A 71272-nucleotide genomic window follows, 5' to 3' on the forward strand; every position below is an offset into this window, starting at 1 on the left:
ATTTATAGTGAGGTGGATGGACCTAGAGTCTGTCATACAGAGTGAAGTAAGTCAGAAAGAGAAAAACAAATACCGTATGCTAACACATATATATGGAATCTAAGAAAAAAAAAAGGTCATGAAGAACATAGGGGTAAGACGGGAATAAAGACACAGACCTACTAGAGAATGGAGTTGAGGATATGGGGAGGGGGAAGGGTAAGCTGTGACAAAGTGAGAGAGTGGCATGGACATATATACACTACCAAATGTAAAATAGATAGCTAGTGGGAAGCAGCTACATAGCACAGGGAGGTCAGCTAGGTGGTTTGTGACCACCTAGAGTGGTGGGATAGGGAGGGTGGGAGGGAGGGAGACACAAGAGGGAAGAGATATCAGAACATATGTATATGTATAACTGATTCACTTTGTTATGAAGCAGAAACTAACACACCATTGTAAAGCAATTATACTCCAATAAAGATGTTTAAAAAATAATTATCGATATGTATGATCCTATGACCATTTTCTTAATTGTTTTGGATTTGTTTTTGTTGGTCCTTTTCTTCTCTCATGTTTCTCACTTAGAGAAGTTCCTTTAGCATTTGTTGTACACCTGGTTTGGTGGTGCTGAATTCTGTTAACTTTTGCTTATCTGTAAAGCTTATGATTTCTCCATAGAATCTGAATGAGATCCTTGACGGGTAGAGTAATCTTGGTTGTAGGTTCTTCCCTTTCATCACTTTAGGTATATCATGCCTGTCCCTTCTGGCTTGTAGAGTTTCTGCTGAGAAATCAGCTGTTAACATTATGGGAATTCCCTTGTATGTTATTTGTCATTTTTCCCTTGCTGCTTTCAAATAATTTATCTTTAATTTTGCCAATTTGATTACTATGTGTCTCGGTCTGTTTCTCTTTGGTTTATTCTGTGTGGGACTTGCTGCCCTGCCTGAACTCGGGTGGCTATTTCCTTTCCCATGTTAGGGAAGTTTTTGACTATAATCTCTTGAAATATTTTCTCTGGTCCTTTCTCTTTCTCTTCTCCTTCTGGGAGCCCTATAATGCGAATGTTGTTGCATTTAATCTTGTCCCAGAAGTCTCTTAGGCTGTCTTCATTTCTTTCACTCTTTTTTCTTTATTGTGCTCCACAGCAGTGAATTCCACATTCTGTCTTCCAGATCACTTATCTTTTCTTCTGCCTCAGTTATTCTGCTCTTGATTCCTTCTAGTGTTGTTTCCATTTCAGTTATTTTATTGTTCGCCTCTGTTTGTTTTTTCTTTAATTCCTCTAGGTGTTTGTTAAACATTTCTTGCATCTTCTCGATCTTTGCCTCCATTCTTTTTCCGAGGTCCTGGATCATCTTCACTATCATTATTCTGAATTCTTTTTCTGGAAGGTTGCCTATCTCCACTTCATTTAGTTGTTTTTCTGAGGTTTTATCTTATTCCTTCATCTGGTACATAGCCCTCTGCCTTTTCATCTTGTCTGTCTTTCTGTGAATCAACACTACTTTTGCCTTATTAATTTTCAGTTCCAGATGCTATGTTCACTGATGTAACTAGGGTGTTAAAGTTGCCTACTATCATTGTATTATTGTCAATTTCTTCCTTTATGTCTGTTAGTGTTTGCTTTGTATATTTAGGTGCTCCTGTTTTCAGTGTGTTTATGTTAATGAGTGCAATATCCTCTTCTTGTACTGATCCCTTTATCATTATATAATGCCCTCTTTTTTCTTTTTTTTTAGACTTTGTTATAAATTCTATTTTGTCTGATATGAGTATTGTTACCTTCCCTTTCTTGTCTTTTCTTTTTACATAAAATGTCTTTTTCTATCTGTTAACTTTCAGTCTGTGTGAGAGTCTGCCTCCTGTGGGCAGCACACAGATAGGTCTTGATTTTTATTCAATCAGCACCTTAGGTCTTTTGATCGGATCATTTATTCCACTGATATATAATGTGATTATTGAAAGAAACACACTGCCATTTTATTACTTGTTTTTCAGTTGTTTTTGTAGTTATTCTCTGTTCATTTCTTCCTTTTTGGTTTGATGATTTTCTTTAGCAGTATTTGTGTTCCTTTCTTTTTAGTGTCTGTGTACCTATTGTAGGTTTTTGACTTGTGGTTACCAGGGTGTTCACGTATGTTAACCTATAACTATACGTACTTTTCTAAAACTGGCAGTCATTTAAGTTCAAACACATTCTGAAATATGTACACTTTTTATCCCCCACCCCCACATTTTTTGTTTCTGATGTCACATTTTACATCTTCATGTTTATCCCTTAACTGTTTATTGTAGTTATAACTGCTTTACAATTTTTTAAATCTTTTAATCTTCATAGTAGCTTATTTAAATGGTGAAACTCAGTCCCTACTATATACTTGCCTTTACTATTGGGATTTTTCCTTTCCTATAAATTCCTACTTCTTGTTATAGTCTTTTCTTTTCCACTTAGAGAAGACCCTTGAACATTTATTTAGGGTGGGTTTAATATTGATGAACTTTTTAGGTTTTGCTTGTCTGAGAACTTCTTTACCTATTGTTCAATTCTAAATGAAAATATTGCTGGGTAGAGTATCCTAGGTTGCAGATTTTTCCTTTTCAACCCTTTGAATATATTATGCCACTCCCTTCTGACCTACAAAATATCTGCCAAAAAATCAACTGATAGTCTTGTGGGTGTTCCCTTGTATATAATGCTTTGTTTTTCTCTTGCTGCCTTTATAATTCTCTCTTTATATTTAACTTTTACCATATTAATTATGATATGTCTTGGTGTGGGTCTCTTTGAGTTCCTCTTGATTGAGACCCTCTGTGTTCCCTGTACTTGGATATCTGTTTCCTTCTTCAGGTTAGGAAGTTTTCACCCATGATTTCATTAAATAAAATTTCAACTCCCTTCTCTCTCTTCTCCTTCTGGAACCCGTATAAGGTGAATATTGGTATGCTTGATGTTATCCCAAATATCGCTTAAATTGTTATCATTAAAACTTTTTTTCTTTTTGCTGTTCTGATTGGTTGATTTCCAGTATTCTATCTCTCAGATAACTTATGCATTTTGCTGTATCACCTACTCTGCTGTTTATTCCTTGTAGTGTGTTTTTCCTTTCAGTTATTGTATTCTTCAGTTCTGACTGATTCTTTTCTATATTTTTGAGTTCCTTTTAAAAATTCTCACGTGTTCATCTATTCTTTCCCCTAATTCAGTTAGCATTCTTATTATCTGGTAGATTAATTAACCAAGGAAGTAAAAGACCTATACTCTGAAAACTATAAAACATTGATAAAGGAAATTGAAGATGATACAAAGAAATGGAAAAATATCCCATGTTCTTGGATTGGAAGAATTAACATTGTTAAAATGGCCATACTGCCCAAAGCAATCTACAGATTTAATGCAATCCCTATCAAATTACCCACGACATTTTTCACAGAACTAGAGCAAATAATCCTAAAATTTATATGGAACCATGAAAGACCCAGAATTGCCAAAGCAACCCTGAGGAAAAAGAACAAAGCTAGAGGTATCACACTCCCTGACTTCATACTATAGTACAAAGCTGCAGTAGTCAAAACAACATGGTACAGACACATAGGTCAGTGGAATAGAACAGAGAATGTAGAAATAAACCCACACACTTATGGCCCATTAATATACAACAAAGGAGGAGAAAAGATATATAATGGAGAAAAGACAGTCTGTTCAATAAGTAGTACTGGGAAAACTGGACAGCTACATGTAAAAGAATGAGATTAGAATATTTTATCACACCATATATGAAAAATAAACTCAAAATGGATTAAATACCTAAACATAAGACCTGAAACCATAAAACTCTTAGAAGAAAATATAGGCAGAACACCCTTTGACATAAATTGTAACTATATTTTTTTGGATCTGTCTCCTACAACAAATGAAATTTTAAAAAACTAAAGAAATAAGACCTAATTAAACTTAAAAGTTTTTGCACAACAAAGGAACCCATTGATGAAATGAAAAGACAGCCTACTGAATGGGAGAAAATATTTGCAAATGATATGACCAATAAGGGGTTAATATCCAAAATATATAAACAGCTCATACAACTCAACATCAAAAAATCAAACAACCTAATTAAAAACTGGGCAGAAGACCTGAATAGACATTTTTCCAAAGAAGACATATGCATGGCCAATAGGCACATAAAATGATGCTCGATATCACTAATTATTAGAGAAATGCAAATCAAAACAACAACAAGATATCACCTCACATCTGTCAGAATGACTATCTTCAAAAAGTCAACAAATAACAAATGTTGGCAAGGATGTAGAGAAAAAGGAACGCTTGTACACTGTTGGTGGGAATATAAATTGGTGCAGCCACTATGGAAGACAGTATGGAGGTTCCTCAAAAAACTAAAAATAGGACTACCATATGATCCAGCAATTCCACTCCTGGGTATATATCTAGAAAAAACAAAAATATTAATTCAAAAGATACATGTACCCGATGTTCATAACAGCATATTTTATAATTGCCAAAATATGGAAGCAACCTGTGTCCATCAACAGATGAATGGATAAAGAAGATATATATATATATATATACATATGCATACACACATATACATAACTCAGCCATAAAAAAGAATGTAATTCTGTCATTTGCAATATTGTGGATGGATGGACCTAGAGAATATTAGGCTAAGTGAAATAACTCTGGCAGAGAATGACAAATACTATATGATATCACTTATATGTGGAATGAAAAAAATAATACAAATGAATGTATATAGTGAAACAGAAACAGACTCATAGATATAGAAAACAAACTAGTGGTTACCAGTGTGGAGAGGGAATTGGGGAGGAGAAATGTGAGGGTTTGCTTCCAGGGCCAGTAGAACCAGTGCAGCTTGGGGCAAGGGATGGTGTTTGAAGCCAGACTTGAGGAGCTTGGTCTGATAGGATGGGAGGAGAGGAGAGGGGAGAAGAGAATGCCTTACTGAGGTGTTAGTGGGTGGGAATGCACAAACACAAAACTCTATCCTTGGTGCACATTCACACTCCTTTTTTAAGAAAAAGGAGTGTGAATGTGCACCAAGGATAGAGTTTTGTGTTTGTGCATTCCCACCCACTAACACCTCAGTAAGGCATTCTCTTCTCCCCTCTCCTCTCCTCCCATCCTATCAGACCAAGCTCCTCAAGTCTGGCTTCAAACACCATCCCTTGCCCCAAGCTGCACTGGTTCTACTGGCCCTGGAAGAAAACTCACATTTCTCATCCACACTCCCTCTTTCCACTTCACTCATTTTACCCTGCCATCCACTCTCCTCACTAGAGCACTCTCATGCTTACCCCTGTCACAAGGCTCAGTATGAGACCACTCCCTCTCCTAGTCTCTCCTTTTCTCCTCTTTGTCAATGGTAAAGCAATGGTAAAAGTCCTACAAGGCCTGGCATCAAGAACACCTTCAGATCCTTTGTGTCCCATTCCTATGTCTCCCACTGTTTGTGTATCCCAGTGTCTTTGTGTCTCAACCTTTGAGTGTCACAGTGTTTGTGTATATTCCAGCGACATTGTGTCCAAATGTTTTAGTTTCTGTGTGTCCTAATGTCTTTATGCCCTGGTGTCTCTGTGTTCCAGTGTTTGTATGTCCTAATGACTGTGTGTCATAGCTTTTCTCTATGCCCAAGTGTCTATGTGTCTTGGGGTCAGTGTTTGAATATCCCAGCACCGTGTCCCCACTGTTGGTATTTACCCTTATGTGTAAATGCCAGTGTCTCTGTGCCCCAGTGTCTGTACATGTCCCAATGACTATATTGAACAGTGATGTTATCTTAGCATCTGTGTATATCTCAGAATCTTTGTGTTTCCAGTTTCAATATGTCCCAGTGGCTGTATATCTCAATGTCTGTGTTTCCTAGGGTCTGTGAGTTGCAGGGTCCAGGTATGTTCCAATGAGTGTTTGTCCTAGTCTCTGGGTCCCAGTGTGTGTGTCCCAGGGTCTCTGTGTTACAATGTCTTTGTGTGTCCCATTGACCAAGTGTGCCTGTGTTTCTGTGTCCCAGTCAGTGGTTCTTATTGTCAGTATGTACTAACTCCTGTTTTCCAGTGTCTATGCATCCTATTTACTGTATGTTCCAATGTTGTATATTTCCTGATGACAGTATATCCCAGTGTTTATGAGCCTTACTTTCTGTGTGTTCCCATATCTGTATGCCTCAGTGTTTGTGTATCCCAATGCTTGTGTTTCCTGGTGTCTGTGCTTCATAGAATCTGTGAATGTCCCAGTGTTGGTGTGTCCCAATGTCTGTGTACCTTGTGTGTGTGCACCAATATCTATGTGTTCCAGTGCCTGTATATCCCAGAGTCTGAGTATCCTAGTGACTATGCACCAGTATCTACATTCCCAGTGTCTGAGTGCCTCAATGAATATATATCCCCATGTCACTGTATATCAAAGTTTCTATGTGTCTCAAGTTCTATGTGTCTCTGTCTATGTACCACAATGTCTATGTATACCAATTTCTCTATCTCTGTAAATAAGTGCATTAGTGTCCATGTGCCCCCAGTGTCTGTGTGTCATAGTGTCAGCATGTTGGTTGTATAGCTCAGTTTCAGTGTTTCTGTGTGCCTCAGTTTCTATCCCAGTCTGTGTGCCCTAGTGTTTTCATACTAGTGTCTGTGTGTTTTAATATCTGTGGAAAGAGTGTCTGTACGTCCCAGTGTCAGTGTATCCCCATGTCTGTAAGTTCCAGTGTCTATGTGTCCTAGTGTCTATGCAAGTCCCAATGGACTGTATGTTCTATTGTCTGTCAATGTCTGTATGTCCCAGTGTTTGTGTGTTCCAAAGTGACTGTGTGTTCCAGAGTAAGCATGTTGCAGTGTGTCTATGTATTTCAGTGTTTTGTGTGCCTTAGTGTCTGTACCCCAGTTTCTGTGTGTTTGAGTCTGCATATCCCAGGGTCTACATGTTTCAGTGACTGTGTCCCTATGTCAGCATGTCGTATTCTGTCTGAGTTTCAGTGTTTGTGTGCCTTAGGGACTATATCACACTGTCTGTATGTCCTAGTGTTTCCATGTCCTTGAATCTGTAGGTTTAAGTGTTTGCTACTGTATATGCCAGTATCTGTATGTTTTCTGGTGTCTGTATGTCCTAGTTTCTGAGGACCCCAATGTTTGTATGTTCCAGTGTGTACCACAACATCTCTATGTGTCAGTGTTTGTGTGTCTCAGGGTCTGTAAGTCCCAGTGGTTGTTTGTCTCAGTATCTGTGTACCTTGTTTCCCAGTGCCTAGGTGCCCTAGTGACTGTATCCCCGTGTTTCTGTACATCCAAGTGTCTATGTGTCTCAGGGGCTGTGTCCCAGTGTCTGTACACCCAAGTATCTGTGTGTCTCAATGTTTATGTATCCCAGTGTCTATGTACCTCAATGTCTATAAGTCCCTGTTTCTGTCTACTGACTATGCAACAGTCTGTGTGTCAAAATGACTGTGTGTCACAATGTATATATAACTCCCAGTATCTGTCGATCACAGCTTCTCTGTACTCTAATGCTTGGGTGTCCCAATATCCGTTTATGTCCTAACAATTGTATGTTCTAGTGTGTCTGTGTGTCTTGATGTCTGTGAGTGTTCTGGTATCTGTGTTCCTCAATTTTTATATGTCCCATGGTTTGTGTACCCCAGTGACTGTTTCCATGTTGCATATGTCTCTTAGTTTCAGTGTTTTTGTGTACTTCAGTACCTGTAGCCCAGTGTTTATGTGTCACAACATCTGTTTGATCCAGTTCTGTGGCGGTTCTATGGTGGTTCTGTGTCTCTATGTGCCTCAATAACTGTATGTCCCAGTTCCTGTGTGTTCCAATGACAGTGTGCCTCAGTGTATGTATATTCCAGTGTTTGCTTGTTCCACTGTTTGTGAGGTAAAGTGTCTGTGTGTCTCAGTGTTTTTATATGTCCTTATGTCTGTATGCCTCAATATCTATATTCTATTGTCTGTGTGTTCCAGTCTCAGCATGCTCCTGTGTGTCTCTGAGTTTCAGTTTTTGTGTGCTTCAGTCTCTATACCCCAGTTTCCTTGTGTCCCAGTGTGTGTGTGTGTCCCAGGTTTTATGTGTCCCTGTTTGTGTATCCCTTTTTGTGTTCCTGAGTCTTTACATGTTCCTGAATCTTTTCAATTTTCTGAGTCTTTATTGTGTCCTCGAGTCATTGTTCATCCTTGAGTCTGCATGTTCCTGAGTCTTTGCATGTGATCTAGGATCTAGTGTCTGTTCATCTCCATGTCAGGGCACCCATGAGCCTCTGTGTTCCAGTATCTGTGTGTTCCTATCTTTGTGCATCCCCAAGTTTTGCATATCCCTGAACTTTTGTGATCCAGTGTAAGTGTGTCCTGGAGTCTCTATATTCCTGTCTGGGTGTCTCTCTCTGAGCCTCTGTGTTCTAGTGTCTATATTAATGAATCTGCACATGCCTCCTTCTATGTGCCCTTGTTTGGTGAGTCTCTGAGTCTCTGCATCTCTGGGGCTTTGCTCTCCATGTCTGTGATTTTGTATTTATCCTACTTCTCCATTTATTTTCGCCAGCTTTTGCCAATGTTTCTTTATTATTTTCTTGATGTTGCTGTGTCTTAAGTTGCTCTGTGCCTCAGTGCCTCTCTTTCTTAGTCCATTGATCTTTTTCTCTAGATTCCCATGACTGTGTTCTTGTTTCTATGGGTCTGTTTGTCAGGGTGTCTCTCTGTATCTGTTCCTCTTTTTGTCTTGCTCTGTCCTTGGTATGCTTTTGATCTGACTCACCACGTCTGTGTCCCTGTCTCTGTTTGTGTCTGGTGTCTGGATCCATGTCTTTTTATTTTTGACCCACTATTTATGTGTCCTTGGGTCTGATTCACTGTCCCCATCCTTTCATCTGTGGCCTTGGTTGCCTTTTTGTGTGTCTCTATTTCTGGGTAACCCAGGTGTATCTTGATTCTGTGTCTTTGCCCATTTGCTTATGTTCTGTGTATCTGTTTCTCTGTGTCTAGGTTTCTTTATTCCTATCTTGATCCTTCCAGAAGTGTGCCTGTGTTTTTGTCCCTATGTCTAGCCTGTATCCATACGATTGTGTTTGTGAGTTCACATCCCCATGTCTACTTGTTCTAAGATTTCTGTCTCTGAATTCCTGTGTCCCTGTCATTGTGTCACAATGTCCCCATTATTCCTGGGCCTCTATTTTGTCTGTCCTTATACCTCTGTTACCTGGTCTGAAACTTATCTCTTTGGTGGTGTTTGTCACTGTTGAGGTGTCTGCATCCCCATGTCTTTGTCGCTGGATCTCTAAATATATAAGTCTATGCTCCTGTCTTACTCTTAGTGTGTTTCTGCATGTGCGTGTGTCCTTGGGTCTTTGTCACCAAGTCTGGATCTGTGTAACATCTCTGTTTCTATGTCCTTATAGGTCTCTGGTCTTGTATCTTTGTGTTCTCTTCTCATCCCCTACCCCATATCTGCATGTCATCATGTCTATGTGTTTCTACCTCTCTGTCCTTGATATCTTGGACTGTGGTTTTGACCAATGTCCCCCTGGTTACTTCTGTGTCCCTGTGTGTCTTGACTCCTCTGCTCCCGTGTCTGGATCTCTGTGAATCTTTATCTTTTCATTTGTATGCTGTTATGTCTCAGTGTCTTCACATTAGTCATTGTGTGCCTGTCCCTAGGTGACCTCATTTTTGTCTCCCTGCCTCTTTGTTTGTGACAGGGACAGCACCTCAAAATGGGGATACAGAAGCCCAGCAAATGGGCATCTGTTTCTCTGGGTTTATGTCCCTGATACTGTCACTCTGGCTTCCTGCCCCCCTCTTTGTATGTCTACATGCTCTTATGTCTATTCTCTTTATTTTGAGATCCTTGTGTTTCCACATGTCTCTATCTCTATTTACCCATCCATGTCTGTGTCCTCGTTGCTGTCTTTCTGTGTGTGATTCTGTGCCTTTGGTTGTGAGTATTATATGTGTGTGTCTACTGCTGTGTCATGGGATCCTTTTTGGTTCATTCATTCAACAAATATTTACTAAGCACCTACTATGTGCTAGGCCCTGGGGATACATAGATGATTCAGAAAAGGTCCTTGCCCTCAAAGAGCTCACAGTCTAAGTAAGGGATCCAGACAAGTAAATAGATGATTACTACACAGTATGATAGGTGAGCTTGAATGGAATGTGGGGGTGGGCTATGGTAACAGGAGGGGACCACACTCAATCTATGGGAGGGGTCAGGGAAGGCCTCCTAGAGGAAGTGACAACTAAGACTTGAAGAATATGTAAAATTTACCTGCATGAAGCCAAGGAAGGGAGTCCCACATAGAAGGAAAAGCACACGCAAAGGCCCATTGGTGGGAGAGAGCATTGTTTGCTAGGGGAACTGTAAGAACTTTAAATATGTCATGGGAGCTAGAGGTCATGAGAAGGACTGGTGCCTCAGATTTTTGTTTTAAGGAAGTCACTTCTAAGGCTGCTGTGAAGTATGGATTGAAAAGAGTAGAGACTGGAGACAGTAAGGACTGTGAGGAGGCAGAAGCCCCTAAGCCTCTAGGTCCATAGATCTGCATGTCTTTGTGTGTGTGTTCTGGTATATGTGTCACTTAGTGCATGTGTTAGTGTGCATGTCCCTGTGTGTTTCCACGTCCTCAGGGCTTTGTTCCTGGCTCACCCTATGCCCTGGACTCTGGGTCTCCAAAACTCAGGTCTTCTGCTCTGGGGTTCAGGGGCCATCACAGGACATAGGCAATGTAGGGGTGGCCCAGCAGCCGCTGTACATGAGAGTGCTTCACCAGCCAGCAGGAAGCCCAGGGGGGCGGCAGCCTTGGTGAGTCCTTCAGCAGTCTCTTGCCTAGGATCACAGGCACATCTGGGCCCTGGTGCCTCCTCAAGCTTGGCACCATAGGCCCTGCCACCAGCTGGATGTCTGCATGCTGGAAATGTCCTGAGGGAGAGAGATGCAACACCAGTTAAGGCAGTGATCTCAGTCCTACTGACAGCTCTGAGAGGATCCTAAAGCAGGAAACCTAGAAGGAAAAGTGGGAGGGAGGAAGGGCAGCAAAGGCCTGGAGGAGGGAAGAGGCTGAGCATTGTGTGAAACGTGGAGGAGCCAGATGGGGCAGCAGTATGAAAGTAGAGAGCCAAAGTGGATGAGATGACAGCAGAGGGGTTCAGTCCGGCTTGAAGGAGATGACAAGGCAGATTGGAGAAGTGAGGAAGTTCAGAGGAAGTAAAAATATCTGTCCAACCCACCATCACTGCCCAAACTCTTTGGCGTGTGCTTCTGCCTCAGGTTCTGCTAGTGTCTCCTGAGCTACAGTCTGGCTTCCTGCAATCTCCCTTTACAGCAGCCTCCAGAGGGATCTTTGTAATACTCAGATCTGACTGTATCTTTCACCTGCTTATGCCTTTTCATGACTCCCATTGCCTTCAGGAAAAAGCCAAATTCCTCATGCTGGCATTCTTGTCTGATCACTCCAGCTCCATCTCCTCCAATCTCTATTCCTTTCCTCTACATGTTTGCTCAGCTTTACAGACTCAGTGTGGGTCTGTCTACTATAGGAGATCTTTCTTGAACTCCAAAGCTGGGCAAGATGCCTCACCCTGGGTTCCTCCAGCTCCCTGGACTGCTTTCTGTCTAGCACTGATAACTCCCTGGGATCACTATCCATGCCTGGGTCTGTCTTTTATATATATATATATATATATATATATATATATATATATATATATATATATATTTATATTTATTGCTGCATAGGGTCTTCGTTGCTGTGTGTGGGCTTTCTCTAGTTGTGCAAGCGGGGGCTACTCTTCGTTGTGGTGCATGGGCTTCTCATTGTGGCAGCTTCTCTTTGCTGTGGAGCATGGGCTCTAGGCGCACGGGCTTCAGTAGTTGTGACACATGGGCTCAGTAGTTGTGGCTCGCAGGCTCTAGAGCAAAGGCTCCATAGTTGTGGCACACGGGCTTAGTTGCTCTGTGGCATGTGCGATCTTCCCAGACCAGGGCTCGAACCCATGTCCCCTGCATTGGCAGGCGGATTCTTAACCACTGTGCCCCCAGGGAAGTCCTGGGTCTGTCTTATTCCTAGACCAGGAGCTCTCCAAGGGCACAGCTTGGCTCTGATTCCTCTTTGTGGTTTGAGGGTCAAGGTGCTGGGGGCTCATTGGCTTTTCACCCTGGCAGAGTCTCTCTTGGGACTGGTGCCCTCTGACCACTATCAGCCTCAGTAACACTTTTCCAGCAGGCCACGAGCCAAGGGGCTGAGACCTGAGCCACTGATCACATAGAGCCCCAGGTGGGGTAGTTGCGGGGTGCTGGCGTTCTGGTAGTAGTGCTGGAGGACTAGGAATTCAAGGTGGGGCCCAAGGCAGAGGATGAGGTGGGCTGTAGCAGCCGCATGGAGCTCCAGCTGGGACCTCTTCAGTAGGGCTGACTGGTCCCAGGACAGAAGCAAGGTACCCTCACCTTGCATGGATATGGAACTGCAGGTGATGGTGATAGTGTAGGCCTGGGATTTGTCTTCAGTAACTGTGATGGTCTGGAAGTAGGTACTTGTGCCCTGGCCTTGATGGTGTCCCAAGCAGCTGTCCACGTACATGCAGCCCTGGAGGGAGAAGAATGCTTGCTGGGAGCACAGGCTTTCACATGGTCATTCACATAGTCACCCACAGCACAGGAGGGGTGAAGTCTCAGGGCCTGAAGTTCAGATGAAGTGGTGCAGATCTGTGGTTAGAAAGCTAGCTCCTGAGGAAAGTGCTTCTACCACAGCCCATCTGTCTGCTCCTTCCTGTGCAGTGTATAAGCATGTATGTATATGTGTGCATGCTTACCCCAGTGGGGCTATTTGCATGTATGTGCTTGCCTCTGAGTGTGTAAATGTGTGTGTTTAGTTCTGTTAATATGAGTATCTCTGGACATATCAGTGCATCTGCGTATTTGGGGAAGGTGTTATGGTAGAGCGTGAATTTTTTTTGGTTGTATGTGTATATGTGTCTCTGGATATGTTGGTGTTATAAGTCTTGGTGAATAGTTTATGTTGTGTGTGTCTGGTTGTGTGTTGGTACATATTGTATAACTGGGGGTGTCACTGTGCATGCATCTGGCTGTGTGTCATGGTATTTGTGTGCTTTGGTATGTTTTATATGTCTAGAGTAGCAGAGTATGTGTACCTATGTGTGTTGAATTCTTGTGTATTGGGATGAGTGAGGTTACCAGTGCATGTATGTGTGTCTGAGTGTGTTGATATATGTGTCATTGTGTAGATCTGGGCATGTGTTTTTCATCTCCGTGTATCTGGATGCTTATTTGTATGTTATTATGTGTAGGTGTGGAAAGTGTCAAAATATATGTGCCTAGATGTGTATTTTTGTGAGTTTACTGTATTCCCTAGTGTGTGTGTATGTGTCTCTGTGAGTGTCTTGGTGTTAGAGTATATTTGTGTGTGTTTCCATGTGTCTGGGTATGTACTTGTGTGTTAGTGCGGTGCCCTGATATGTGTTTGTATTAACCCACAAATGTCTGGGGGTGTTGACATGTGTATATCTGGCTGTGGAGTTATATGAGGTAGAGTCTTTGGGGCTATCATCTGCCTTTGGGTCATCTATGAGCTGTAGTAGGTCCCCTGGGCACCCATCTAGTGTGAAGTGGATCCTCTCTTTTGAGCATGGGATGTGGATCACAAAGTAGGTGTCCCCATCCACTGCAAGGCAGGAGGCACAACTCTGAAGTTATGGTCCTAGAAGTGAGGCAGGAGGTAGATGGGTGCCCCAGGGTAAGCAACTGGAGATTCGTTCCCTATGGACAGAAACTCCAAGATGAGCATAGCAGGACAATTGAGAGAGGAGGCTGGGCCCTGCTCAGATAGAAGAAAAGAGACCCTATATTTCTCATTCTCAAAGTCAAGGAGACCTTCCCAACTAGAAAGGCTCCTTGGAGGTCAAAAAGGGAGGGGGCGCCACCCCATAGTAAGTGATGTCAACTACCCATAGGCCTCTTGGGTGGCATCCATCTTGGCGCACACATTGAGAGGATCCTGAGATATACCAAATACAGACTCTGAACCAGGCAAATCAAAATGATTGGCTAAAGGAAACCTGGAGGAAATGCCCCATATAAGTGATTTAAACTACCACGAGGGCGTGACTCTCTTTTTGAGTCAATCCCTGTGTCTATACACACGTACTGTACTCTTTTTCCTCCTAATAAATACTTTACTTGTTTCACTACTTTCCGTCTTTGTGGGAATTCTTTTCTGCAAAGCTGAAGGGCCAGAGCCTTGTCACTGACCACTGGTCTAGTGGCTAGGATTTGCTGCTCTTACCACCACGACCTGACCTCAATCTCTGGCCAGGAACAGAAACCCTGCTTCAAACCGCTGCAGGCTGAGGCACCCGAAATCATATTTGGTTCCGACACCTGGGAATTCAGGCATTCAATGTAAACAGTGGGTTTCACCCAGCTGCGGCTTGAGGTCCCTGACTTTCGCTCTTATTTTCTTTCTCACTCTCCACTTCACTTTCTTTTCAAGATCTGCAGGGCATAACCTCTGTCTGTTCACAGCGTTGTGGCTACCCCCAACAACATTGAGGGTGGCAGGCAGATTCCCCAGGCTGTGCAGATTCAAATAACACTTGGGTGACAGCTGATGCTATCCTTTGGGACATGGTGGAAATATGATTTCCAACTGAGAAGGAACCCAAGGGGTGTCTTTTTCTCTCTCTCGCTCTCTCTCTCTCATTGTCCTGTATGGAACCCTCCACTATGCTTTTCTTTCAGAAATTACTTGCACAACAAGGTCTCTTTCTCACTTCGTATCTCTGTGCCCTTTTAGGGAAGGATTTCCTGGACATCATTCCTAAACTGCATCCCCGCCACTGAAAAACCCAGTACTACCTGTGTGAGAAAAAATTGTCAGACCCTTCCCAGTTCTGTCTTAGCTGCCAGACAGGGCAAAGGATTTTGGGTTCTTTTGCTGTCTAGTCTCTCACCTCACTCAACGCCCAGAAATTTACTATGAGAATTTCTCCACCTCCCGGCCCTGGAACCTTGAACCCTGTGGCATCTTCCATAGCGCCCAACTCCAATTTCTCCAAGGGTTCCTCTTTGCATCTATGGGACCCCCTTCACTCCAGATCTTGGCAGCCTACACACTGCTATGGACAGCCTGTCTGGCTGGCCGCTACCCAGAAGCCTGAATTATAAACTTCGTAGATGCTCAGTCACGATGAATACACCCCAGCATAGGAAGATTTATCACAGGACATAAGCTCTATAGACAAGGGATCCCTCCTAAGGAAAGTCCTGGCAACTGGTCTGCACTGGTTCAAAGGTCCTCCCCTGGCCATGTTGGGGGAGAAGGCTTGCACAAGTTACCGTGGAAGACCAGAGACATCTGGTCAGAAATCGATGGGAGAGTAGAGGACACTTGAAACCTCATCAGGTTTGAAGACAATTTGGGCTATGCCCTGAACCCCTTCAGGTTAAAGCCTCCTGATAAATGTTTCCAGAATGCCAGATTCCATTCTAGAAGCTCTCTCTTGTTCTCGCTTGCAAGTTACTCAACATAGGTGGATCCCCCTCCAAGCAAGAAGAGACACCTCTGGAGTGTATCCTTAAGAATTGGAAATTTTTTTTAAATTGAAGGGCTAAGAAAGGAAAAACTTAAGTTCTACTGTAACAGTGCCTGGCCTTTGTATAAGTTAGGGAATGGAGAAAAATGGCCTGAAAATGGGTCTCTAAATTACAATACCATTCTGCAATTGGATCTCTATTGCTGCAGGGTGGGAAAGTGGACTGAGGTTCCCTATATTCAGGCTTTCATGGTCCTTTACCAAAATCCCGCCTCTTATAATTCAAAACCTGGGGAACCAGAAAACTCTCCTGACATTTTAGATGATCCTCCTTCTAAGCTCTCCCATCTCTCAGGGGCAAACCTAGCTCCTCCTCCTGACAGTATCCCTACTTCTCCGGAGCCACCTACTTCTCTTGCTCCCTCTGACTGACCCCAAACTGCACCTCCTTATGTCCCACCAGACCCTCCATTACCCCAAGAGAGGCTAGTCCTTTTTGGGTAACTCGCAGTGGAGCTTCCTATCACCTAGGATCAGGGAAACTATGCCCTCTTAGGGAAGTAGCAAATGGAGAAGGGACAATCAGAGTACATGTGCCCTTCTCTTTAACTGACTTAGCCCAATGCAAACAGAAACGGGGCCAATTTTCTGAAGACCCTAGTAAGTTTGTTGAACGGTTTCATGACTTAACTTGGAAGGATGTCCAAGTAATTCTATCTATTTGCTGTACTCCTGAGGAAAAACAGAGAATCTGGACAGCAGCCCAGGGACATGCCAACCAGCTTGCCAGACACCAACCTGAACATTATGCTATGGGTGGAGATGCAGTCCCAAATCAGGAACGCCCTTGCAGTTATAATTTGCAGGCAGGAACAGAAGCCAGGAAGCATATGCTCCAATGTGTATTAGAAGGGATGAGAAAGTGTATCAAAAAGTCAGTTAACTATGAAAAGGTTAAAGGAGTGACCCAAGAAGAAGAAGAAAATCCAGCCCTCTTTCATAGGCAGCTTGTGGAGACTTTTAAGAAGTATACCAACATAGATCCCTCCACTTCTGAAAGTCAGCCCCTGCTGGGACAACACAACATTTTATTAGTCAGTCCACCCCTGATATTAAATGGAAACTCCAAAGATTACAATTAGCCCTACAAACATCCATGCCCCAACTCCTAGATGTGGCATTTGGGGTATTTAATAATCGAGATCAAGCTGAGAAGGAAGAGAGAACCTATCATGAGAAAAGAGGCCAGGGCTCATGCAAAACTGATAGGTGTTGCTGTCAGCCATGCCTTGCAACCTCAGGACAACCCAAGGGGGCCAAGAAAGTCCAACTCTCCATCTGGAGGTAAGACCAACAAGAGGGAATGCTACAAATGTAAGTCAACTGGCCACTGGGCCCAAGATTGCCAGAAAGAGCCCCCCAGGCCATGCCCAACCTGCAAACAAATAGGTCATTGGAAGAGGGACTGCCCTCAGTCCCAAAGAAGAAAGGGGGCTCCCGCTCCCAAGATGGCCATGCTCGACCACTGAGGTGGGCTGGGGATTCTGGTGGCTCCCCCCAATGAGATGTCTATCTCCATTGAGGAGCCCTGGGTAGTCCTTGACGTGGCAGGTAAGAAGATTGATTATTTTAATTGATATGGGAGCCACTCACTCTGTCTTAATTTTTCACTCTAGACCTCTTTCCTCCAAAAGCTGTACTGTGACTGGTGTTGATGAAAAGCTTAGCACCCATTGCTTTACTGGGCCTCTCACTTGCCAATTTGAGCAGTGGTTGATTTCGCATGCCTTTTTAGTTGTACCTGAGTGTCCCACTCCACTACTGAGGAGAGACCTTCTGAGCTCCCTCAGGGCCATACTCGATTTAGGAGGCCCCGAGTAGCCCCTTATCTTGACTCTGACTAAGACAGACCAACTGGAAGAGCAAGGTCCTATTCCCAGCCATATTCTACAAGCAGTGGACACTTCAGTATGGGACAAAGGAATCCCTGGAAGGGCCATAAATGCCCAACTGTAAGAATTAGTCATAGACCAGAAGCTGCCTACCCTAACAAGAGACAATACCCTATAAAGTTGGAAGTGAAGAAGAGTTTACAACCCCTTGTAGATAAATTCTTAACGCATGGCCTCTTGGTGCCCTGCCAGTCTCTGTGCAATACTCCTATTAGGCTAGTTGTTAAGCCAAATGGGGAATATAGGATGGTACAAGACCTTAGAGCAGTAAACAATGCAGTGGTCCCTATACATCCCCTCATGGCCAATCTTTATAACATATTAGCCCAAATCCCTGAGGACACTAAATGGTTTATTGTACTTGACCTCAAAGATGCCTTTTTTTTTGCATCCCAGTTCATCCCTCATCACAATATCTATTTGCCTTCTAGTGGACTAACCCCGACTCAGGCCAAATGCAACAATATACCTGGACAGCATTGCCTCAGGGGTTTTGGGACAGTCCACACTTTTTCACCCAAGCCCTAGGAAAGGAACTAAGGGAAATACACATGAAAGAAGGGGCTATTATACAGTATGTAGATGATATATTAATATGTAGTCCCTCCATGGAGGCCTCAGATCAAAATACCATTGAAGTGCTTAATAACCTTGGGACCTGGGGTTACAGAGTCTCTCAGATAAAGGCACAAATCTCAAAACAACAAGTTAAATATCTGGGATATATTATAAACCCTGGAAGTAGACAGTTATCTCCAGATAGAAAACAAGCTATATTAGGCCTAAGCGCACCAAAGACAAAGAAACATCTCTGTACCTTTTTGGGCATGACAGGATTTTGTAGAATTTGGATTCCAGGATTCAGGCTAATGGCTAAGCCCCTATATGAAGACACTAAAGGCCCAGATACAGAACTATTACTTTGGAACGGGGAATAAGAAAAGGCTTTTTAATGATATCAAGCAGGTCCTCACCAGAGCCCCTGCTCTGGGTCTCCCCAACTTGAAAAGCCATTCATCTTGTACGTGGCTGAAAAGCAGGGGACAGCTTTTGGTGTCCTTATACAGAATCTAGGGGAAGTTCCTCAGCCCATAGGCTACTTTTCCAAGCAACTAGACTCCATGGCCCGAGGTTGGCCTGGCTGCCTCCGGGCAGTAGCTGCCATTGCTTTATTAGTGGAAGAAGCCAACAAGCTCACCTTTGGACAGCCACTGGAAGTCCAGACCCCTCATCAAGTGCAAGGGATTCTAGATATAAAAGGTCACAATTGGCTAACTGGAGGCCGTCTTATTAAGTACCAGCCTTTGCTCCTTGACTCCCCAGAGCTAACCCTCAAAACTTGCCACACTTTTAACGCCACTACATTAATGTCCGCCGAAAGCCCAGAGCTAACACATTCTTGCCTCAAAACCCTTGACCGGGTCTATGCCTATAGGTCTGACCTAACAGACCAGGCCATAGAAAACCCTGAGGAAGAATGGTTTACTGATGGCAGTAGTTTCATTAAAGATGGAGTTAGGAGGGCAGCGTATATGCTGTTGTGAGCATGCATAGTGTCAGAAGCAAAACCTTTGCCACCTAACACCTCAGCCCAAAAGGCTGAACTGATAGCTCTAACCCAAGCCTTAATCCTAGGGGAAGGAAAGATTGTAAATATATACACTGACTCAAAATATGCCTTCCTTGTTTTACATGACCACACAGCTATCTGCAAAGAGAGAGGACTCCTAAATGCAAGAAATTTCCCTATAAAATATAGGGCTGAGATTTTACATCTCATAGAAGTGGTTCAAAAACCAAAACAGATAGTAGTCATTCACTGCCACGGGCACCAACAGGGAACTTCTCAAATTTCCCAAGGAAACAACAGGGCAGATCGGGAAACAAAGAAAGCAGTCTTGATGCCCATAACCGAAATGGCATTAATCCCATCTCTTACCCCTTCTAACGTTATACCCAGGTACTCAACTTCCAAAGAGAACTGGGCATGAGACAGAGGAGGAACTAAGGGAATGGATGGCCCGTGGCACATAGATCAGAAATTGCTCATACCTCTCTCTGACCAATGGAAAATTATTATAGGGCTACAAGATTCTCTCCATCTGGGGAGAGATGCAATGTTTATAATTGTTTTCTGTCTTTTTACAGGGAAAAGGCTCCCAGAGACAATTAAGAGTTACTTGAGCCTGTGCCCTTTGTGCCACCCATAATCCAGGAGGCAACTTCAAGCCTCCCCCTCTTGATAACCCAGTCCAGCGATTTAGGACTTACCCAGGAGAGGACTGGCAAATAGATTTGACTCAGATGCTCTCTTTCCAGGGTTTCAAATACTTACTAGTCTTTATAGATACTTTTACTGGATGGATAGAGGCCTTCCCTACTAGAACAGAGAAGGCAACTGAAGTGGCTAAGGCTCTCCTAAAGGAAAGTATTCCTAGATTCAGGTTGCCCTGTCACCTTCAGGGTGACAATGGACCTTTGTTTGTAGCAAAGATCACTCAACAGCTTTTTCAGGCTTTAGGGATTAAATACAACCTCCGTTCATCCTGGAGACCACAGTCTTCAGGAAAAGTGGAACAGGCTAATCATACTCTAAAGAAAACCTTGGACAAACTCCATCAGGAAAGGTCAGAGTCATGGTATTGCATGCTGCCAATAGCTCTCGTAAGGGTCAGAGCAGCCCCTAAAACAACCACTAAGTTAAGCCCTTTTGAAATGACATACAGAAGGACATTCCTTACTCTGGACATGCTAACTGACCCAGAAACCCAGGTTCATCTTAAATACATTATAAACCTAGGCCCGGTGCAGAGGCTATACAAGAGCCTGGCAACAGAGTACAGCCCTCTCCAGATGACAGTCCCAGTCACTCTGTTGTAAAACCTGGAGATTGGGAACTTTTAAAGACCTGGAAAAATGAGTCCCCTGGTCATCAGCTACTCACAAAATGGAGGGGTCCTTACCAAGTCCTGCTGAGCACTCCTATAGCAGTTAAACTCCAGGGGGTCACCAGCTGGGTTCATCTGTCCAGAATTAAACCTGTTTCCACTGATATGTTACAAGAACCTGAAGACCTACATTCCAGCCATTCCTGTGAATCCACCCCTTCCTCTGAGTCTCCACAGGATCCGGAGGACCCAGGAAAGCCTGAAAATTCCAGGTGGATGAATGAACCTCTCCAAGACCTGAAGCTTTTATTTGAAAAGGACAAAAAGACTTCTTAGACCCTAGGCTAAGTACCCATAGCCACTATCTTCCTTCTTGCCTTCTGGTACTCCAATCCACTTACAGAATAATTGATAGGTTCTGGTAGATTTAGATAACTATTGTCTTCTTTGCTCTCACCTTTGCTTTTGGAATTTACTAAACTTCTCTGCCCATGCTAGGTGATTTAAATATGACTCTGACTGGTGTTACTATGAAGCCTTAGCTTTTCTATGCCTATTTCCCTTATCCACAGGATGGACAGCAGCTCTGGTTCTCATTGCACAAACTCTTGCTTCCTCCACTCTATTGACGGAATGCTGGATTTGTTTACCCTGAGCTAAGTCCATTGTGGACCAGAGCAACCCTCTTGTCCATCTTGTAAGGAATTATAGCCAAGTTCCTGATGGAAAATGGTCTTCTACCAGAGACCCAAGGCTCAGAACGGTAATGTACGGAGTCAGAATTTTTCATTTTCCTACTGAAGAAAATTCTAATGTCTCTTGCATAACCCTCCCCTTAGCAACAGAAGGAGAATATGAAGTCAAACTGGGAGGACAAAGAACTGGCATTAAAGCACCCCAGCATTTTATAATGCCCCCCTCAAGCCAGAATTCCAGTTACTTATTTGTGCTCAAACTCTAACTTGCTACCCAAAGGAAGAACGATCCACACAGGAGAAGCAGATAGTAGGACAGATGTGGATGGAACGGGTTGGTTTTGTAGCTGGAGAAAATTTCCATAACAATAGAATTGGATGGCTAGGTCTTTTTTTTAAAAACATCTTTATTGGAGTATAATTGCTTTACAATTTTGTGTTAATTTCTGCTGTATAACAAAGTGAATCAGCTATATGTACACATATATCCCCATATCCCCTCCCTCTTGAGCCTCCCTCCCACCCTCCCTATCCCAACCCTCTAGGTGGTCACAAAGCACCAAGCTGATCTCCCTGTGCTATGCAGCTGCTTCCCACTAGCTACCTATTTTACATTTGGTAGTTTACATATGTCAATGCTACTCTCACTTCGTCCCAGTTTACCCTTCCCCCACCAGATGGCTAGGTTTTAAAACTTTGGGTGAGTTAGTCTACCATGCCCTGCCAGGATACATTTTCATATGCCAGGTAGATAAAAAACCATGCACCACTAATTGCCTACAAAATATCTCCATGCCCACACAGTGTATGCTGGGAACCTTGATTACTCCTTTCTTAATCCACTCCTTAAACGAATCCAAGCACTGGGCCACTTCATTAAAACTGTTCACACAATTAACTCGAGATTTACCTGGTGGCATCCCAGATGGAGACGCCTATTTCTTTGGGTATACATTGTTACCATGGTGGGGAGTAGCCACCCACCAACATGTCCTTCGAAACTTGTCTCATACTCTTACTACCATAGGTAACAGTACTGCTAACTCTCTCACTAATTTACAGAAGTCTCTAGATTCGCTGGCCAAAGTGGTACTTGACAACTGACTGGCCCTGGATTATCTGTTGGCAGAACAAGGAGGGGTACGTGCAGTTGCCAACACTTCTTGTTGCACATACATTAACACCTCTTCCCACGTAGAGACCAACATTGAGAAAATTCGACAACAAGCCACCTGGCTTCAGCAGACAATTAACCACCAATCCTCGCTATTATGGGCGGGAAAATTGAAAACTGGTTCTCCAACTTGTTTTCCTGGATCCCACAAGATATTAAAACCTTTCTAATGCACTGTGATAATCTAAGTGGGAGGGAAGTCCAAAACGGGAGGGGATATCTGTATGCATATGGCTGATTCATTTTGTTGTGTAGTGAAGGCTAACACAGCATTGTAAAGCAACCATACTCCAATAAAAATTAATAAAAAAGGAAAGGGATTTAAAAAATGTAACAGGAAGTGGCTTTAAAAGTAAAAGTATAATAATATTCTTAAAAAGAAATTAAAAATAGAATTAATATTAGATTCTAATTAAGTTCACTCAAAAGATAAATTAAATTTAATTAATTAATTTTTTGGTATACACAGTTGTTTCCTTTATTGGTTCTAGTAATTATAATTACATGTAGTTATTAGAGTTCTTTAATCTTAAAAACTTTAATTTCTAGTGATATCTAAGAATTAAGCAATTGTGAACTGTCATGCCTTCTTATACCAGCACTCTTTTTTTTAAATTAATTTTTATTGGAGTATGGTTGCTTTACAATGTTGTGTAAAAATAAAATCATGAACCAAAGAAAAAGAACCTCTCTGATGGGAGGTTTCCATTTTCTTATAACCTTCCTTGTTTCAGCCATACTGATTTATGTTATATTTTGCCTAGTGCTCTGTTGTCTTCCATACTGTTGCAAATTTGCAACCAAGACCTTTCAGTCCAAGAAGGAGACCTGGAACCAACAGGTTCAGAGCTTCCATTTTAGAAATAGAGAAATATACTAAAATTTTAAGCCTGAGATTAACAAAGATATGCTGACCTTGTATAACCAACTTCCTACCCTTGCTTGAGTCTCTGATTATAGTAGTCTTTTACTAGTCTTTAGCCCCTGCTTCTCTAATCTAATTATTTAGTTTGTTTTCTCTAGGGCATCACAGGACAATGGTGGTGCAGGGACTCCAACCACTCCCCACAGCCAATCCTGCTGAAATAACAGAAATCACCCTGGGGCCCCTTAATGAGACAGGGCAAGAGTTCTGTGACCCCAGTTAGGTAGGGTCTACAAGACCCTTGCCAGCCTGAAGAAGCTATGGAAGATAGACCTTTGTCCTTCATCTTCCCCATAAATATTTCTTGGGGGCTACTTCTCTCACGGGGTATTTGAGGCAGGAGGTAGATGCCCTCCCTAGGGTAAGCTATTGGAGATTCAGTACCGGTGGACCGATACTCTAAGATGAGAATAGCAGGACAATTGAGAGAGGAGGCTGGGCCCTGCCCAGATAGAAGATAAGAGACCACATAGTTCTCATTCTCAAAGTCAAGGAGATCTTCCCAACTAGAAAGGTCCTTGGAAGTCAAAAGGGGAGTGATACCCAACTACCCATAGCCCTCTTGGGTGGAATCCATCTTGGTGCACACATTGGGAGGATCCTGAGGTATACCAAATACAGACTCTGAACCAGGCAAATCAAAATGATTGGCCAAAGGAAACCCAGAAGAAATGCCCCATATAAGTGGTTTAAACTACCATGAGGGCTTTATTCTTTTTCTGAGTCCGCCTGTGTCTATCCACATGTACTGTCTCTTTTTCCTTCTAATAAATACTTTACTTGTTTCACTACTTTCCATCTTTGTGGGAATTCTTTTCTGCAAAGCTGAAAGGCCAGGGCCACTGGTCTAGTGACTAGGATTTGGTGCTCTCACTGCCACGACCTGACCTCAATCTCTGACTGGGAACCAAAACCCTGCTTCAAGTCACTGCATGCTGAGGTCACTTGAGATCAGAAGGAATGGGAGAGGAGGGGAGGGAAGAAGTGAGGAGAAGGTAGGAGGCCATGTCTATTTCCCCAGAGAGACAGCCCAGGCCCAGTCCTAGTGCACAAGTTGTCCTGTACTCAAACAGGACAGCGAGGGTGGTTGGCTTACCCGAGGATGAGAAGGTGAAGATGCTTGGCAACGTGCCTACAAAAGAGAGGAGGAGGGCTTCCCTGGTGGCGCAGTGGTTGAGAGTCCGCCTGCCGATGCAGGGGACACGGGTTCGTGTCCCGGTCCAGGAAGATCCCACATGCCGTGGAGCGGCTAGGCCTGTGAGCCATGGCCTCTGAGCCTGCGCGTCCGGAGCCTGTGCTCGGCAATGGGAGAGGCCACAACAGTGAGAGGCCCACGTACCGCCAAAAAAAAAAAAAAAAAAAAAGAGGAGGACTGTGTTGGTAAGAGACTGATCCATTACATTCCTAGGTACTCTGGGGCCCCTGGCCTCTCAGTCACCTCCTCCAAAATAAACCCCAAAATCCTGAGCTCAGCATTTAAGTCTTTTCTGATATCTAGTCCCTGCCTAGCTCTCCAGGCTTCTCTGCATGCTCCAGCCCAACTGAACTGACTATTCTTATGAGTGCCCTGCCTTATCTTGCTAGTGACCCTTTGCTTCTGTTTTTTCCTGTCACCTGGAATGTTCTCCTTCCTTTAGCTACTAAGGATCAATTTCTAGTTATTCTTCCAGGCCAACTCAAATGTTATTTTCTCTTGCTCTCTGTCTGTAGTAGGTAGAATTCTAAGATGCCCCCCAAGATTCCCCAGTATACACACCCTGTAAAATCCTCAGGGTATGATATGGTGAGTTATCACTCCCATAAATAGGTCATGGTATGTGGTACAGTTGATGAAATAAGGAGATTATCCAAGTGGGCATGACCTAATCACACGAGCCCTTTAAATCTGGGTCTGGAGATCAGAGGCAGAGATGTCAGAGGGATTTGAAGTATGAGAAGGATTTAACAGGAGGGAGATTCTCCATGGCTGTCTTTGGAAGATGGACGGGGCCACGTGGCAAGGAATGCAGGAAGCCTCTAGGACCTGAAAGTGGCCCCAGGGGCCTCTAGAAGCTGAGAGTGACTGCTAGCCAACAATCAGAAAAAAACAAAAAAACCAAAGAAAACAAAAAAAAACCCCAAAATCCCACAGCGATCTCAGTCTTAATACAAAGAACTGAACTCTGCCAACAACCTGAACGAACATGGAAGACAATGAGAACTCAGTTTGATAGACACCCTGATTTTAGTCTTATGAAATCCTGAGCAGAGAACCTAGCTAACTCTTGCCTAGACCTCTGGCCCATAGAACTGTGAGATAATTAATGGGAGTGTTTTAAGCTACTAAGTTTGTGGTAATTTATTATGCAGCAATGGAAAATTAATACATTGCCCCTCCTCTGGGATCATACAATGCCTGTGAAAATTCTAACTGAATGGAAATGAAAGCTCAGGGATCTTTGTCAGGGGAGCTCTTTGTTCAATTTTTGCTAGCCCTGCAGAACTTCCCTGAGATTCCATGCTGTCTCCAGCTCCTCCCAGAATCTCCTCAGAATTGCTGTCCCAATGTGGATTTTCTGCCAAGTGTAAAAGAAATAAGAGAAATCCTTCACACTCTGAGGGCAAAGATGTCCTCGGCCCACCAAAGGGGAGACTCTCCTTCTGACCAGGAGAGTCTTCACTGGCTTCCCAATCTAACCTGCACATTGCCAAGACTGAGACCTTATGTTCTCCATAGTACCTTAGTCTTTCAAGCTCAGTTATGTTCAAAATTCTTTCTTATAGCATTTATGCATGCATTCATGTGATCATTTATTTATTCATTCAGGCACTGTTCAAGCATCAGGGATATGGTGGTGAAAAAGTCAGTCATGATTTCTGACCTGGTGAAGCTCATATTTTGGTTGGGAAGGCAGGCATGAATGAAATTATAATTACCAATGGTGACAAATGCTATAAGAAAAAAGAACAGATTGATGGAGGGAGTTGCAGATCCTTGACATAGTCTGGGGCAGTAGGAAGGGGTGAGAAGGACATTTGACCTGAGATTTAAGGCATGAGCTGGAGTTTGAGTGGCAATGGAAGAGATGAGAGTGGTAGGTAGGGAGCAGGGCAAGGCAGGGCAGAGCAATTTTCAAGCAGGAGGAACAGCTTGGAAGAGGTCTCTGAGTGGAGGCAGGGATGGGGGCAAGGCCCATTGGAGGAACAGGAGGCCACTGGGGCTTGAGTTCAGAGGGTGAGTGGGAGAAGGTGAGGTCAGAGAGGTATGGGATAGAGGGCAGATTATGCAGGGCCTTGAAGCTCATAAAGAGGACTTTGGACTTTATTCTAGGTATGATAGGAAACCCTTGAGAGGAGTTAAGTAGGGAAGGGACATGAAGTGATCTATGTTTTTAAACGATCGTGTTGGGCTTCCCTGGTGGCGCAGTGGTTAGGAATCCGCCTGCCAATGCAGGGGTCATGGGTTCGAGCCCTGGTCCAGGAGGATCCCACATGCCACAGAGCAGCTAAGCCTGTGTGCCACAACTACTGAGCCTGTGCTCTAGAGCCTGCGAGCCACAACTACTGAGCCTGCGTGCCACAACTACTGAAGCCCATACACCTAGAACTCGTGCTCCGCAACAAGAGAGGCCACCGCAATGAGAAGCCCACGCACCACAACGAGGAGTGGCCCCCGCTCGCCGCAGCTAGGGAGAGCCCGCGTGCAGCAACGAAGACCCAACACAGCCAAAAATAAAAATAAAATAAAATAAATTTATATAAAAATAAATGATCCCTTCGGCTGCTGTGGGAGAATGGCCAAGAGAATATCTCAAGAGAGGAAGCAAGAAAACCAGTGAGGAGGCTGGAACAGTTTTGTTGGTGAGGCACAATGGTAGTCTGCCCTAGGATAGTGACAGTTGGGGTAGTGAGAAGTGGGTGCATTTGACAAACATATTAAAGATAACAGTGTCAGGAATTGAAGATGGATGGGATATTGGGAGGGAGGGTGGTGAAGGAGAGGGGTATGTCAAGGATGTCATGCCCAAATTTCTATCTCTATGACTTATTGCCACCAACACCTGGTTCTAATCCTGCCCTACAAGGTCACCCCAGGAAATGTCACTCCTCTCAGGAAGGCGAATAGTGAAGGGGTGAATCACATTCAGCATGGGACCAGATTATGTAGGTTCAAATCTCTTACTAGCTATGTGATGTGGAACAAGTTATTTCACTTCTCTGTGCTTCAGTTTCCCCATGAGTAAAATGCAGATATTAAGAGTTTTTTGGTGAGGATTAAATGAGGACTACAAGTACAATATGTAGAGCAGTACCTGCACATAGGAAGAGCTAAAAAATGTAAACTGTTATTATTTCACAGTCTTTGGGAAATTTAAAGACAACTGTCATCATCTTCCCCAATTTTTATATCCCCTTCATTAAGCAGGGCTCTTCATAGAGCACAAAAGAACCAATCAGAGCTGACTGGCCTAGTGATGCTCCAATTTATAACCCCACATCCCTTCTCTGCTTGGGAAGCATGAGCAATTCTCTTGTCCAACAAAGCAAATGTCAAAGCCATAGCTTGGCCAGTTCATTTCTGTGCATTCCCCAGTCTTAACCTCCCTTCTCTCCCAGGGCCTCTAATTATGTGCGAATGTGCTGAGGCCCAGAGAAGTTAAGTAGTTGGTTCAAAGTCTCAAAGTAAGCAAGCAAGCAGTTTGAATCACAAGAATTTGCATAAGCTTTGTATACTTCTAGCTCCTGGTTCCCTCTATTCATACTGCCCCCACCCCTTGTGGCTTGACCTCTTGCCTATGGCACTCACCATCTTTGTCAGGAGTGAGGAAGGTATAGAAAGCCAGTGGGTTCAAGGACTCCACAAATTTGGACTCCTCCATTGACTCAGACAGCAGCTGTAGCTCCTCAGGGATAAGGAGCAGGATGACCACCTCAGGGAGGATGCTAGAAGGCAGCAAGACTGGCAGGTTTGGGGGGTTGCCTTCTGGCATAGGCCTGGAGCTGTTGGGTAGGCCCATTGTCGGGACTCCTGACACAGATGGTCCCAGAATTTTCCTGGTGCACTGGGGCTCTGGCAACAGGTCATGCTGATGCCATAGCCTTCCAGGGGGCAGCAGAGAGGGCAGGGTGGGGAGAAAGAGAGTAGGGAGGGGCTCTCCAAGGACAGAAATTGTCATGGAACTGCTGGGACTTGTAGGACTTGAGATAGTGCTTGGAAGTATGCTAAGGCTCTGAGGAGGTGGGGACCTGAGTTTGTCAGGTCTGGAGGGTAATGAGATTTTGGGTTTATTGGGGATTGTTGTCTTAGGTTTGGAAAGTGATAAGCTTAGGGGAGTTTGATGAGGTGGGGCACTAGGTTTAAGAGGTGATGGGATTTTAGGGGTCTTGGGTAAGAGGATCCCAGGTCTAGGGTACGGCAGGTTGTTTGGGGTCTTAGGAGCAGGAACACTTGCTCTGGTGTGTGATGGGTATTTGAAAAACTGATGTGTGGAGACTCCAGCCCTGGGCTGTGACAGGCTTTTGGGTGACTGTGATGTAAGTACCCCAGGTTGGGGGTGTGATGGGGCATCTAATTTAGGTTGTGATGGAGAACCAGGTTTGGAATGCAGCAGAGTAACATGTTTCATAGAGCCACCTTTGGGCTGGGCTGGGGTGCTAGGATTCAGAGGTGGGACTTGTGTCTTGGAATTCATGGGTAATAGGGTACCAGAATTCTGATGTAATGGCGTGTTGGGCTTCAGAAGCAATAGGCCACCAGAATTTGAGGGCACAATGGCAGCAGGTGGTATCCTAAATGTTGGCTGAGCCAAGTTGCCAGAATCCTGTTGTGCTGGAATTTGGGGCTTTGGTGTGCGAGGGTGGATGGGGTACTAGGGCTCTGACCCAGTGGCTCCAACTCCTTGGAACTGGGCAGGAGTAGTTGAGGATAAGTAGAACTTTGGTTTCACAAGCCTTGATTTGGGAGAAACCTTGGGAACCAAGGCTGGCTGGGCTGTGCCTGCCCTCGGGCCATGACTGCTGGTGGATGAGGGCATGATGGTGCCTAGTCCATCTGCGGTGAAAGTCTGTTTCCTGACTTCTTCAGTGGCTTCTTTGGGCTGCACCATGACCAGTGATGTCAGAGGTGTGACAAAATCTTATTCAAAGGACAGGTTGAGGACTTTGGAAGCCAGCAGGTGGTGAGTGCTGGCATCGTGAGCTTGAAAGTGTGCCTCCAGCAGTTCTCCAGAGGTGATGTTGGCCCAGAGGCAGCGTATGAAGTGGGCTACATTGGGGGCTGGCTCCCCTGGGCAACCAAAGACGTTCTGGCTGCTGTTGGTGGCCACCTCACTGTGGCAGGCCCCGAGAAGCCGACCCCTGGGGCCACGGGTTGCCAGGTAGATGTCTAGTTCCTGCTCTCCTGGTTGCACTTGGCCTGCCACCACCAGCTCCGAACCACCAAAGTAGTTGGGGAAAAAGGCCCAAGGTGAGGCCCCAATCAAGCCACCTAGGTAGTCCAGATGCACATCTACCAGCAGAGGCATGGAGATCTCTTCATAGAGGCCCTCCAGCTGTAGGGCTGTGTTGGTGTCCTCATATATGCGCCAGGCTGCTCCTTGGTTCTCCAGGGACAAGCGACGCAGCAGTGGGAAGTCAGCATCATCCCCAAAGGCCAAGCTGACCTTGGGACACTCTGTTGTCCAGTGCCTGACGGATGTTGGAGAGGATCACACTGGGAGTTGTCACTCCAGCCATGGGCTCCCCATCTGTCAGGAAGATAATGAGAGGTATCCTCCCCACACTGTGGCCCCTCCCAGGCTCCTGGTTTCTATGGTTCAGCACTGAAGTAGCTGTCAGCAGAGCTGCATTGATGTCAGTCCCTAATTGGAGAGCAGACTGTGAGACCACTTTTTCTAGTAACTTCTACCCACATTGGACACACTGGGTACCTCACCAACCTCCCAGGCAGAGTCATATCTCCTTATCTTTGCTCACACTGTTTCCGCTGCTCATCCTTCCCAAATCCCCACCCCCACACAGGCTCCCTGAGATCTGACAGTGGGGCCCACATGTCCTTGGTTTTTATCACTCCCTGTCTCAGACTGCTCTGACTGTTTCCTGGGGGGATGTCTCATTCTCTAGTCAGATTGGCAGATCCCCAAGGATAGCATCTCCACCTCCATGCTACAGGGGAAAAAGGGCTGAGTTGTCAGGAGGTGGTGGGTGGGGGAGACTTCAGTAATCGTCTGAGAGAGGATTGATCAGAAGCCAAAATCAGGGCAGCAGCTTGCTCAAATACTTAGAAATAAATATCTAGCTTATTGATAAAAAATAAAAGTTTCAGCAAATTCTTTTGAGTATGTGCTTTAAAGAGGAGGAAATTCAGCCCCAAAGAGGAATGTGTCCTAAAATACATGGAGATTTAGCTATGCTCTTTCCACTAGGCAAAGAAACACAGAAGGACAAAGGGACATATTTGTGTAAAATGTAACAGTGATATTTCAGACATTATGAGAGGTGAAGTGGATGGGTGCATGAAGGGAGGGTTTCAAGAATTTCCCATGTAACCACAGCCTGCCAATTTGGGTGGGTAGGTCTAACACAGCCAGCAGCTTCCACGTGCCCCAGGTAGTCCTTGGCACTGGGGACATTCTGGATGGTGGCCTGGATGGAGCCTCTGGCTTTCCAGACACTAACTGTGTCAGAAAAGGAGATGATGTTGAAGTAGTCGCTGACCGGCAGGTTACCAAGGATCACACTCATGGCCTTTATAGTCTGTGGGATATAGATGATGTGAAGGAGATGGACCAAGACTTGAGGTCTTGTTCAAGACTGAAAGGCTCTTTCTATACAAGGTACTAAGTGTTGTATGGTTTTAATGTTCTCTGACTCCAGCACTTTAAGTCTAGGATTCTTAGGCCAAACTGCTCTATAGGCTCTAATGGCTCAAAGCCTAGAACTGTACTGTCCAATGGTAACTGCTAGCCACATGTAGTTATTTAAATGTAAATGTAAGTTAGTTACAATTAAAGAAAAAGTTAAAATTCTGTTTCTTCATTTGCAGTAGCCACATTTCAAGGGTTCAATAACCTCATGTGGCCAGTAGCTACTGTACTGGACACTGTTTAGAACATTTCTATCATCAAAAAAGTTCTACTGGACAGTGGTGGTCTAGAAGGTTCAAGTTCTATGCTTTCAGAGAGCTAGGATTCATGTGTTCTATGGTTTCTGAACCCATGATCAAGGATTCAATGATTCGAGGGCCCTAAAGTTTAAGAGATTTACGACTCCAGGTATTTATAGCTACCTTTCAATGACTTTGCATGCTTTGGTTCTCTGTTCTCTCTAATCTGTTCTTCTACCTCAATTTCTGTTTCTTCCAGGCTGGTCTTCTCACCAGCCTCTAGATAACCTAGATTCTACTTCGTCTCCACAACTTTGTCCTTTACTTATTCATACCTTCATAGTTCCTTCAGTTGCTCTTTCTCTGGGCAGCCCTTCCTTGATTGCCTAGTCTGATCCATGCCCTTCGCACCCAGATATTCCCTGTCCCACACTATTTGCTGACTATCTTACGTGGAATATTTTCATTCTCCATACAGATCTTGAGTCCTCTGAGAACAGGGCTTAGATTGCTACTTCCTCTTGGCTCCCTTCTCCATGACAATATTTAGTATAGGGCTATGCTCAGGGAATACAATATGTAGGTTCTAGTATTAGGGTACCATTTATAGGATAATTGCTATGCTCCTGGCAGTGCAACTTTAGATGCATCAGCTCATTTCATCTTCACAGCAACACAATGAAGAAGGTACTAATATTATCCTCATTTTACAAGAGATGACATTAAGGCTCAGAGAGTGGAGTGGCTAGCTCAAGGTCACACAGCTAGTCATTGATAGACCAGGGACTCAAATCTGTATTTTGGAGGTGGTAAATCCAGTGATTTTAAGCATAATATACACCTTCAACCTTTTATAGAGGTGTGGATTCTAGAAACCACAGGAAGGACATTTGTGGCTTGCCTTTCTCTACATCTTAAACTGATAGAAGATGCCTTGAATGCTTTTAGGGGAATCAGAATATTTCCTGCCATAAGATGAACTCAGGGGATAAGTCACACATTCTGGGATCAGGAGCTGAGCACCAGGGACTTCCCTGGTGGTCCAGTGGCTAAGACTCCACACTCCCAATGTAGGCGGCCCTGGTTCAATCCCTGGTCAGGGAACTAGATCCCACATGCCGCAACTAAGAGTTCTCATGTGGCAACGAAGATCCTGCATGCTGCAACTAAAAAAAGAAAAAGAAAAGAAAAAGATCTCACATGCTGCAAATGAAAAGATCCCACATGCCACAAAGAAGATTCCACAAGCTGCAACTAAGACCTGGAGCAGCCAAATAAATAAATAAATAAATATTTAAAAAGAAAAAAGGAGCTGAGCACCATATTCCTGCTTCCATTGAGAGGGCTGACACATAAAGGATGGCTTCCCTGAGAATCTCCTGTTATCCAGGGACAGATTATGTTTTTAAAAGTATGTTGTTTAATCTCCTATTACTTTGAGATTTTCCAGCTATCTTTCTGTTGCTGATTTCTAGTTTTATTCCATTTAGTCTGAGAGCATACTTTGTATGATTTATATTATTTTAAATTTGTTAAGGTGTGTTTTATGGCCCACAATGTAGTCTGTCTTGGCAAATGTTCCACATGAGCTTGGGGCAAATGTGTATTGTGCTGTTGTTGGATGAAGCGCTGTGTAGATGTCAGTTAGATTCAATTAAATGATGGTGTTGTTCAGTTCAACAATGTCCTTATGGATTTTCTGCCTGCTGGATATGTCCATTTCTGATATAGGGAAGTTGAAGTCTCCAACTATAATAGTGGATTTGTCCATTTATCCTTGCAGTTCTATCAACTTTTGCCTCGTGTATTTTGACACTCTAATGTTAGGTGCATACACATTAAGGATTATTATGTCTTCTTGGAGAATCGACCCTTTTACCATAATGCATCTTTTAATCCCTGACAATTTACTTGCTCTGAAGTGTACTTGGTCTGAAATTAATAAAGCTGTTCCAGCTTTCTTTTGATTAGTGTTAGCATGGTATATGTTCTTTGCATCCCATTACTTTTATCTATCTGTGTCTTTATATTTAAAATGGGCTTCTTGTAGAAAACATGGTTTTTGTTTTTGTTTTGTTTTGACACTGACAGCTTCTGTCTTTTTTTTTTAATTTTTAAAATTTTGTTATGGTAAGAACACTTAACATGAGATCTAGTCTTTTAAATTTTGAAGCAATTTTGAAGCAATTTTTAAGTCGGCCGTACTGTGTTTTTTTTAACATCTTTATTGGAGTATAATTGCTTTACAATGGTGTGTCAGTTTCTGCTCTATAATAAAGTGAATCAGCTATACGTAAACATTATATGGAAGCTTCTGACTTTTAATTGGTGTATTTAGACAAGTCATCATTAAAGTGATTACTGATATAAGTAGATTAATATTTGCTATATTTTAAACTGTTTTCTCTTTGTTTCCCTTTTTTTTTCTTTGTCTCCTACTCTTTTCCTGCCTTCTCTGGTTTCAGTCGAGTGTTTTATATGGCCCCATTGTCTCTCGTCTCTTAGCATAACCATTATGTTAAGAAAATTTCTTCGTGGTTGCCCTGGAGTTTGCAACATGCCTTTACAACTAATTCCAGTCCACATTCAAATAACACTATACAGCTTCATGAATAGTTCAAATACCTTGTGACAGAGTAGTCCAATTCTTCTATCTTGTCCTTTATAACATTGCTGTCATTAATTTCACTTATCAGTAAACTATATTCACTGAATACATTGTTGCTATTATTATTTTGAACAAATCGTTATCTGTTAGATCAATTAGTTAAAAATAAAATATATTATTTTACTTATTCTTTCTCTAACAATCTTCCTTTCTTTATGTAGATCCAAGTATCTAAGCTATCCCGTTTTCATTCTCTGTGGAGAACTTCTTTTAACATTTAGCTGTGCAAGACAGGTCTACTGGTGACAATTCTCTCAATATTTGTTTGGCTGATAAAGTCTTTATTTTTCACTTTCGAAGGACAATTTTGCTGCATACAGAATTCAAAGTGAGTGGTTTTTCCTTCAACACTTTGAATGTTTCACTACACTCTCCTTTTCCTTGCATGGCTTCTCAAGAGAAATTCAATGTAATTCTTATTCTTGTTCCTCTCTAAGTAAAATATTATTTTCTGTGGGCTTTTACAGGATTTTCTCTTTGTCTTTAATTTTCTGCAGGTCGAATAGGATATGCGTACATGCACATTTCTTGGTATTTATCCTGCTTAGTGTTCTCTGAGCTTCCTGGACCTGTGGTTTGATGGATGTAATTTATTTTGGAAAATTTGTATCTGTTATTCCTCCAAATATTTCTTCTGTTACTTTCTTTCTTTTCCTTATGGTATTCCCATTACACATGTTACACTTTTGTACATGTACACAGTTCTTGGATATTTTGTCTTTGTTTTTTTTTTAACATCTTCATTGGAGTATAATTGTTTTACAATGATGTGTTAGTTTCTGCTCTACAACAAAGTGAATCAGCTATACATATATCCCCATATCTCCTCCCTCTTGCGTCTCCCTTCCACCCTCCCTATCCCACTCCTCTAGGTGGTCACAAAGCACTGAGCTGATCTCCCTGTGCTATGCGGCTGCTTCCCACTAGCTATATATTTTACATTTGGTAGTATATATAAGTCCATGCCACTCTCTCACTTCATCCCAGCTTACCCTTCCCCCTCCCCATGTCCTCAAGTCTATTCTCTACATCTGTGTCTTTATTCCTGTCCTGCCCCTAGGTTCTTCAGAACCTTTTTTTTTTTTTAGATTCCATATATATATTTTTTTTCATTCTTTTTTCTCTTTGCTTTTCAGTTTGGGAAGTTTCTATTGTCATATCTTCAAGTTCATTGATTCTTTCTTTGGCCATGTTCAGTTTCCTAATGAGCCCACCAAAGGCATTTTTCATTCCTGTTACAGTGTTTTATATTTCTAGTATTCTTTTTAATTTTCTTAGGATATCTATCTCTGCTTAAATTTGCCATCTGTTCTTGTATGTTGCCCACTTTTCCCATTAGAACCATTAGCATATTAGTCATACTTATTTTAAATTCCTGGTCTGATAATTTCTAAGCTCTGCCATATCAGTTTGGTTCTGATGCTTGATTCATTTCTTCAGATTGTGTTTTTCCTTTTAGCACTCTTTGTATATTTTTGTTGAAAGCCAGACATGAGGTATGAGGTAAAAGGAACTGAAGTAAATAGACCTTTAGTGTGAGGTTTTATGTTTATCTTGTTAGGAGTTAGGTTGTGTTGGTTGCTGCAGTTGCAGGTGTCAGAGGCTAAAATTGTTTCTAGAGTCCTTGTTTTTGTTTCCTATGTTGTCTTGGATTTCCCTAGAGACTCTTTCATAAATAGAGTACAGGCTTCCAGTTCTTTCAACTGTAACCTCCTGCTTTTACACAGGAACCCAGCTAACATGGTGTTCATGCATGGGGGGAGGAGAAACATTCTATAGTTCTAGGATTAGGTCTCAGTCTTTTAGGGCACCTAGCCCCTGGAATATGCTCATCACAAGTTCTTTCAGCTTTTATCCTGCCTTAGATGAAATGGGAAGACTAAAAAGGTTTGGAGTTGGGTATATCCCTTCCCACACATTAAAGGCTAGAGGAGACAGTTTTCAATACTTCCCTTCTCCCAGTTTGGTTATATTCTCATAAAACACAAGTCAGTTAGCCTTAGGTCGGATGGGCTCTGTGGTTCAAAATGTCAAGGTAAAAAGGTTACACTGTCCCAAGACACTAGAACTGTATATTTCTAGAACCACAGGGTATTATGGTTTGAAACGCTGCTTCCAGAACTTCATGGATTCAGGCTCTAAAGTCAAAATCTCTTTGGCCTATGGCTCCAGGATTCTGTTTCAAGGGTGCTCTGGTAGGTGGGGTACAAGACTGAAGCCTAGATGGACCCAGGACTCTATGGCTTCTAAGCCCTATAAGGCCAGTGCACTGTATTCTTCTGGCTATATAGTCAAACAAAACAAAACAAAACAAAACAAAGCTGTGGCCCCTTGACAGTTCTGAATCTAAAATGACTACAGTTTTAATGTTTTTGACTCATGCTTTATGATGCCAGAGTACTCTAGCCCAAAGTCTCTATGACTCTGGGCCTTTATGAGACCTGGAGGTTTGTGGTTGAGGCTCTTGATGGGTTCAGGCACCATAGTCCTATGTTTCAGTGTTCCTATGATTCTGTGGCTCCATGTCTACGTGGCTCCTGATATGTAAGGTACCAAGACTCTAAGGTAGGCCTAGGCCTATAAGGTCCAAAGGTGATGGGATGGCAGGGTGTCTTGTCTCAGGGAACCACTGTACCAGCACTCTCTGCTTTCTGAGCTTTCTAAATCAAGAGCAATGAACGATCCCCAGGGTCCTTGTTACCTGCTTCCTTTTGGTACCAAACATGGAGCCACTCGCGTCAATAACAAACACCACGTTTTTCTTAACAGGTAGAAAGCTTCTGGGTGCAAAGTAATGAACAAAATAGCCATCGCAAATCTGGAGAAAAAGAAGTGGAATCAACAAAAACTGTGAAAGCCAGTCTAAATCAAGTCCCCTCTTATTTTGCTGCATAAAACCCTGCTCTTTTCCTTCCTAGGCCTTATCACTGTTGCTATTAAATAGGCATTTGTGGGATTGTTTGCTCAATGTCCATCTCCTCCCCCAGAAGTGTATCTCTGCTGGTCAGGCTGCCAGCCCAGGGCCTGCCCCTGAGCTGTGGAGAAAATGAGACTGGCTTGTGGCCCAAGGCTCCAGGGATCAGGATCTCTGTAATATGTGAGTTCCTGTCTGTGAGAGCTGGGCTTGCATAGTCTTGAGGGCCCCTAGGGACGTTTTGCCTGGGCTCCAGGAACTGAGAGTGTTGTTTTAACCTCCCTCTATAGAGTGAGCCTGAGGCCCGGCTCCATTGCTGCCAGGGGCTGGGAGTTTGCAGGGCCTCCCTCTCCTCCTTAAACCTCCTTTCTGCTGTTGCTGGGCAGAGCAGGGAGGGGAGGAGGGAGCAGGGGCTGAGTGAGCTATTTGTTCAGAGGGGATTGGTTAGACCAGGTGCAGATGCCTTGGGCTATCGGGGATATGATTGGCTGCTGACCCCCTTCCCCCACTCCATCTCTCCTTCTGCAGAGCCTGGGGCCTGGGACAGTTGAGAGAAGGGGAGGGGGAAGCTGGGAGGGCCCCCAGGACCAGTGGCAGCTCAGCCTAAGGAAGTATAGGCTTGCTGAGGGTCTGAGCTGCCCAGGAGCCTGAAGCAAGCTCTGTCCTGGGATAACCAGCTTATTCTCCTCTCAGCCCTTCAGGCATTCTCTGGTCACAAAGCTGGACACACAATCTCCTCCCATCTTGGAGGGCGGGAGGGGGGTGGTGGAGAGCAGGAAGGAGATGGGAGGACATCTTGCTCTTCCCCTCCACCCCAGCCTTTGAATTAATTCACAAGCACAAGTGTAGGCTTTGTCTGCACTTTTTCCTGGCACTCTACAGCAGTTCCCCAAGCCCTGGGTCAACCATCCTGCAACTGCCCAAGCCACAGGCAGAGTCCAGCTGCCCTTCTGTGTTCTTCCCATACCTGGGTAGGTGAGAGCTTCTGGGAAAATCACGTTCCTACCTCTCCATGGTCCCAGGCTCACCAGTGACGCCACACCTCACATCCTATTATATAAACCAGAGGCATGACCCAGGTCACCAACCTCTCACACTCCCTTCAGCTGTCATGCCACCCCATTCTCAGGAAATGCCTCCCCTCCCTCTTCATGAAAACATTAAGGGCACCAGGCCATGTCCCTTGGACTGCCCACCCCACCCTTGCGCAGGGTCCACACACCTATATGCCTCCTCCCTCTACTGAAAGACAAAACAATCCTTCCCTGACCCCATGCAGGCCCAGCCTCCAGTACCTCCTCCACCAGCCAGACTCCTACTCTCCAACCCAGCCCATGCACCCGACTGGGTCTTCTTTAGAGTTTAAAAATGTTGGTGTCTTTTCCATTCACTGAGACAACCTCCATTCATCCCAATCCCACCCAAACTTCAAATCAGCTCCTTTCTTCCCGGTAGCATGCCAAGGTAATGAACTCGACAGCTGCAATTGTCTTCTCACCTCCGGTTTACTCCTCTGCCCACTGCAGCCTGGCTCCCACCCCCACCGCTGATCCATCTCTCACCAAAGGTAGCAACGACCAGTTGGCTGGAAAACTCAGTGGGTGTATTTCAGTTCTCATCAGACTGCACCTCCCTGATATATTTCACAATTGACAATCACTTCTGCTGCTCAGAAGAATCTTTTCCCCTGGGATCCAGAGAGGATGAACACTCCTTATTCTCCTACCAGCTCTCAGGTCCATCGGATTCAGTCTCTTTCTTCAGCTCCATTTTCCCCCTGTCCCTTAAACAGTGTTGCCTAATATTTGTCTGTCATGGCATGCAAAGAGAATGATTACGTTTGTGTAGCACAATGGAGGGAAGTGGTGGGGATTTACAGCCCTGAATAGGCTGATGGCAGCTCCGTGGGGCCAGATACCTCAAGGGCTGGATATGTCTCAGGCCCAACCCGCCTCGCCATCCCAAACTAATGAAGTCCAAAGTTAGGGCTCCTTTCCCTCTGGTTTCCCTGCTTCTCCTGGGGCCCCTCCCATCCATGCATCGTTGCAGCAGCTGCACGGTCTGGTCTTTCTAAACACAAACCTCATAGCGTCATTCCCTCTCAGGGCTCCCTGAGCATGTTCAACATAAATTTTATGTTCCTTATCAAGCCCCTGCAGCACTCATGGCCTTCAGTCTCACCTCTTAGCATTTCTTGGGCCTCAAATCAAAACTCCAGGAACTCCAATCCACTTGTAGTTCCCTACACACCCCTGGATAGTTCCAGCCTCTATTCTTTGTGTCATGCAGCCCTCAGTTTACTAGACTGCCTTTGCCTTCTGAGAGCCCCCCTTCCCAACTTGGCACACTTCTTTGAGTTCTTTAAGACCCAGGTCAGGCTCCCTGACCTCCTCACCCCTCATGATGACTTCCATCATACTTATGTTGTCATTGACAAAGCACTTCTCATCTCGTGTCATTCTCGTGTCTCTCTGTTTCACCTGGAGACAGTGAATAAGATCTGTGTGTGATTCACTTCAGGGTTCCTGACATCAGCCAGCAGTGGGCATAACGGATTAGGTGCCCATGGAGTAAATGTGTTGGACTTTGAAAGGCGGGCATACTCAAGTAAAATGGGAGGTGAATTGAGGGGTTCTTGGTTGGGGGATGCAGGAATCATAGCACACAGTGGATGGGAGTATCAGTCGTACTATTTAATGCCTAGTTCCGTCTGTTCTATCTGTATCTTTACTCCAGGCAATGGTGGGAGAGGTAAAGAATGAACAAGCAGACAAATGTCTCAGTTCACACGTGCACGCGTGCGCGCGCACACACACACACACACACACACACACACACACACACACACACACCAGAACACCAGGTTAAGGCCCTGCTGCCACCTACTGGCATGATACCCTCAGCTCCTATTCTGAGAGGGTGAATTCCTTCTATTCCCCTTACACAGCAGGCCTCTGTTATACCTCTGTGCCTCTGCATATGCGATTCCCCTCTCTCTGCATGCCCTCCCCTTCATCCTATCGGCCCAGGTGGAGGTAAAGTCTATTCAGTTTTCCTATGCCAACTTAAAAGCCAACTCATTCAGGAAGGCTCTCGTGAAACCCTCCTCAGTGGTATCCATACGTAACCCATTACATATTTATACACAGCCCTTAGAACCTTTTATGACTGCTCTGGCTCTATGTATCGAGTTACCTCAGGATGGGACATTTCCAAAGGGAGATTAGGGGCTGTGTCTAACTCATTCCTGACTTCCCAGAGTCACTGAGGGCAGGACTGGGCTAGAGCAGTTTCCAGCTTGATGGAGGTGAGTCCACATATGAATGAATGAATGAATAAGTAAGTGCATGAGGAGAGGTGTAACCAAAGCACTATACTAGCCCAGAGCAGAGAGAGGAATTGTAAGTGGGGTGGGGCCGTCATGGAGGTGGCACTGAAGCAAGGTTTTCAGGGATGAGGAGGACACTCACCAGTGGAAAAAGGAGGGAGAAGACATTCCCAGGGCGGCAGACAGTATGAGCACATACTCAGGCACAGATGACTGGCAGGTTCAGGTGCTTTGGGACATTGGTGTGTGGTGTGGCGTGGTGTGGGGCAGCTGGAGGATGGTTTGTGTGCTGGAGGCAGTGAGAGGTGTGGTGGGAGAAGCAGGCTGGGACCAGACCTCTCAGGCTGCCATGCAATTGTTGTTGTGAAGCCAAGGGTCCCGGATCAGCCTCTACCCCTCTGGCAGAGCGTGGGACCTCTGCACATTCTTCGTGAGTGTGTGAGCTCAGAATTTAAGGGCTCCCTGTTTAGGCAAATGGCTCAAGTGAGGCAAAAAGAATTTTTAAAACTTAGAGACATCCAGAAAGCCCAAGAGAACATGAGAGTATCAGAGCTGCAGAAAGTGTGAGAGACTAATCACTTGCCTTTCCGAAAGGTCTGGTTAAGAGTGGGCTATGACTTGCTTCAGTTAGGAATGTATTCACCTGGATCTTGATTCAGTTTATACAGTTCCAGGTGTCCAGCCCTTTGGGGGACACATGTGCCTCACCAGGTGTGAAGTCATGTGTCGCTACACACCGTCCTATCCGTGTTCACTAGTCCTCACTGATCCCTAGGGAGAAACAAACGTGCACCTTGTGGAGGCCAGCGCCTTGTTTCCCAGGTCTGTCTGACTCCAGAGCCCACGCTCTTTCCATTCTCCCGGCCCTCTCACCTGCACGTCTCCAACGATGTCCTCCATGACTACATCATACTGGACCACGAAGTCGGCCCTGATGCCTGAACTGGAGAAGGCAGACTGGTCTTGCAGTGTCGTGCAGAAGGTAATTCGGACACTGGTCTCTCCCCTCTCAATCCTGGTGGATGGGGGCGAGTCAGCCTCACCTGCATGGGTGGGGAGGGGTTAGGTGGGATGGAGAGCTCACCAGGCAGAAAGCCAGGTAAAGGGACATCAAAAGAGGCAATATCTGGGGAGGGTGAGAAGTAAGCCCTGCACCACCTGCTGTTCCTTTTGCCTGCAACGCCCCTCCACCTGCCCAAATGCTACATTCCTCTCCCAATCCTACAACCAGCTCCCCCTACTCTGCCTCTTCCACGGGCCCAGCCGGACAGACCCAGCCCCCACTCAGCTCCCAGGCTCTGGCAGCCTGGCCCTCACTCACAACTTCATCCGGGCTCATTTGCCATCCATCCCGGGAGCCCAGTCTCTGGAGGAGTGTCATGTCCCCAGGAGCCTGGATCTCCTCCCGGAGAGACCGTGTCGTGTGTGTTGTGGAGAGAGACAGATACACAGTCAGGGCCTCGGTCTCCTCCCATGCCCCTTACTGCTGTGGGAAACTGCAGCCCAGCAACGTTCTCTTCTAGATAGAATTTCATGTGTTTTCTTCCCCCTCTGGCTTCTTGACTCTCAGAATCACGTGTGTGAATAAGACTTTTAGCGCCTCATGAAATCACAGATGAACTTCTGGTCCCGGATGTTTGCTGAGCTGGCCACAAGATCAACTCCTCTGGAATTTCAGCCCAAGACAAATGTCCATTTAGACATGCCTCTGTGCCTCCTTTTTTCCAGAAAATGGAAACTAGGGAATTCTGCTCCCCGCCCCCCTTTCCTGCTACAGCTGTCAGGAAGCTTAGGGGCAAACTGAGCCCCCATACTCTCTGAGGCGTCTGCTTACATACATTCCCTTGGCTTCCTTCCTTTCAGAGGTCTTTGTTCTGTTTTATCCCCACAGGATTGGCTCTCCCCTCCGTTTTAACCTTTAAGGAGAAGGGGGGAGGGAGCTGCCATTTATAGCTTAGGGTTTAAGCGTGCAAGCTCCAAGGACTCAGATGTTGCCTGTGGGCCCCTGGACAAGTTATTCACACTCTCTAAGCCTCAGGCTCCTCATCTGTAGCACAGGAAGGATAATAGCTCCTCTTTCATAGACAGTGTTTGTGCGAATTCAATGAGATCATTTATGTAGAGCATTTGGAACCATACTTGGATCTTAGTAAGTGCTCGATAATGTTAATGATTACAGTTATCATCAGGTCTTCATTACTCTGTACCAGTGATTTGCAGAGAGGAATTTTCTCAAATTCTCACAGTGGTCCTGGGCCATCGGTTGCACGTCCCCATCGTACAGACGGGAAAAGTGAAGCAGAGCCAGTGAGTGATTTGCCTGCTGCCCCACCTTTGGAGAAGGTCAAAGCTGGGATTTGAACCCAGGTCTGTGTCTGTCTCTCTCTTGTCTGTATTCCATACTGTCTCTCTGGGTCAGCAGGATCCAAGTAGGTAGGACATCCGAAGCTAAACAGTTTAGCGAGAGTGGCCACATGACATGGGTGATTTCTCTGTGCCTGTCCACTTGTCCCTCAGCGGAGGCGTCTAGGCCGGACCAGTGGTTCTCCGATCTGACTGGACATCAAGTTCACTTGCAAATGGGTTAAAAAGATAGGTTCCTGGGCCCCTCCCCAACCTACTGAAGCAGACTCCAGGAGGGTGGGGTCCAGGAATCTGTATTCTGACACCTCACATAGCGATTCTGCTGACCGTAGCCAGCGTGTGACCTTCAAACACCTTGAGATGGAAAAACAAACACCTTGAGATGAAGTTTGAAGCAAGCCTGGCAGCCAGGACATCTCTCTGGCATACAGGGCCTGAGATGATGTCCTCTGGGGCAGCCTGCACTTCACACTGTCCTCCCATTGCCCTTCCATTCTCAGTGGTGATTCCAGAGGAAAGCAAGTGTGGGCTCTGAATCCCTTAGCAATGTCAACATATGATTTCATGGAGCTGACCCAGCAACTCCTTCTCCCCTTTTACAATTTCAGGAGGGAAATCACCACTGCGGGAAATGTGGGACTTGCTGGTTTCACACAGCTTGCAAGGATGAGACCAAGTTTGTAACTGAAATATTTTCAACTCCAAACATGCCCTCTTCTCCTTGTTTGAATGGGAAAGGAACCTAGGGCAGAAGTGGTATTAGAGGGAAGCCGAGGGAAAAGGGGCAGCTTCCCATTTAGGGAAGGCCAGTCTTATGGTTGACCTGTACTGCTGCTCACATACTTGTGTGGGTGTTGGTGTGCAGGCGGCTGGTCCTCAGCGGTGGTACGTGAAGATAGCCAATGCCTGTCTTTTCTGACACTGTGACCTCTACACTCAGCCTTGTCACCAATTGGGGTCTCAGGCTCACCACCAGCTGGTACTGGCCCTGGTGCCGCTGCAGCAGCTCCTCGTAGGTGAGAAAAAAGTCACGTTTGTGGCTGTTGCCAGGCTGGTGAAGATGCGAAACTTCTCTGATTCTCAGTCCCTGGTCTTGAAAGGGAGGAGGATGAGAGATGGGATCTCGTGAGGAGGAGGGGAGCTGTTAGATGACCTAGTTCTGGCTACCCCCTCTCTGGCCCCAGCAGACCTGGCCAAGCTTCTGTTTCAGCTAAGTCCCTCAACCACAGTTAGTTATTCACTCACCCACTTGTTAAACTATCTCTCTCCCTCATTCATCCTCTTACATATTCTGCCTAAGAAATTCTATCACAGGCAGCTTACCCATAAGGAAACTATGTTAGTGAAAATCTGAATCTACAATAAAACAATAAGGGAGTAATGATTTATTTTATAAAAAGAGGTTTCAATTTACACACAATGCCTCTTTCCCTTCAAATAACCCCTCACGCCCACCCCTCCCCCATGCTTTAGACTAAGCTTGTTTATACGCCATTAGTTCCTCAGTATGCAGTAGCCAAACCTAAAGTTTCCGTGCTTGATGAAACTGTTTTGGAGGCTGAGAGGAAACATTGAAGGAAGACAATACACTTCTGCCATCAGAATGGAACTCAGTTAGGAAACAGGATTTGATTTAGAGAAATCTCACTTGAACATAACCTTACCGGAAGATGCCAGTTCTTAAATAAGCCACATCCTGCTGGCAGGAGGAAAGTGGAAGTAGTGAAGTAAACTCCCATTTATTGAACACCTACTCTCTTATAGGTTTTGCTATTCATTAACTCACCTCATCTTCATGTAATCCTATGAAGTAGAGATCATTATCCCCACATTACAGAGGTAGAGATTGAGGCCAAGTGAAAACATGTGTAAGTCCCTGATCACACATCTAAGATGAACTTGTCATGTTTCAGACTGGTTGGAGCCTTACCTCATGCCTACATGAGCAGCTATTTTTTCCTTGCTGATGGGCTTCCTCATAGATTTTCTTTGCCTGGTGCTTCTCTTTGACTTCTGCAATGTAGACTTTATTGTTGATGGTCCTGATGGAGCAGGAAAGAGGAAGGACAGACAGAAACAGAGAAAGGAAAAAAGAGATGGTCAGTGACATAGACAGAAAGAGACATACAAAGAAGATGGAAGAGGAGGATGAGGGATGGGGAGAGAAAAAGAGCAAAATAGAACTGTGAAGCCAGAGTGAGAGAAGGAAGAAGAGAAGAGAGGAGAGTCCAGGGAGATAAAAGCAGGTGAAGCAGTTATCATTATCTCCATTTGTCAGGTGGGGAAATAGAGACCACACAGTTGGTATATGGTTGACTTGGTGTTAGGACTTTATGTTTTCCAAAGTGTTGAATGAATTCCATGTTTTGGCACATAAAATAATTTTAGGTGGGACACAACTGAACATTTTTATTACAATTGTTATATATTTATTGTAATGTGTATTAAAAATATAAGTAGCACATTGAACACATGAGCTCATAGATATTGTTACTTAGGATAAGCCTAACCTAGGTAATCTTAAGTGTATCTATTTACAGAAACTATATTAAGTAACTAATATGGTGGATGGCACAGGCAGTAAAAATTGTGAAAGCGGAATGCAAATTGCTGCAAAGGCATCTGAGATTGACTAGGGAAGGGGCCTTGACCTTAGCGGGCTCAGAGACCAATGAGATACTAATTCAAACTTGTTTTACCCCAGTTTTTCCTATTGCTCTAAGGAAGGTAATAAGGTATAAAGGAGTTCAAAGAAGGGAGGAAGCACTTTTGCCCAAGTCTTCCAGAAAAGGTCCTAGAGGAGGTGGCCTTGGTGGTGGGGGAGTTCAAATTAGGGAAGATTTGGACAAATGATCATCACTGGCCATGCCTCCTCAGTCTCCTTTGTTGGCTCCTTCTCTTCTTGATTCTAAATCTTTGGAACATTCCTAGACTCTGCTCTAGACCTCCCCTTCCTCTGTTCTTTCTACAGTCACTCTCTAGGTGAGGTCATCTAGTCCCATGGGTTTAAATATCATTTGCACACAGAGGCCTCCCAAATCTGTATCTCTAGTGTGGACCTGTCTCCTGAACTCCAGACCTATATATTGCTTACTTGACATTTTACTAGCATTTCCAATAGGCACCTAAAGCTTAACATATCCCAAACTGAGTTCCTTGTAGCTCCTCCACCTCCCAAATCTGCTCCTCCCTTGGTTTTCCTTATCTCAGGAAATAGTTGTTCGGCTGGAAATCTTAGAGTCATGCTTGCCTCCCTTCTTCCTCTCATACACCACTTCTAATCCATCAGGGAATTTTGACCCTATCTTTAGATATGTCCACAATCTGATTACTTCTTCCCACACCCACAATTACTACCCTAATCCAAACTACCAACATTTCTTGCTTGGATAAATGCAACAACCTACTAACTGGCCTCCCTCTTTAAAGCTTTGCCTCCTTATTACCTGTTCTCTTCACAGCAGTCAGACAGATCCTAGATACTGTTAAATCCTAAGTCAGACCATGTCCCTTCTTTGCTCAAAAGTCTATGTGGCTCTTGTCTCAAATCAGGGTAAAGGCCAAAGTCCTCACCAGGGCCTCCATGGTCCTATACTATATGGCTCCCTGTCACCTCTTTAACCCCATCCCCTCCTTCTCTTCACCTTATTTATTATTCTCCAGCCACCAAGGCCTCCTTGCTGTTTCTTGAGTTTTTTCAGAACACTCCTGTTTAAGAGCCTTTACAATTTCTGTTCCCTTTGTTTGGAACACTCTTCCTCCAGATATTGGCAAATCTTATACTCTCTCTTCTTTCAGGTCTTTGTTCAAAAGTCATTTCCTCAGAGACATCCTTGATCGCTCCTAAACAGCGCCTTCCCACTCACTCTTTATCTCTCTTGCTCTATTTTCTATTTCTTTGTAACACTTATCCATAAACTGACATATACTTCCTTGTTTATTTTTCCCTTATCTGCCTTCTCCATTGGACTGTAAGCTCCTTGAGGGCAGGGATTTTTTCTGTATTAATTGCTGCTGTATCCCCAGTACCTGGAATGCTGCCTGGCACATAGTAGGCACTCAACAATTATTTGTGGAATGGGCATTCCATACAGACAGCAGGAAAACACAGGGACCATGTTTCAGAGAACAGCAAGTAGTTAGATTTGGCAGGAACAGAGAGGTAGAGAAAGGAGTTATGGAGAGAAGTTTGGAGTGGTTGTGTAAGCCTAGAGAATAAAGGGTTTTGAACACTAGACTCAATGAGCTCATATGACAGTGAAGACTAGATATGGAGAATGGGAGTCCAAGATAAATCTTGAAGGGGGGGATGGGTCAGATCTGGTCTTTGAGGAGTGATAGATAGTTCCTTGTCCTAGAGAATATTACTGCAACTCTGTAAGCGGCAGGAACAACAGTCTCTCTTTAACAAATGGAAGGCACAGGTACTGGGGGTGGTTGGGGTAGAATAAAGTTATTTGACCAAAGCAGCAGTTTCTAGGAACACTTGAGGAGGATATGCAACCTGCAGAAAAGACCACTCAGGTGGGAAGTGTTTCTAGGCAGCTGAAACAGACTATTGCTGTGGCTGGGCTCATGTGGGGGTGGGCTGAGCTGGCATTGCCCCAAGGTCTCCCGGGGGTTGTAGGGGTGTAGGGTGGGGCTGGTCTGGCAGCAGCACACTGGGGCCTCTGTATGTGTGCTGCCTGCAGCAAGCATACTTTCCATGGAGTCTGCCCAAAACATTTCCTCCAGCCTGCTTTGCTTAATTAAAAAAATTATTTTGGACTTTTTTCCATTAGAGCAAAAATCCACATTCTGTCTGGCTGCTTAGCTCTTGTATCATTTGACCAGCAACCTCTCTGGTGAGCCCCCATACTCCAAACCCATGCTGTCATTTTTGCCGTTGATCTTCCTGGGTCACCCACACACAGTGATCCTGGCCCCTTCCAGTCTTACCCATATGGAAATCCTGTTTCCAGGAAGCTTTCTTTGACTACCTCACCACCTCTCCCATGAACTCCCTTGCCAGGGACACACTGCCTACCTCCTCCAACCTTTCCTCTCTTCCGGGGAGTGCCATCTGTCCATCAAGGCCAGGAGGTTCCTGATGACAAAGCTCAGGCTCTAGGGCTGCTGTTAACAGAGGCTTACAGATTGTTTATAGCACAAAGCCCACCTCTGGTGAGGAGATCTGTGCAAAGGCCAAAACTCTGCACGTGCTGGCCTCATTCATCTGCTAAATCTGAGTCACTCTTCCCGTTGGGACCATTTTCTAATTCACACTAAGGTATTATATGAGCCAATGAGGCCCCACCAAGTTCTCCTTATCTGCTCCTCCTCTCACATTTACCATCTCAAAGAAGGCACTGTCACCTACCAGGTCAGACAAGCTGAAATCAGGTGGGCACCTTCTATCTTTACTTACTCCCCACATGTATGCACCAGGTTGTTTCTCCCTCCTTATGGTATCTCAAATCCCACCCCCACTACACTGTTCCAGCCCTCAGCAGCACTTATGCGGATATTGCCCCAGGCTCCTTACTGAGCTCCCTGCTTCCCAGCTGGCCTTTCCAGCCCACCCCACCTCACTATTGTCACTCCTTGCTTAAAATCTTGCCATGTCTCTTCATTATGGGCCACAGTTATTTCTAAAGTGGAGTGCACACACTTTGGGGGTGCTGGAGTGTGTACACGCCAACACACACTGAGGGAGTGGGAAAACAATGTTAGCACTCTACTTATAGGGTTTTCTCTTACATTGTCTACGTATAGTTTTACATATGCTTCATAATGCACCTAATATATTTGCTCAGTAGTGTACTTATAGACTTTATAAATTAATAAATAATATATATTTGGGAAGTACATGGTCAATTTTTTCCTGATGGGTGTGCAAACACATAAGATGGTTTGGAGACCATCAGGTAAGGGCCAGGTGCTTGGTCTGGCATTGGCAGCCTTCTACCACCTAGTCTTTCCTTACCTCTCCAGTCTCAATTTTGACCACTCTCTACCTCTGCTTGTGCCCTACATTCTGGTGACACTGAAGTCCTTCCAGTTCCCCTAATGGGGAAACATTTATTCCTGTGCTCCTTTTGCCTGGATTCTCCAGCCCTGCCCTCAGCCTGCTTGCCCGATGAACAGCTCATATTTTGAACCTCAGTTTAGGTATCATCTTTGTGAGGCTTTCTCTGCATGGGGCTGGGGAACTGACCACTGTCTCCTGGTAGGCCTCGCCATTCCCACCAGCCCACATTCACGCTTCTCTTTCTTCCCAGCATACTTTATTAAAATTATCTGCTTTCATTTTTATTTCCCCCATTAGACTGTGAACTCTTTGGGAGCAGGACCATGTGCAATTCATCTTCCTTTTTCCATAATACCCAGCCCAGTGTAAGTCACACAGTCAGCATCAGGAAATGTTTGTTAAAAAAGTAATCAAGCAAATACTATCAAGGAAATATTATCTACCGGCCACTAATTTTAGCATATATTTTCACATATATTAGCTCATTTAATCCTTTCAGGTGGGTTCTAATTTATTTTATTTTATTTATTTATTTATTTTTGGCTGCACTGGGTCTTCGTTGCTGGGTGCGGGCTTTCTGTAGTTGCGGCGAGCAGGGCTACTCTTTGTTGCAGTGCGCAGGCTCTTCATTGCGGTGGTTTCCCTTGTTGCAGAGCATGGGCTCCAGGTGCACGGGCTTCAGTAGTTGTGGCATGCGGGCTTCAGTAGTTGTGGCTCGTGGGCTTCAGAGCGCAGGCTCAGCAGTTCTGGCGCACGGACTTAGCTGCTCCGTGGTATGTGGGATCTTCCCGGACCAAGGCTCAAACCCGTGGTCCCCTACATTGGCAGGCAGATTCTTAACCACTATACCACCAGGGAAGCCTGGTGGGTTCTAATTTTATCCCCATTTTACAGATGTGTAAAATGAGACTCTGATAAGTGACATGATTTGTCCTGAGTCCCATAGCTGGCAGAATCAGAATTCAAACTCAAGAGTGCATGCTCTTTATCACTATGCTCTGCTGAAAGAATGAACAAAAGAATGAATAAAACAGTGAGTTTGGAAGCAGACTTACATGGTGAAATTGGAGATAAAGGTGAGGCGAGGCAGATTCAGGTCAAAGATGACTTCATGAGCCTTGGCATGTGGAGTGAAAAAGACAGAGGTGACCAAGGTGTAGGCATAGCAGGAAACCACAGTAGAATGCATTGAATAGATTTTCATCAACAGCTGAGGGAAGACAGGGAGGTGGGTTAGGTAGACTCTATCCTTGGCCTACATGTACTAGTACCCAGGACTCCTGGACAGGCCTCAAGGTACAAGTGGAGAAACTGAGGCCCAGAGAGGGAAAACAGCCTCTGTCATTCATTTTGTGGATCTGCTTAATATTTCAGTGAGCTTTACCAAGTCTCAGAACCAAAGGCTCACAGAGGATCACAAATCAAGGGACCTCTGGACAAGTGCTTCTCCAACTTTAATGTGCACATGAATTTCCTGGACATCTTGTTAAAATGCAGATTCTGATTTAACAAGTCAGGGGTGGAGACTGAAATTCTGACTTTGTAACAAACTCCCAGGTGACGTTGATGCTGCTGGTCTATGAATTTTACTTTGGGTAGCAAGGCTTTAGAATATAACAGAGTAGCTGTCATTCATTGAGCTCTACTCTGTGCAAGACACTGTGATATATGTGTCTATAACTATATCTATATCTATTCCCTTTTTAGGAACTCAAGTGTAAAGGATTGCACCTGGGGACTTCCCTGGATGTCCAGTGGTTAAGACTCTGCACTTCCACTGCACAGGGCACAGGTTTGATCTGGTTGGGGAACTAAGATCTCGCATGTCGCAAGGCGGGGCCAAAAGAGGGAAAAAAAAAAAAGAATTGCACCTGATAAGTACAATCAGACACTGAAAGCATGATAAGCATTTGGCATCCATGATCTTATTTAATCCTCACATCGGCTCTAAGGGCTACATAATATTATTGTTCATATTTTACAGATGTGTTAACTGGGCCCAGAGCCTGAGGCCGCACAGTAAGTAACATATCGATCTTCTTCCTGACCTTTCCTGAAGCCATGATCCCTTCATCTACCCACACGTCTAGCTCATTCTCAGTGTGGGGCAGAGGGAAATGAAGGCATTTGGGATCAGCTGGACCTAGAATCAAATTCTGGTTCTGCCACCTCTTAACTGTGTCAATCTCTGAGCCTCAGTTTCCTCTTCTATAACAGTAGATAGCTTAGCTATCTACTTAGCTATAATAGTAGAGCTTAGGTTACAGGGATGCTGTAAGGACTAAATGAAATAATAACTCTAAAATCCCTGGTGGAGCACCTGACATATGCTCAGAAAATAGTAACCCTTTCCTCTGGCCCTAGTTTCCTAGGACTGAGAAAGCAGACCAAATAACCTTCCACTGTTGCCCCCAAGGAGCTAATTTCCTTGCAAATCCTGGGGCTCTGTTCCCTCATCCCAGATCTAACCTTTGTGCTTGATGAGGAGGTCCCAGAAGGTCCCTGGCATGTCAGTTCCAGGAGAATGGTCAGCAAAAAGCTGATACAGATGAGGCATCTCCACTTAGACAAGATGCCACCTCTGGCCCAGGGCTGTTGTTCACATCCAGAAGGTCTGAGCCCAATCTCCAAACTCGTGCTCTTTTAAGCCTTCAGGTATCCCTTCTCTTGAGAGGGAGGGACTACCCTGAAGGGTGGGGAAGACTCTGAATGTGGCATTGAATCCACACAAGCCAGGATTGTCCAAGAGCTGGGGTTGGCATCTTGCCTGGAGAGGGGCCAGTTCCATGCCTCCCTTTTTCCCATCATCCAGCTGTAAGATGAATGGAAACTAAACATACTAGAGCTCTGGGTCTGTCTGTTTGCTGTGTTGGCCCAGGGTGGGGTTTTTCTTTCCTATAAACATCCACAGGAGCCCAGTAACTGAGGCCAGAGAAAGGTCACTTAGCACTGATCATCTTAAAAAGGTAGCTGATATGAGAGAGGAGTTGGTGGAGCAAGGCCCCAATCCTGGTCCTTTCTGGCATGGATTTTAGCCTTGAGACAGGAAAGATTTACTTAGGGTCCCATAAAAATTGGCTCTTACAGATATGAGTCTTACAATCTGCAGAATATTCAGAGGCCAAGACAGGCTAGGGTAGGACTGAGAAAATAAGATAGTGGTTCAAAGTAGAACTACTGGACTCAGACCATCTGGGTTTGTCTCAGTTCTGCCACTTACTGACAGTGTAATATTGTGAAATTTAATTAATTGTTCTGCAGCCTCAGTTTCCTTACCTATAAAAAGAGAATAATAATAGTACCTATTTCATAAAGTTGTTATGAAGATTAAAAAAGCTTGTACTTTCAGAATGCTTGGCACATGGTAAGCATTCAGTAAACATTAGCTGCTAGGACTAGAGCTGGATGAGGCCTGATTGATCTCGAAAGTATGGGAAGCTCCCTGTCCCTCTGGAGACCTAGGTGGGGGAGGGGTGGGGAGATGCTCAGCTGATGGGCGTCAGTCTGCCTGTGGGAACCCAGAGATGCTCTGGACTGTGTCTACAGGAACTGTGGAGGGCAGGAGTGAGAACTGGAGCTGAGAAAGAAAATTACTTGAAGGTGTGCACACGGGACATCAGCATCAGTCAGAACCCCTATCCCTCTGCCCTTTCCACCCACATAGAGCACATGCAGCCCCAGCACTTACCTTCAGGCAAAATCTCTAACGACATTTTACAAACTGCGTAGGGAACATTCAGACTTGTCCTATGGCATTTGGTACCGAATAACAAAGCCTCCTCATTCTTGTATTTGGTGACCCATGGCCTGTCAGTTGCAACCTCCCCCAAGTCCACACAAGGTTTCCTGTCAGAATTTCCTCATGGGAGAGAGCCCTAGCTAGAAAAAAACAGCTCTGCTTATACAACAACAGAGAAACCCACATCAGCTACCAGTCCTTTTCCCTTACCTGGGATGGATAACTGAGGGTCTTCAGGCAAATTAAGGGAACCTGCAGCATGAAAGCAAAAGACTAAAATAAGAAAATAGAACAACTGACCCCAGAGAAATTTGGGAATTTTGGAAAGGAAAGAGAATTTCAGAAAAGAAATGATAATATCCTCAGCAAATTTCAAGAAGGTAAAACATGAAAAAAACAAGACATAAATGCCACAGAACAGGAACAATCAGAGAAAAGAAAGACTCCTTAGGGATGGAAAATAAGTTGCTGAAATTAAAAGAAAATCAACAGAAGGACTGGGAAATAAAATTGAGGAAATTTCCCAGGATGCAGGGCCAAAAAATGAAGAAACACAAAGTAGGAGAGAAAATTTAAGAGATGAAGATTAATCCAGCAGGTTCAACATCTGAATAACAGGAGTCCTAGCCAGAGAGAACAGAAAAAATAAAGGACAATTTCTCAAAAACTTATTAGAAGTTAATTTTCCAAAGCTGAAGAAGGATTTCCAGAACAGGTGCCCAGAACAGTGAACCCAGGTAATAGTGGATCCAACCCAAGCAATTACTACAACAGCCTCCTCACTGGTCTTCAGCTTCCTACTTTGTCATCCCCGCCCCCTTCACCAGTATATTTTCACAACAGCCAGAGGGATCCTTTTAAAACCCAAGTCAGATACTCTCCCACCTCTGCTAAAAACCCTCCTGTGGATCCCGCTGTGGCTTGGCTTACAGGGCCCTATAAGATCAGGCCCCCATTACCTATCTGACTTCATTTTCTATTACTTCCCTCCTTGCCTTCCTCCACTAGTCTAGCAACACTGACTTTTATGTTCTTCAAAAATGGCAGGCACGAGACAAACAATGCCAGGCACAGTCCTGCTCTAGGGCCTTTGCACTGACTGTTCTTTCTATTTGGAATGTTCTTTCCCCAGGTATCCACTTGGCTAGCTCTCTCACTTCATGCAAGTCTTTGTTCACATGCTACCTTTTCAGTGAGTCTTTCTCTGACCAACCTATTTAAAACTTCAATAACCTCCCACTCTCACTGGCATTCTCTATCCTTTTTACCCTGATTTATTTTTCTCTATAGCACTGATAACACTTAAACTTGTTATATATTTTACTTATTTATCTGATCATTTTCTCTTTCTTCCTCACTAGAATATCACCTCCATGGGGACAAGGATCTGTTTCACTGCTGTATCCTCAGCTTCTAGAACAGTGCCTGGCACATTGTAGATAATAAATGTTTGTTGAAAGAATGAATACAATAAAGTCAAATAATTCAAGGAATAAAGAAAGGCTATTAGAGAATCCGTGTGTGTGTGTGTGTGTGTGTGTGTGTGTGTGTGTGTGTACCTGTTCGAAAAAATCATGGTCTAACTACAAAGCAAAATAAAACATAACATGATTATAAGAAGCTGATGGAATATAAGAGGGACTCCCTTTGACCTTGATAGTAGAAACATTCTCTTTGGAGAGGCCGAAAGATTGTGACATAGGACTTGTAGAGAAGGAGCTGTATTCCTGGCTCACTATTTGGCTGGGTTTTGAAAAATATTTACATAGTCATGATAATGTAAATCATGACTGGTTTTCAGGTTTTACAGTCAGCATGAAGACAAAGCAGAGAAGAGCTGGTTGTGGCTGCAGAACAGAATGTAAATGTTAATAACCTAGACAATGTGAAGGAAAGATCAAACTGACAATGTGGGTCGTTCAATGGGCAGAGGGAGGGTGGTGGCTCTAACATCCTTGTCCTAAAAAGTGGGTAGTCAAAATTACCTGTCAAAAATGGATGGAATAAGGAATAGAGGTTTGAGTATATGTATTTTTTCAAGTTACAAAGTTAACTAGGAACAACAAAGCAATATCAGCGTTAAACATTGCAGGGGAGTGGAGGGAAAGTGAGGCAGTGTACAGAAACAAAGCCCTCATTGTCATACTTGAGAGTCAACAGGATATTGTCTAAATTTTATAAACCAAGAGACAAAGTATATACATGTTATCTAGAGTTGTAAAGGGAGCCACCAGCAGAACTAAGTGCAAGAACTAGGTTTTTTTTGTTTGTTTTTTATAAATTTATTTTATTTTATTATTTAGTTTTGGCTGCGTTGGGTCTTCGTTGCTGTGCACGGGCCTTCTCCAGTTGCGGAGAGCAGGGGCTACTCTTCTTTGCAGTGTGTGGGCTTCTCATTGTGATGGCTTCTCTCATAGTGGAGCACGGGCTCTAGGAGCACGAGCTTCAGTAGTTGCGGCACGTGGGCTCAGTAGTTGTGGTGCATGGACCTAGCCACTCCACAGCATGTGGGATCCTCCCGGACCAGGGCTCGAACCTGCATCCCCTGCACTGGCAGGCAGATTCCCAGCCACTGTGCCACCAGGGAAGGCCAAGAACTGTTAAAAGGTTGCTTTGAAGGGGTGGGATGGAGATGGGGAGAGTCAAGGCAGGGGACCATTGGTTTTTATCATGTGCTCCTTCTGTACTGTTTGATTTGTTGCCATGTATGTGCATTACTTTAATAAAAATAAGATCTTAAAAACTTCATGTTGATCTTACAACAAAATAGTTATATATCTTATGACACTTTATGACAATATCAGAATGGGTATGTGGATATCCAATTAGACTTGCCTCCACGGAGGAAAATCACACTGTAATGTGCCTTGCATATGTTTATGAAGAGGGTTGGAAAGGATATTATGGGACTTAAAACATTGGCAGTACTTGAGCATAGTAGTGGAGGCTCTGGTATTTGGCATCATACTGGCCTGGGTTCAAGTCCTCTCTCTGCCATTCATTAGTTGCTCTGTCATGGGCAAGTTACCTCCCTCACCCCCAATTTGTCCACCATAAAATGAGGCTAATGCTCATACAGTAGAAATGTAAGCCCTTCAAGAGAAAGAGCCACCTCTGTAGAAGTGCATAATATATAGTTGATGCTCAATGTCTGCATATGAGGCCCGAACCTGCCTCACAGGTATGTGCTGATGAAGGACTCAATGTGCAAAGAGCAGGGGAGAAGGAGTGTTAGTTCAAAAGTGGGTAGCCGGTTTCCTCGTCTATGGGAAATTTGCCTTTGGTTTAATAAAATGTAGTCATTTTGGCTATGGAAAGAATAGCTCTCAGGGCTTAGAGTGATACAAAATGAATTAAATTGCCCTGTACATAAAAGGAAGAAAACAATAAGAATTCACCAGCAGCTCAAGGGAGAGGGCACATGAGCCTGGAAATGGAAAGGAGGGGAGCTGCTTTCTCTGAGTATTGGGAACAGAAAGAACCCAACAGCGATAGGGAGTGGGGTCCAGGAGAAGGGTTGGTTAGGAAGCTTTTCCCAGTGATGGGAAAGGCTTAGGAAACGTGAAGAACAGGAAAGTCTGATGTCCAATATTAAGTTGGTTGCTAGGCTGTGCTGTACAACTTAGATGACTAAAGAAGTGATAGGTAGCCTTGGAAGGAAATCTTTGACACTTACTCCCAGCCTTCAGAATTTTCCAACATTCAGAGGTACTGATTTTTATATAGTTTGGGGGAAAGGAAATGTGTTAGGAGAGGACTGGTGGTGAGGATATTCTGGGCTTCTCATGTAAGCTTTAGGTGTCTGAAATCTTTGATGTCCCGGTAGTAGGCAGTTTCATCCCCTGACATTCTGCAGTAAGCAGTCTTTAGCCTGCCTTTCCTTATCACCTGAACAGAGCTGCTTGGTGATAACTCAGCTTTTCATCTTTGTTCCTAGTTAATATGTAGGATCTATATGATTTCAGGTATTTTCCTGCTGATTTATGAATGCTGGAAACCGGTCTGGGACACAGTGACCTAGGTTCATCAGAGTTTATGGGCAGATGCTGAAGTTCAAAAGATTCCAAGAGTTTACAAAGAGAGAAGGTGGGAGGAAATCTCTCTAGTCAAATGATGAAGATTGTAAGTGAATTTATTTTTTTTTCTCCTGTTAAGGTTTCATCCTGTCCTCTGATCCCCAGATCATAAGATGAATGATTATGGTATTATGCTATGAAGGTGTTTGGCATTGAGAGGCACTGGGGAAGTTTGGCTTTGAAAGTCTCTGGGAATGTCTCTCTGATGGACATGGACTGAGATTTTGCCTGAGTCCCTTGAGTCCAATATCTCTTAAGGATCTGACTCTATATTCTTTTAAAGTTATCCCAGGATCCCAAAGGCCACAACCAGGACTTAAAATGTTGTGGAATTTAAATGATGGAGGTTGTAACAGAGGGTAGATATAACAGAGGGCGTTCCATAGGGAAGAAATCGTATGAGCAATGGCTCCTAAGTAACAGAAGGCAGGGCACATCTGGTAATAGTGAAGTGTTTGTTTGGAATATACACAGTACTCAGAAAAATAGCAAGAAAAAGCCTGGAAAACTAGTCAGGGCTAGATTTTGGGAGAGTCTCAAAATCAGAGTCAGACATTTCTTGAAAGAGTAGTTTATGCTCATTGTCAGGAATACCTCACCTGCAATTCACATCTCAACTCACTGCAGTCATAAAACTTCCACATGGCATAGACTCCCAAACAGTGGTTTCAATCAGACATACATGTATTTATCTCACCTAAAAGAAATCCAGAGTTAGGCAGTCCAAAGTTTGTATGGTGGCCCTATGAAATTGTTAGAGATCCCGATTCTTCTCAGTTTACTCCTCCACTATCCTTAGGGTGTGACCCTTGTCCTCATGGCCTTTATTCCAGGAGGCTATGTGTCCAGGTAAAAATCAGATTTTCTATTAATAGGGAAGGAGAGGAGAATGTATACTGGAGTAAACAGTTATCGACCTATGCCACAAGTGTGAAACTATCCCCTCCGAGGTCACCAGAGACCAGACCACTACCTGACTGCTACAATCCCTAGACATTTTTCAGGACTTTTCTTGACCTCTGGGTAGTATTCAACACTATTGACCCCTCCCACCTTTTGAAATATTCTCTTCCTTTGGTTTTGTGGCATTACTTTCTCCTGCTTTTCGCTCTGTCTCCTTGGTCATTACTTATCTGTCTCTCTCCTGGGCTCCTTTTCCTTCACCTATGCTGAGGTTGCTGTTGGCCTCCAGGGCTCTTCCCTGGGCCCCGTCTCTTCTAAGGTTTTTATTCTTCCCAGGCCCAGGGAAGAGCCGTTAGTATTCCATATGTTAGTGAAAGGGGTTACCATCTACACATTTGATCTCTCAAATTAGATTCCCAAAAGTTGCCTTTGACACTTCCCTCCTCCTCACCCCTTTCCCTACATCCAATTATTCATAAAGCCTTGCTTTTTATTTCTTTAATATCTTCTGAATTCAATCACTTCTCATGACCTCCACTGCTACCACTCTAGGCCTAACCACAATCATTGTTTACCTGGATGACTAGTCTCCCTTTTTCCAGGAAGACATCTAATTCACACTCCTAATGGGTTAGGCAGCTAGAGTGGTGTTCTTTCTAGAACACAAATCTATGTTGCATCCAAGCCTAGAACCCTTCAATAATCTCTCAGTGTTATCAGGATCAAGACCTATCAGGATCAAGACCAAAGTCTTTATCTTGGCATTCAAGGCTTGCCATGATTTGAAAGGGATGGGAATTTGGGGTACTAGAACTGGAAGAAAAGAAGGGCTGTGTCTAGTGTGAAATAAAGCCCTGTAGATGGGGGGAGAGAACCTAGGAGGTAAGAAAGTGGTGAGCTGATGTCACAAACTTGGAGGGAGCAACAATTTAGAGAAAAAGTCAGGAGAACAGAAGCCCACCATGAATATCTGTGAAGTATGTGTGCATGTGTATGTTGAATTGTCCATAGAACATAGGGATTCATATTTTATTTGCTTAATAGAGGAAAAGGTGACTTCATAAAGCAGAAGACATAACCATTTGAATTACTTTTGATATAGGAAACATATTGAATATTAATCCTATAACTGATCACTGTGTTGACTTTTATTATGGTTTCTAACAACATTAATTGATGCTCTCAGGTTGTCCAGGTCTGCATTCATATACTCTGTAATTAATGATAATGTTGTCTACTTTCAATTTTTTATACATCTTATTTTGTTCTCTTGAATAGACCCAATTATTGATACTTATGTGAATTTATTACGTGGTAAAGGTGCCATTTCAAATCAGTGGGGGAAAAGATGGATTAATTTGCACATGGTGTAGGGATGAGGCTATATTTTTGGAAAATAATTAATCTTTATACAAAATAAATGTTGGAGTGATCAAACGTTTAAATGTAAATAAAAAAGCCATAAAACTGCTTGGAATAAAAGCAGTGATTATTATAACAGGAGTGTGGAAAGCATCTCTAAGCATGAAGCAGAATCTAGTCATGGTAAAGGAAAACCTGATACATTTCACTACATAATAATTAATCCTTTTTGTATAGCAAATATTATCCTAAATAACATGAAAAATATTTGTAGTGTATGCAACACATAAACATGCAAGAGACATTGCTGGTGGAAATGTTATTCTGTGTATCTTTTTAAAGTTGACAAGTTTTGTATCAAAATGGAGTCAGCACTGCTTGTAATAGTAAATAAAAAATGGAAACAATCTAAATGTCTATGTATCCTGGACTGGTTAAATACATTATGGGACATTTACAGAGAAAAGATTATGGAGCAGTTAAGAAAAATGTGCACTATGGAAAGCTGTTTAAAATATATAACTGGGAAAAAATAAAACAAACCCTGGTCACAGAACAGTAGGTATAGTGTACCATTTGTGGGGAGAAAACCCAAATAATTAGTATATAAATAGAAACAAATCTGGAAGAATGTATATCAGAACGTTAGTAGTGGTTATTTCTGGGGCATGAGATAAGGGTAGCCTTTCATTGGTATGTTACATATTTCTGCATAATTTGAAATTTCACAACTACAACATGTTACTTTTGCAATAAGCAATATATATATATATATATATATATATATAAACATATTCAATGAATGAATCGCTTTGAGGCGGTGGTTTTGGTTTGGAATGGCTTCAGACCAAGCCTGGTACAGTGGCATAAACATGGGCTTCGGCGTCAGACAGCCCTGAGCTGGGCCCCATTGCCCCACCCCCGAGGAAGGAGAAGGGGGGTGGCAGGGGGCTGCGGAAAGGGGCTGGGCTGGGCTGGGCTGGGCTGGCTGCAGCTCTAGTCCAGAAGGCTGAGACTTCGAGAGGGACTGAGAGAGGGCAGACGAATTCCGGACTCGCTAGAGGACAAGGTGAGGGACGTTGAGATTGGGGTTTCCAGACAGTGGTTCCAGTCCCCTCGAACCTAGAGCCAGGCAGGTGGTCAATTTTTACTGCACCACTGCAGCTAGGGGAGAGGTTACTCGGAGTGGGATGTAGGCAACGAAGACGACCGAGAGAGTAGTAGGCTGTATGGACTGGAGAGCAGAGGCTAGTTGAGGGAGAGGGGGAGAAAAACTGGGAACCGGGCGTGTTGAATGGTGGATGTAGAATATGAGGGGGAAGGGGAATACTGAGAGGAAGTGGAAATTAAGAGAAGAAAACAGGGGATGTAGAGAAGGGTTAAGGAATACTGGGGGAGGGGGTGCAATGGTAGCATGAAGGAGGATGTAAGGAATGGGAATCCGGAATTCTGTGGGGTAAATAGGAACGGCGATGGAGAAATAGGGAGCAGGGAACAAGGCAGAGGGAATACGGAGTGGTACGGAGTGGGGGATAAGGAATGAGGAGCGGGCGGGGGGGGGGGGGGGGGGGGAAGGGCAGACTGGCTGGGACGGAGGCCCCCTAGGGAGGCGGAAAGGGGCGGGACCACTTCCGGCCTGGAGGGGGGAGGGCAGTCTGAGTTTATGAGGGGCTCAGAGGGAGTAGAGTAGACGCACTCAGGAGTAGTAGAAGGACGAGGTGAGCAGGGGGGCCCAGCTCTGGATCCGAGCCCGGGAGGGGTCGGCCCCACCCTCTGGGATCTGGAGAAATCCTGCTCTAAGGACCGGATCATACCGGATCCATCCGGCCGGGAAGGGAGGGGACAGGACCCTGTTTGGCTGGGCCCAAGATGGAATCACTAGCTCAATACTGATTTGAGGAGGGGGGTGTATTAGGGAAGGGGCGGAACCAAGATGCGCTTGGCCCCTGTTTGGAGGGGGGCGTATTATGAAAAAGGGCGGGACCGGACGGTGCAGTGGACTTGGGCTGGATGTCAGTAGGGGAGGGGCCTGGACCCCCAGACGCTGCGACAATTTGAGAGAGAGGCTTGTTGGGGAGGGGGCGGGACCGAATGTACTACGAACTTGGAGAGGGGCGTGTAGGAAAAAGGTACTGGACTGAGCCTCTATTTACGCATGCGCACTATGGATCTCTGGAAAGGGGCGTGTAGTGAAAGGCCAGTTTGGAGACAAGCCAGCTGCCAAATGCGCATGTGCACGGTGGACATCAAAGAAAGCTTCTGCTGGGAAAGCGGGCGGGGCTGAGATGGGCCCTGCAACGGATGCGCATGCGCACTGTCGACTTGCGGCTGGGGGGGTGTGCACTGGGAAAAGGGGCGGGGTCCTCAGAGCTGCCGCGCTGGCACATCTTCCTGGAGTAGGGGAGGGTACGGCTGCAGAGAATTGAGATCTAGGCGCTCTGGATTACTGAATTTGAGAACGGGGGCCTTGGGGGGGGGTGGGGAGAGGGTTTGGGATTGGGACCCTAGGGAAGGTGGGTATCAGCCTCCAGGCCGAGCGGGAGAGAGGACGTTAAGTGAGCTCGCCTATTAACCCAGGCCTTCTCTCCTTCAGGCTCAGCTCTTGCCAGGCCAACTTGAGACATGGCTGACACAAGCGAGAGTGGTACGGGTCCAGCCCACTTCCAGGTAAGCCCTTCTTCTGCCCTCTCCCTAGCTGCATTTGCTCTCCAGCCCCTGTTGCTGCCCCAAATCTCTTGGCACCTCCCCTCCCATCCCAGCCCTTCTCCATCTACCTCCCTGCTTCGTTGCCGCCTCCCTCCCCCAAGTAGAGGGAGGGAGGAGGGAAGGAAGGAGGGAGGAAGGAAGGCGGGAGGGAGGGTAGGCCCGCCCCTCTTCTGCTCAGAGGAAAGGGAGGCCTTGTTGGGCTGAGGTGGTCAGAGCACACTGCAAGTAGGAGTTAGTGTAGGTCAGAGAAGTGAGGCCCTGGAATTTTGGGGCCATTTGCCTAGTTGGGGGTGGGGAGAAGGTCTGTGAGCTTCCCTGCTTCCTCTTGCAGGCTGAAGCTTCAGAAGAGGACCGTGGCTTGAAGATGCAGACCCTATTGACAGTGACCCAGAACTTGGAGGTCTCAGAGGCACCGAAGGCCTCAAAGGCACCAGAGGTCTCAAAGGCCATGAAGGTCTCAAATGCTGCAGGAGTTTCAAAGACCACAGAGGTCTCAAAGGCCACAGAGGCTCAGGAGGTATCTGCCACTCAGGCCTCAGCTACCGCTAAGCTGACTGATACCCAGGTTCTGGCAGCTGAAGCGAAGAATCCGGCAGCTGACACCAAGGTGCAGAATACTGACCCTCAGGCTGTGACAATGCCTGCTACTGAGACCAAAAAGGTCAGCTGTGGGGCTGATACGAAGGTCAATACAAAGACCCTGGAGACTGAGGCTGCTGCCTCTCAGGCTCTGGCAGATGAACCTGAGCCTGAGGGTGCAGCTGCACAGGCTCAGGAGAATCAGGATACTCGGCCCAAGGTCAAGGCCAAGAAAGCCCGAAAGGTAAGACCCTTGCCTTTCTGTTTCTCTCAGTTGGTTCATGGTTCTATAAACCTTTAGAAAGTTCCCTCAGCTCATCAAGGCTGTGGCGGGACACTAAGAGAAATGTGATATAATTCCTGTTTTCAGAAAGCTCACAGACTGGTGGGCACATGAGACAGGAATACGAACAGCTGCAATCTGAATGAAATGCAGTTTATATTTACATAGTAGCTACCATATGTCAGGCCTTGAGCTAGGCACATTCACACAGGTTATCTCATTAAATCCTGAAAGTAATCTAGTTTTGTAGAGAAGGAAGCTGAGTCCCAGAGAGGTGGAGTGTCGTGTCCAGGATGGTATAAGCAGAGCCAGTGGTGCACACAAGAGGAGGAGAAGCCTCAGGCCCCATCCTTGTGTTGCTCCTGGCCTGGTGGGAAGATGAAACTCCTGCTTGGAAAACAGTGAAAGACAAATCCAAGACTCAGGCTGTTACTACAAGAGTGGGATTAGAGGGGACTTCAGGAAGAGAGAAGATGGGGAAAAAGGACCATCTGCATCATCTGGCAATGTTGTGCTTGCTCTTCATTGATGCAGGTGAAGCATCTGAATGGGGAAGAGGATGGCAGCAGTGACCAGAGTCAGGCTTCTGGAACCACGGGCGGCCGAAGGATCTCAAAGGCCCTAATGGCCTCAATGGCCCGCAGGGCTTCAAGGGGCCCCATAGCCTTTTGGGCCCGCAGGGCATCAAGGACTCGGTTGGCTGCTTGGGCCCGGAGAGCTTTGCTTTCTCTGAGGTCACCTAAGGCCCGTAGGGGGAAGGCTCGCCGCAGAGCTGCTAAGCTCCAGTCATCCCAAGAGCCTGAAACACCACCACCTCGGGATGTAGCCCTTTTGCAAGGGAGGGTAAGAAACCTGTCCTCTCCACTCAGCGTTATTCACTGCTTTGCCTGCCCTCTTCTCTGCCATCCTCTCAAGTCTTCTGCAAGCATGTTTTGATCATTCCATCTTTTCCTCCTCTCCCAGGCCAATGATTTGGTGAAGTACCTGTTGGTTAAAGACCAGACAAAGATTCCCATCAAACGCTCAGGTAGAGTTCTACTAACCCTCCCTTCCCCCAGCTCTGTTCTCCATTGCCCTCTCCCCCATGTGCTGAGGGCATTTCTTGCTCTCCTGCTCCCACTTATGTCCTCCTAAAGTTCTAATTTGGCAGTAGTAGTATCTCTGTTCATTAGCTCAGAACCTGTTTATGCCACCCACAGCATGGTTGGTAAAGGGTCTTTAGTTTGGGTATGGGGGCCACCCGGCCTCACTTCTGCCCAGGTGCTCGCAACACTCTCCCCTTGCAGACATGCTGAAGGACATCATCAAAGAATACACTGATGTGTACCCTGAAATCATTGAACGAGCAGGCTATTCCTTGGAGAAGGTGAAGGGGCAGACCTCGGGGATGGGTGCAATGGGGTAGCCTCGAATCAAACAAAGGTGTACATGTCTTTACTGGGGGGTACCACAGAGACTAATCCAGCCCCATCACTGTGCAGATGGGCAGACAGTGGCCTAGCAAGGGGCATAGACTAGGTTGAGGTCACACAGTAAGTCAGTGGTAAAATCACAGCTAGGACCCAAGCCACCCAGCTTAGTCCTGACTTCTGTCCACTGCTGGACATGTCCTATAATGTATTTCAGATGTTCTTTCTCCCTTTCATTCCCCACTCTCTGGCTGCCTAGATTCCCACTAATCACAAAGATGATGTTGATTAAAAATAATGCATTTGCTGCCTGTTTGCCATGTGCTGGCCACTCAGCTAAGTGATTTAAGTGCATTATCTCACTGATGTTTCTCTCTCTCTCTCCCTCTCTCTCTCTCTCTCTCTCTCTCTCTCTCTCACACACACACACACACACACACACACACACACACACACACACCTAGGCACAGGGGGAACTGTGGGATGCCCAGAAAGCTGAATTCTGTGATCTCACAAGCTGTTTTCCACATCTGCAGGTATTTGGGATCCAATTAAAGGAAATTGATAAGAATGACCACTTGTACATTCTTCTCAGCACCTTAGAGCCCACTGATGCAGGCATACTGGGAACGTAAGCTGGGAAAGGGCTGGGGTGGGAGGGAGGCTTCTGCTTTTGCCCATGGTACTACTCCATCCCTGTCCTCTCCCCACATCCCCTTAGGAAGTCAGGAAAGACAGAGCCTAAAAACCCCTATTCCAGCTCCTGCACGTAGTTGGAGCCCTGCACACAATAGTGATACCTGATTATGATTTACTGTAGGGTGTAGAAGCCTGGGACAGGGCACTCCTACTGTCAGGCTTTTTGTTTCTCCAGAAGCTTCCCAGGAAAGCAGACCTGTCATTGCTTATCTCTTCCTGTTGGCCTTGGTAGAATGGTTCTCACAGGAGGGCTTCCTGGTATGAGTGGCTCATGATGCTTGAAGGGCAGGAGCATCAGTGGGGCTCTACGTAGAATTCTCTTGGAGCTGAGGGGTCTGGGAGAGCAAGAAGGGACTCACATTGGCTGGGTGTCCGGGTTGTACTGGGTTGACAAGTACAAGTACAGTTCTATCCTCTCAGCAACCTGGGGAGAGGAGAATGTGATTTTCCCATTTTATGAATAGGAGAGTCTAAGTGCCTTGCCCAGGGTCACATAGAGCTTGAAGCATAGACTGGGCAGAATTCTCTCATATGTGAAGAATCTGGGAGAAGCTAGCCTAGTGAGCTGGCTGGTGTGTTTTTTTGCAGATGGCTGCTGGATGTAAACCTTCTCTCTGTCCCATTATTCCCCTAGGACCAAGGACTCACCAAAGCTGGGTCTCCTCATGGTGCTTCTTAGCATCATCTTCATGAACGGAAATAGGTCCAGTGAGGGTGAGTGGCTGGGCTGGCAGCTGAATGGGGGGTCATGGTCGGAATTCCACATGTTCATTTTCTATCCCTGTTTCCTTTTGCCTCCCCTTGCAGCTGTCATCTGGGAGGTGCTGCGCAAGTTGGGGCTGCGCCCTGGGTATGATTGGGCTCTGTCAGTGCTTGCTGTCTGTATTGTCCTTTGGCAAGAGAAGATGGTCCCAGGATTGCATCAGCCTGGTGATCTGGTGGAGTGGGCAGGGTTGCTGGACTGGGTAGAGGGTCCAGGGTTCTGACCTGGGTGGATGGGGAAATGGTCCTAAACTCTGCTGTCTGTCTCACTGACTCTTGGGCTTCTGTGGAGCTTCCATCTTATGTTGGAAGCCTCTTTTCCATGTTGGAAATGTCTCTGCCCACATCTGGGAAGTGCAACAGCCCCAATTATATTTATCTATGTATGTAATTATGTATGTATGTATGTATTTTATCATTTTGTGCTGTCAGGATACATCATTCGCTTTTTGGGGATGTGAAGAAGCTCATTACTGATGAGTTTGTGAAGCAGAAGTAAGTGTCTGTCTAGTGTTCCTGTGTTCCATGCATTTTGCCTGTCTTAGAACTGAGTAATAAAGCTGTGGTGCATGTGCATATGCATATGTGTGCGTATGCAGGTGGTAGTTTATTCCTGAGGTAGTGGCAGAGAACAGAAGCACACATTTCCTGACCTACTTGTACTCTCACATATACCTTTGGAACAATTCTTCAAGGGAGGGATTGTCATCACCAGTATTGTGCGCATGAGGAAACTGAAGCTCAGAGAGGTGAAGTAATTTGCTCAGGGTTATTATACAGGTAGCAAACGGAAGAGTTGTATTTAGATCCTGGCCCCAATACCTTGGTTCTTTTTTACTATGCTAGCTAGGGCTTCATAGAAATTAATTCCATAAAGAAATGCCATAGAATGGTAGCTTTAAGCAGCCACATACTGTGCTGGGGTCTTGACTAGTACATCTCATTTCATTTTCATAACTACCCTGCAGAATAGCTGCTGTCACCTCATCCCCTGTATCAGTTGAGCCTAGGGCTCAGAGAGTGGAAGCCTGAGCATGGCTCTGGCTGGTAAAGGATTCATTTGGACCTGAAGCCCAGACCTCCTGACTTTTCTGGCCAGGGCCCACCCTATTCTTGGTCCTTGGAGAACATGTGTGCACTCATACAGGTGTACCAGCACACACCTGTGGGCTCACATACAAATGGTCGAGAGTATGCATGGAGTCCACTGCTCTTGGTTGACTGTTTCTTCCTGTACAGTCATTTCCTAGGGTGGACTGTCCCAGGGTTCAGCCAGGCCATGGACGAGCCCCATGGTGAGGTGTGCTCAGAGCAGGGGGCCTGAAGAAATAGCTCCTCTGTTTACAACACACCCAACAGGAACCTGGGTTATTGTGACAAGGGGCACAAAACTCGTGGCCTTCCTATGAACAAATACCCTACACGTGCCCCCTGCACCTCCACGTGGCTGCTGGGCAGGACCAGTGAGATAGGGCTGAATATTGGAAGAAAAGCTGCAGTATTTAGTGGGGAGTTTTCCACCTAAATGCATGAGTGGGCCACGAGTGGTCTTACAGACATAAAGGCTTTGAACCTCTCTTTTCAAGGTACCTGGACTATGCCAGAGTCCCTAATAGCAATCCGCCTGAGTATGAGTTCTTCTGGGGCCTGCGCTCTTACTATGAGACCAGCAAGATGAAAGTCCTCAAGTTTGCCTGCAAGGTAATTGGAGAGCTGTCCAAGCCTGGCACATCAAGAGCATGGGGTGCCACTGTTTAGGGTAGGCTGTGTGCAGAGCAACCTGCAGCTCATGCATGAACATTCTGAAGCCTGTATTAATGTGCAAACACTCTATCTGAATAGTTTAATCCTTACAACTGACATGTCATTGCCTTACTGCAGATGAGAAAACTCAGGCTCAGAGAGGTTGTCAGGTGTTACGTCCAAGGTCGCAGAGATAGTAAGTGTCAGAGCAGGGATGGAATATTAGGTGTATAATTACTAGTAGTATTTATTGTATTACTATAATTTGCATCTTGTAGGCGCTCAGTGTTCAGATTCTGATCCTTCAGATGGTTGTTATTCCTGTTTCAGGTACAAAAGAAGGATCCCAAGGAATGGGCAGCTCAGTACCGAGAGGCAGTGGAAGCAGATATGAAGGCTGCGGCTGAGGCTGCAGCTGAAGCCAAGGCAAGGGCTGAGATTAGAGCTCGGATGGGCATTGGGCTCGGCTCTGAGAATGCTGCTGGGCCCTGCAACTGGGACGAAGCTGATATTGGACCCTGGGCCAAAGCCCGGATCCAGACGGGAGCTGAAGCTAAAGCCAAAGCCCAGGAGAGTGGTAGTGCCAGCGCTGGTGCCAGTGCCAGTGGCAGCTTTGGTGCTAGCACCAGCCTGACAGCCACTCTCACGTTTGGGCTCTTCGCGGGCCTTGGTGGAGCTGGTGCCAGCACCAGTGACAACTCTGGTGCCTGTGGTTTCTCCTACAAGTGAGATTTCAGGTATCTATTTAGACTTGACTTGGGGGAAGCCGGGCCTCATGGGAATGGGATGAGGAGCTGGGTGGTTATAGGAAGGCCAAGGTTGGAGGACCACATGGAGAGTGTGAGAAAACACTACTTTTGGCATTTTATTCCTTCTTTTTTGGTGGATATCAATTGACTTTTTGATTTTCTTTTACTTGTGTTTTCAGATATTCCTAATCCCAGCAGTCTTTCTCTTCGAGCCAGGGTGCATCCTCAGAAACCTACTCAACACAGCACTCTAGGCAGCCACTATCAATCAATTGAAATTGACACTCTACATTAAATCTATTTGCCATTTCTGAGTTTATTGCTTTTTTTGGTGGGCTGTCACATTTTGGTATCACATTTTAAAATGAATTGGGAAAGTTTCCACCTCAATCTGTGCTTAGCTTTAGGTGACATTGTCAAATAGAGTAAAATTAGAGCAAAATTAGCATGTTTCTCTAGGATAGGTTGGGCCCCATCTCTAGCCTATAGAGCAGGCAGGATTGCAGTGGTGTGAAGAGTCATGGGGATTATAGGCATAGAGGACAGACACACTTTGAAGAAGAGCCCTGAGGTGGGCAAGTCTGGAGCAGAAAAATAGAGGAGATTGAACATCAAGTATAGACTCTCCTTTTGAGAAATTTGGGTGAGACAAGAAGGAGGGAGAGGGAGGTAGCTAAAGGGAGATACGGGAACAAGTAGGGATTTTCTTGGGAAAAGAGAGAGAGACTTGAGCAGGCAGGAGCCAAAAGACAGGGAGGTGTTGAAGGCTGACTCGTGCAGCCCAGTCCCTGAGGAGGTGGGTGGGGAGGACCTGTGGGAAGGGACTGTACAGAAGGGACTTGGAGAGGGGACTGTGGAAGGATGTTAGGCAGTGGAGAGGCCCCAGTAGAGCATGGAGCCCATGGTTTTTGGGAGACCCCTTCCCCGTGGCAAGGTGCTCAGTAATCTTGTAGGAATCAAGATGAGTGTTAGTTTATTCCAAGGTTTTCGTTCTGTTGTTTGGTTGTGGAATAAGGACAAGACCAAGGGCAGTGAGTGTATGAGTCTGAATCTTCGTTACTGTATCCACAGTGTCTGACACATAGTAGGTTCACAGAATGGTGGAAGAGATGGACCATGGGACCCAGGCAGGCTTGGTGAGGAAGATGAGGAGATTGTGTGACAGACTGGGAGACAGTGCAGGGGTTTGTGGACAGGAGTCTTTGAAGTCTATGAATAAGGCAGAACATTAAGTGAATATACTAAGTGCCTGCTACGTGCCATGTTCTAGATGTCTGGGAAGGAATGTTGAGAGAACTGGAAGGATAAACTGAGGCACTAGTCAGATGGTCAGACAATGGGATGACTATATTTAAGAAGACAGCAGAGATAACTCTGGGTGATGAGAAGGTCCAAGGAGTAGGTGGTTAAACGGGAGAGAAGGTGATGGTTCCTAGACATGAGGGGTCAATGGCCTGGGAAGATGGGGTATTGGTTGGGTTATCCATTTGGACAGTGAAATCACCAAGGATGGAGGCAAGTGCCAAAGTCCCTTCGTGTAGTCCTCCCAGCTCTAGTGCACACTAAGGCATGCGGCCTGCAGGCAATCAGAGATCCACCTTTGCCCTGTTTTGGGGAGTATTTCCCTGGACCTTTCTTTCCAGGAAGCTCTCATCATCTAATTGCCACATTACCAGATTCCTTATCTGGGACAGAGTCTTGCAAACAATGAGGCTCTAGTAACAGCTGCCTTTCCCCTCCTGTAGACTCTGTAAGCAGTAAAGGAACAAGGTTTGCTGCTTAGGGAACAGGATCTAAAAAAGAAAAAGCTGCACCCGGAGCAAGGTAGTTCCTTGCCTGTGGTCATGAATTGAGACCTGCTTTTGCTGCTGAGGTTGTTCTTCACTGGAAACAAAGATTCTTCCATTAATTCCATAGGCCATGGTCCCCTCGGGGTGGATAGTACCTAGGAGAGGTAGACAAGGCCAGAGGCAGCTTAGACCTAGGAAGGGCTCTCTAGTGGGTGGGTACCATGTCCAGGGCCCTCTCAGACTTCCAGGTGATGTCCATCTGAAAATGGAATGGGGGGGGTGATGGTGAGGGGTGGCAAGGAACTTGGGGACTATGATTCTAATAAAAATTGAGTTCAAAAAAAAAATTGAGTTCAAAGTGCTTGATAGAGATAAGGGTGAATCATAGTCATGATTCTGACCTTCCCACTTACCTTCCCTCTGCAGACCACTAGGTTTGCAGGGCTCCCTACCTCTTCTCCTTTCCTACAAGGCTTAGACTTTGACAGGGCAAGTGATGGACTTTTTCTCACTACCCAAGTGTAAGGACTGAAGGCATGTGAGGCAGGGAGGAAGAGCTCAAGTCCAGTTCCAGGCAACTGGGGAGTGGCCAGAGCTAGGAAGAGGGAGTGCCAGGGGAAATGGGGATAGACCCTGGTTCATGTTTTTTGTCAGCTTGGAGGCCACTACTACAATGGAAGAACTCCCACAGTATATCATTAATTCCAAATAATTCTAGAATGTATCATATATCCTCCATTTGGCTAGGAGTGGGAAAAGCCCCTAGAGCAGTTTATCTATTTTTTATTATCACCCCCCAAGAAGCCTATTTAGACATTTTTGTCCTAATTGCTACCCCCCCATGAAATTTGAATATCACAGATATACTGTATATCTATTTAAAAATTATGTACATTTGCACTTTATACATAAGAAGATATTTTATTCAATACAGGGTTTATAGTGACTAAATAAAATGTTTAAAAGTTTAACAATTTGTAAAAGCTATGAACATATAACTATTTGCTGAGCAACTTTAAATGTAACCTATTTACACTGTAAGGTATCAGAGTACATAAGTAAATTAGCAATTTACGTAACTGATGATATTAGCAGTGTAATCAAAATTTTAAAATACTATTCAAAACTTATTTTTTCAGCAGAAGTAAAACAAATGAAGTTTTAAATTTCTTAAAAATTATTTTTAGTGTACTTAACTTTTAAGTGTTGCTTGATATGAGAAAACTTTTAACTAGCTCTTGGATATTCATTCAGGTATCATCAACATTTTTCTTTTCAGTACTTGACATAATTAATGATAGATTGAATAACTTTTGTAGAATTAAATAAAAGCCATTTTTCTTTAATTCTCAAAGCCCAAACAACACACAGAGCCACTGAGGATCAAACATAAAGGCAGTCAATGGCAGCCAAAAGGCACAAGCTGGTCACTTCTGCAAGAATGAGCAATAGATTGAAAGTCTTCCAATCATAGCCATCTATTTGCCATGGTTTTGTAGTGTTGATCTTGCATACATTTTGTGTATTTTCCTCATTGTTGCTCATGTGAAACCCAAGAAAACCCAGTAACAGAAATTAAATATTAAAGAGTAAGATTCCTCAGGTAGGGCTGAGCTTTAGAGGGCCACAAACTATTGTAATTTTTGTGAAAGTTTTTTGTGATTTTTGTCCCCCACAAGGACCAATTTTCACTCCCTTGTGGGGTGATTACCCACCATCCTATCTTCCCTTTACCCCTGCATTGAGAATAGAAACCCTACAGCAACATTTCACCTGGACTGAATAAAACAAGGTAGAATGAATGCTGAGTGGGGTGCGGGGAAGAAGAGAGAGAGAGGGAGGGAGAATGAGAGGAAGAAAAGAAAGGAAGGGAGGGAGGGAGGAAAAGAAAACAAGAAATATCTACTAGAGACCAACCA

General features: G+C 44.9%; 2 protein-coding genes and 1 non-coding gene across 3 annotated transcripts; 2 read left to right on the top strand and 1 right to left on the bottom strand.

Moving 5' to 3' along the window:
- Positions 1 to 10712: 10712 nt before the first annotated feature.
- ITIH6 (inter-alpha-trypsin inhibitor heavy chain family member 6) lies at positions 10713 to 52266 on the bottom strand. The gene is given in 21 exon segments (XM_065900166.1): positions 10713 to 10924; positions 12215 to 12534; positions 12536 to 12590; positions 13572 to 13682; positions 24283 to 24320; positions 25651 to 25741; positions 27973 to 29025; positions 29028 to 29074; positions 29076 to 29830; positions 29832 to 30025; positions 30749 to 30920; positions 36639 to 36755; positions 41053 to 41222; positions 43387 to 43566; positions 43569 to 43630; positions 44474 to 44493; positions 44495 to 44585; positions 49609 to 49763; positions 51023 to 51145; positions 51774 to 51829; positions 52242 to 52266. Coding segments are annotated over 21 exon segments (4047 nt in total).
- Positions 52267 to 59643: 7377 nt separating this feature from the next.
- MAGED2 (MAGE family member D2) lies at positions 59644 to 67877 on the top strand. Its single transcript, XM_065900344.1, has 13 exons — positions 59644 to 59702; positions 61227 to 61300; positions 61671 to 62162; positions 62736 to 63044; positions 63165 to 63228; positions 63488 to 63567; positions 64147 to 64241; positions 64944 to 65023; positions 65117 to 65159; positions 65504 to 65566; positions 66658 to 66772; positions 67145 to 67551; positions 67743 to 67877. Exons 2-12 carry the CDS (start codon positions 61256 to 61258, stop codon positions 67541 to 67543), a joined length of 1785 nt encoding a protein of 594 aa, XP_065756416.1. The 5' UTR covers positions 59644 to 59702; positions 61227 to 61255; the 3' UTR covers positions 67544 to 67551; positions 67743 to 67877.
- LOC136143171 (small nucleolar RNA SNORA11) lies at positions 66369 to 66497 on the top strand. The gene has a single exon (XR_010657868.1). It is a non-coding gene; the product is annotated as a small nucleolar RNA SNORA11 (small nucleolar RNA).
- Positions 67878 to 71272: the final 3395 nt, after the last annotated feature.

The sequence above is a fragment of the Phocoena phocoena genome, chromosome X (genome assembly GCF_963924675.1).
Source record: "Phocoena phocoena chromosome X, mPhoPho1.1, whole genome shotgun sequence".
Taxonomy (NCBI): domain Eukaryota; kingdom Metazoa; phylum Chordata; class Mammalia; order Artiodactyla; family Phocoenidae; genus Phocoena; species Phocoena phocoena.

Excerpts from the sequence above, each read along its gene's own strand:
- MAGED2 (XM_065900344.1), top strand. The coding sequence starts at position 61,256 with ATGGCTGACACAAGCGAGAGTGGTACGGGTCCAGCCCACTTCCAG. Across the intron at positions 65,160-65,503 it reads AAGTTGGGGCTGCGCCCTGG|GATACATCATTCGCTTTTTG; the intron begins GTATGATTGGGC and ends TTGTGCTGTCAG. Across the intron at positions 65,567-66,657 it reads GATGAGTTTGTGAAGCAGAA|GTACCTGGACTATGCCAGAG; the intron begins GTAAGTGTCTGT and ends TCTCTTTTCAAG.